General features: G+C 26.2%; 1 protein-coding gene across 1 annotated transcript; it reads left to right on the plus strand.

The window, feature by feature from the left end:
* The first annotated feature begins 23,950 nt into the window (after positions 1-23,950).
* Positions 23,951-46,819, plus strand: LOC135924117 (zinc metalloproteinase nas-36-like). Its single transcript, XM_065459163.1, has 12 exons — positions 23,951-24,077; positions 28,984-29,116; positions 35,585-35,651; positions 35,738-35,836; positions 36,077-36,175; positions 36,447-36,576; positions 42,897-43,022; positions 43,182-43,303; positions 43,443-43,585; positions 43,635-43,780; positions 46,427-46,571; positions 46,714-46,819. Exons 1-12 carry the CDS (start codon positions 23,951-23,953, stop codon positions 46,817-46,819), a joined length of 1,443 nt encoding a protein of 480 aa, XP_065315235.1.
* The last annotated feature ends 25,270 nt before the right edge of the window (positions 46,820-72,089 follow it).

A 72,089-nucleotide genomic window follows, 5' to 3' on the forward strand; every position in this document is an offset into this window, starting at 1 on the left:
TTAAATAGCTCTTTATCTGTAATTTGTAAATTATTGATATTTTGCCTTATAAGTGTATTTGCAGGTTGATTAGGGGTGTTATTCAATCTAATTAAGACTCCTCATTACTATGATCTTGGCTTTGATCTCTATGGCCAGATAAGTTGATATTCATCATGGACATTACATCTTTAAACCAGCCGTGAACATTTGAGATGAAAAGTTCTATCTGCGAACTTTGACTCCCTTTACTAAAGGTATAGCTATTTTCCTCGCTGTGAGAGATAAATGTGTTTTCAATTTTGAGATTATTACTACAACATAAATCTAGTATTTTCCTGCTGTCATCTCTATTAGGTGAATTAGCATATTTAATTTATAATTTATAACTCACACCTCTTCGAAATAAATATCTTTCAATTTTTAATTCTGCGTAAAAAGGAAAAATAAATCTAAAATAAATATATTCAATTATAATTATTAAATTTTCCTCAGGTTTGTTAAAATTAAAATTTTTATTAAAATGGGGATTACATATAATTTTTAGTATTTTTTTCTTTATTTTAAACCTAGAAGGACGTTGATGGATATAAGAATATTTTTTAGCAAAGTTTGAAAAAAATATTCAAAATATTTTTGAGTAAAATAGAAAATATTTGATTTCATCATGAAAGATTTTTTTAAAAAGATTTTGGCATTTTTAGGTTTCAAAAAACATTTTTAAATTTTTTTCAAACACTGTTATATCTATTTCGATGATAAAATATAGTTGAAATATTCACAAAGAATCTCATAAATTATATATAACTGTGAAGTCCAACCAAGAAGTGATATCTGCAAACAAGGGTAGTTTGGGATTTAACCCCCCCCCCCCCCCACATATTTTAAATTTGAACTACTCCACTCTATATATGAATTTGAGATTCGCAAACCCCAATATTAACCTAAAATAAACCCATAGATTCAATATTAGGGTTATAATTCAGATCAGGTACAGAGTATATAATAAAATAAAATAATTGTCTTTACCCCCCCCACCCACCCCTTTAGACTTATTTTTAACTGAAATTAGCTAAAGATTTAATTCAGCAAATGACCTTTCTAATTTACAAAGGATTGTTACCTCAATCATGTTATTGAAAGAATTAAATTTAGATAAACTTCCAGAAAATACTATGAAATTTATATAATTATCGTGATTAACATGTCGACTAATAATATATTTATGATATTTTGTAATCTTTATTTTTGTATTTTAATTTACATTCGCAATATTTAAGATTTTTTCATAATATTTATGTTAGAACTTATCAATTTATTCTTACCATTAGTTAAGATAAATTTACATGAAATTATAAATGTTGAAAAAATCACTCCAAAATAAATTTAAGAAAAAAGGTTAATAATAATTTAATACTCCCCCCCCCCCTCCGCCCCCAAAAGCCAAATTCCTGTCTAGGTATCCAATTATATATAATATTATAGATCGAAATAAATTCTAATACGTTCAAAAAGGACATCGAAATTTGTCATTTTTTTGTTAATTTTTAAACGTTAGTTATTTATTATTATAATATTATACCAATAAAACATCGTGCATTTAAAATAAATGTAAAGATATTAATTTTCGACTACTCTGCCGTGGATTCACAAGGCACCTCAGGTTCAGGATATGAAGGTTTAAAAATCCGCAAAAATTGATTTTGACAAGAATGTATTAGATAATAACAAAAAATTTCAATTTAATTTTAAAAAAGGGTTTGAGATATCTATTCTATTACTACTTTGTAGATTTTAATACGATTAATATTTTAGAATCTATGATAATTTTGATCAGGCTCTGCTTTCCCTTATTTCAATTAAGCTAAGTGTCTAAAAAATATCTTAAAAAATTGAATATTAAAAAAAAAATTTGGAGTTTTTATTCTAAATTTTTGTTTCACCCAGCCCTAACCATAAGTAGTTAAAGACTTACATTATATTATAATTGTACCAAAAAGGATTGTTTTTTCGGTCATTTGATAATATGCCTTCGTCTATAACAAAAAATAATAATTTATAACACCATATAATAAACATTTAAGGTGAGATGGCCAATTTGAAGATGACATTAATCCCGGGGTATTTCTAAAACGTTTTTCGCAAGTTTCTTTGGAGTAACAAAACCATCCACCTAAAATAAAAAATTGGTCTACGGAAAAGATTAAATATTTTACCTTCTAAATATATGAGCCATTTTTTGGAGTTATGGTGTCTTCTCAAATAATATCTAAAAAGAATTTTTAAAAATGTAAGTTAAATTTGATAAAATTATTAATCCTAAAATAATTTAGTTAATGGCGTGTCCAAAATTTTCGTAAAAGGAGGGCTTTAGAATTTTATTAAATTTTATATATTCTCCCCCTTCCTTGAAGAACTTTGGCCGGATTGCATTCTTAAAAATATATTTTTAGTCAAAAACTTTCTTTTTGTGTCCATATTTTGGGAAGAGGGTGGTGGGAGGAGCATTGGGAGAAATTTTTTTACTACTTAAAATAATATAGGATTCAGATTCTCTCATAAATCATTTACTGAGATTTGATTTGAAAAATCTGGTATTACTGGAAAGTGGAAACTATAGGAAAAAACATGATCCTTGCTGGATTCGAACCCAGAAACATCGGAGTAGCAAATGATGCTCTTATGGACTAGGCCATAGACGCTTTTCGAAAATCACAATTTTTTACAAAACACATATTTGTTAGACCTTACCCTGAATTTATAGTTAAAGCGAATTCTCGGCGAAGTATACAAAAACAGACTAAATAAAGCCCTATTGATACGACTGGTGCAGCCGTTCATAGATGCCATCAAGTTTTTTTTTAGGAGGATGGCTATGTGTACTTATAATTGATGGTCTCTATAAACGGCGGCACCAGTCCTATCACTAGGGCTAATTTTGTCATATTTCATATACTTCGCCGCAAATTTGGGCTAACTATGAATTCAAGGTTAGTCATGAAATTAAAACTATCTTGCCGAAAACATTTAATATATCGATTTTTTTTTCGTATAAATAAAAAAATACACAATAATTCAAGGTAAAATTGTCTGAAATTCATAGTGTGAATACATCTATACAAGCTGAATTACATTTTAGAACAGATCAGATTTTTTTAAATTTAAAAATATCCTACATATAAAAAATTTACTATTTAAATTTAATATATCTAATATATATAATCTCCATAATCAAACATGATCGTTTTCGTATCTTCCTAATGTATTTAAAATTTAAGGAGACTATATAATGTAATGTTAATTTTTTGCTAGTCGCATGTTTTAAGCATGCACCAACTTGAATATAATTAAATTGAATATATTAATTAATAGCTGATATTTTTAAAATTCTGCCGTTTATTACCATACTAGCTGACGAGGTTGAAGGGTAATTATTTAGTTTGTATGTATGATACTAAATATACTTTATTAATAAATTATATATAAATATCAAAATTTAGGAGAAAAAGAGGTAAAATTGTTGCAATGTATACCGTGAGCATGTATTAGAAATATCAAAATTTAAATTTGTGATGGAAATCATATTGGATAAAATTTAAAATAGAGTGCTTTAAGATTTTTGAATATAAATATGGGTTATACATTGGCCTGAAAATTTTTTTTTGCATACATAGTCAGGCCTGATCAAAAAACCAAGTCCCATGCAACTTTCATAAAATTTTGCCAGTTATTTTTATTGAATGTCCTAAATTTAATTTTATATTTAGAATAAAATTTAGATTGAAATCATATTGTGTAAAATATAAAATAGAAATGCTTGAAAATATTTTAATTTTAAATATGGGCTAGACATTGGCCTGAAATTTTTTTTTGCAGAAATCGCCAGGCCTGATTAAAAAACCAACCTCATGAACTTCATATTCTGATTTTATTTTTAAATGAATTATGACTTATTTTATTTCAGTTCTCAACTAACAAAATTATTATAGTCTTTGGCAGGCTTGAGAAAATTTTTCCAACAATATGGTTTTTAGAGATTTACCTATCTCCAGGCTTGGGAAAAAATTACAAAATTATTATGGGTTGGCAAGGTTTTAGTAGAAAAATTTCAGGCCAATGTCTGGTCCATATTTAAAATAAAAAAATTTTCAAGGATATCTATTTTAAATTTTTACTCAATATGATTTCTATTACAAATTTAAATTTTATTCTAAATATAAAATTAAATTTAGATATTGTTATTAAATTAAAATAGAAATAAATGGAATATATAATTAAATTTAGGACATTGTTATTAAATTACAATAGAAATAAATGGCAAAATTATATGAAAGTTGCATGGGACTTGGTTTTTTGATCAGGCCTGGCTATGTCTGCAAAAAAAATTTTTAGGCCAATGTCCACCCCATATTTAAAATTAAAAAATTTCCAAGCATCTCTTTTTTAAAATTTAATCAATATGATTTCTATCTCAAATTTAAATTTTATTCTAAATATAAAATTAAATTTAAGACATTATTATTAAATTACAATAGAAATAAATGGCAAAATTTTGGGAAAGTTGCATAGGAAGGGGTTTTTGATCAGCCCTAGCTGTGTCTGCAAAACAAAATTTTGAGGCCAATGTCTAGCCCATATTTAAAATTCAAAAATTTTGAAGAATTTCTATTTTTAATTTTACCCAATATGATTCCTATCACATATTTAAATTTTGATATTTCTAATACCCTTAATGCTCACGGGTTACATTGCAACAATTTTACCTCTTTTTCTCCTAAATTTTAATATAAAGCATATTTAGTACCATATACACAAACTAACTAATTACCCCTCAACCCCGTCATTCTTGACGGGTTATTAGCTAGTATTATAATAAAAGGCGATATGAGTCGTGAAAAGCGTCACATAGTGTGTATTTTTTTTGAAATAATACCTAGGAAAGGAAGTTAAAAATTTCATGCTAGTTCTCATAATGGATTTGATTTATTTAAAAAAAAAGGAAATATATAATTTCAGCAAATTAAAATTATAACTTATAAGAATAAAAAAATTCATAGCCGAAAAATTATGGTTAATAATAAAGTATAATAACGTAGTCTAGTGCTATTATTGGGTCTATTTTTTCAGGTCTGGCCCAATCCTAATTTTTTATCATCTTTTTCAATGATCCAAGTCCCATCCAAAAATTCTTTTCGGAAAGAGGAGTCGGTTCCAATTCGAATAAAATTTTTATCGGAATGTTAATAAATTTCGATATTTCAACGAAAGCTGAAAAATTATAAGCACTGAAGGAAAATAAAAAAAATTTGATGTTATTTTTTAAAGGAATTCTATTTATAAAAAAAACATAGTAAACTATAGAATTTAAAATTTTGTCGAGGTTCACTATTGTCGAATAACATTTTAGAATCTCGAATCGGCCGGACACATGCAGGACTTTCATGGCGTCAAACTAGCCTTTTATCATTTAGGCGCATTCAACAGTCATATTTTTTATTTATTTAGGCCTACCTTAAATAACATTCAAATAAATAATATTCGAAATTAAATTTTAGCTTATTAAGCAAGTTCTTACGGTTCTCTCTTCTTTCTTTCTTTAAAAAGTTTTTTAAAAAAAAGTTTACCCAGCAGTCGACCCATCGTTACACTTTATAGATTTGTTCGCGAATAGATATTTGGTCAAGTATTCAGTCGTTAAATTTTTTGTTCGTTGGTAGGTATCAAATGAAAATTTTGAATTGGAAAGATTGGTAAAAACATTGGGCACTGACTTAGTTTTTTCCAATTCTTCCTTTCGATTCACCGTTCTTACATTATTGATATCATCGTCATTAAGTTCGATTATTTTTGATAAATTAGAGTAGGAGATCGATTCCAACTTGGCTAGATTTGATGGTCTATGAGATTCGTTCTGAATCTCGGCTAATTCTGCCTCTCCTTCGTTCATGATTTTGTCGAGGTAAGTGGACTCCCTATCTGCTACATCGAAGTAATCCGGGTTATTTATGATTACGTAATTATCTATTTGATAGGGAGTACCATTTTTACCGATATCAATATCATTGTAATTATAAAGCATTTTAATGTCAGGAGAGGTTATTTGGCCTTTCTTAAAATTCAAATCGAGCCCGAAATCTTGATAAACTAGCAAAGATAGTATGAATATGAGAGGAAATGTTACGGTTAGAGTGAAGAATATCATTATGATAGTAAACAGTGAATCGTGAAATCTATTATAATAAAAAAAGGTATAAATATACATAACATAATAATATTTATTAAATTTAAATATGAGAAAAATATACCTATATTTTTTGAAATTATAAGCATAGCTGAATTGGTCAGGAGTTATTAACATGCTAAAAATAATTTACACTACTGATTGGTATTTGTATTTCTTCGAAATACATTTTATAAAAAATAGGTAAAGTTTATAATATATTTTAAAGGAATTTTATTTATAATTTTTAAAATTTTATATTATTATAATTATAATCCTCATTTTATAAATTTATTATTTTATATAATGCAAATCGAAATGTTAAAATAAAATTTGAAATTTATATTTTTTAATAATATCAAAGGAAAAATTCCGCCTATATAGAAAAAGATATTATATTTTAAATATTTTATTAAAAATATCATTTTATATGATTTTTTTTATTAGGAGAATCAATAGAAAGAAAAGAAATAGGAACTAAATTAAAAAGATTAGTGTGGGGATCGCTGAGTAATTAAAATAGTTTCATTAATAATTTTTTTTATTTTACCTGAGGTGGAGCATAATCAAAAGCATTTTCAGCCGTTCTAAATTTAATTAGTGCTTTCAATCGTCCATTTAGGCGAAAGAAAAGTATTTAAGCACCCATAAAATCTCAAGAGTTAAGAGCCTGAGGCATCATAGAAACATGTAATATATATCCATTTTACATAATATCGCGATAACCTCTCTTAAAAATTAACGTATTTATACATAGCCTAATAAATTATTATGTTCGTATGTTTTTTTTAAAAAATATTTCTATACCCGAGATTTTGAAAAAGGTTAAAAGAAAAATAAATATAATATAATATTTCATGTTCCAGTTTATTTTACAAATTAAACCCTCTTAAGGCCCTTTTAAAGACGCATTTAAATTTGCCAAAATTGAAGTTTTATGACAATTGTCAACCATCTACCATTCTAACATTTGTATGATGATTGCACAAAATAATGACGCGTGACTATAATTTATTGTAAAAAATGAATTAACATATAGATGTTAAAATAAAACGAACGTAATTCATCCTTCCTATTATCAAATGACAACCTGAATTTTTAATTTAAATATTTTTACATAACTCGTTAATTAATGTTATGGTTTCATTCACATTGAATAAATAAGAGCATAAAAATTTGTTTCATCATAATGCTAAATTTTTCTAAATTAGAAAAGATTCTAATTTAATATAAGGTCTGGCATCTATAAAAATATCAAGGTAATATGGCTTCGGTTGGTAAAGTTAAAAAAAGCGTTCAGGAGCCAGGGTGCCTAAATTTAATATAAGCAGTTCGCCGAAGATATTTATTCAAGCATTTATTTACACCAAGCATAAAGCTATAACTTATAGAATTGTTTAGACCAGTCGTAAGAACTACTATTTAAATTGGGAAATTTTAATTCAATTATGATAAGGGAAAAACATGATGCCGTTTTTTTAAAATTAAGCCTATTAAAGATGCCTTCCGGTATAGAGATGGTAAATGTTAGGTACACTAATTTTTACAAGCTTGGGGACTATTTATTAAAAAATCATTTATGAAAGCGCGTAACCAAAGGGTGAGGGTAAATCCCCCATCGCAAATTTGTCTGTTCTCGTAATTATTATTTTAAGCTAATAAAATTTTTTACCCCTACATACCCCTTTCCCCCTAAAATGTACAATATATAACTATAAAGAAGAATTTGAAAGAATAATTACTAAAAGTTAATAACTTTTTAAATTAAAGACTAAAAATTCAAATTTTTTTAAGAATATTTATAAAAAAAATAGAAAATCCAAGATTATTTTTATGAAAATATATTATAGACAAAGACCTACAATAAGTAGACCTAACGATCTCCAATAAAATTTATAGTGGAAAAAACTACTTAATAATGTCCCACCCCCTCTAAAATCTTGAATACGCCTATGCATTTATGAAATATAAATAAAATTGCATAATTAGGTGTTTTACTTATTGTAGTCATTGAATGATATAAAAAGAAAGAATGATGCATTTTGAAAAAATTTTGAATATTTTAAGTCAATATTTTAATATTAGAAATCCGAGAACATATTGAAATTAATTCATTTAAAAATTATTAGGCGATTATTAACTAAAAGAAATTTAAAATCCAATATCTTATTTGAATTAAATGAATTGGTAATTTTATTTAAAAAGGCTATATGATTTTTTTATACCAAAAAATTATAAATTAGTTTGAATTTAATACATTAAAAGAATAAAAATAAATTAGTTTAGAAATGATGGGGACAGGAGAGGGTGACAAAAACATGATAATTCAAATTTTAATTATAAACCTTTTATAAAGTAATTCAGGTAGTGTATGATTATGAATATACTATTATTTTTAAATAATATAAAACCTATGCTAATTATAACGGTGAATATTTTCTTTTTATAAAGCAACTTTCCTTTTGATCCTCAAAACGCTTTATTTTTTATAAAAACACAATAATATCTTCTACATATTACAGTGTAAAAGTAGATAATGATTAAGAGATAAAGCATATTTTCTACTACGAAAAAGACAATATGAAAAATAAAGACGACTAATTTGTTATTATGTCGCCAAGAAATTTATTTTATTATATTTTAATTTTATAATACCTTTTTATATATTCAAAAATATATAATCGGTAGTAATAAAAAAGGTGCAGGAAAAGGGCTTCGAATGTATAGAAGTCTAACACAAAGACAATATACCTGAAATAATAACTCATTTCCGATGAATGTCAAAAGTTGGATCCGTACCAAAGAAAATCAAACTGCCTGTTGGTCCTTCGTCTGATATGACCTTCGCAATCTGTCTTCGGTCAAGTTTTTGGAATAGGTTTTTAACCCTTAATTACATAAAAATATTAAATGATATATATTTTTATATATTGTAATAAATATGAACTGTTTTTGTTATTATAAATTTTAGACCATATTTATAAAATTAAATTTTAAATTATATAAATTGTTAATATTTTTGCAAATTGTGAATTTTTTTTATAATATAAAATAAAATTATTTTTTTTATAGAAAAATAGAAAATGGCTCAGTCATTAATCAGTTACCGGAAATCAAAATGGCCTAAATAACAATGATTACTTCTGTATTATTTTGACTATCTTAAGGTCGTTCTGCTAAAAATGTTCCATGTCCAAAACGTAAACACCGTAGGGATCACAGGAACTGGAATATATACATTTTTCCATATTTTTATGATAAGTTATAAATTGTTTTTTAAAATCATTTGAGAAGCACCCCCCCCCCTCTCTCTTCACTAAAATCATTCTCTACACCCTGGAAATTGGTAAAATTTAAAAAATTATCTCTCTGCTGTAAGTATATTTTAAAATTTTTATTATCATTTTCAAATCTATACATCCAATAAAATAGTAGAGATGTACCAATCGGAACCAATTTATTCGCTGATTTCATACCAGATAATAAATTTTTAATTACCTTGCCAGCTTCTGTACTGGAACCGGATCTTACAAAAAATATTGATTAATTCTCCTATACGTAGAATGCCAATTAATTCAATAAAAATATATTTACATTTATTTAGTATATCATCAACAATAAAACAAATATAATTCTCTTCCCTACTCCGGCCTAAGGCCGACTCTCTTTTGATCAAAGCCCTACCCCTTCCTTTGCGAAGCTCTAGCTTATCTTTTTCAAATTCCTTCCATTCCTGCCAGCCCCAGCAATGGTTCTACAAACCCCGGGTTTGGGAATTGGAAAGGCAAAAATTTAATTGCATTCGTTTTTAAGGAAAAAAAACATTTTTTAAAAAATATTATTTTAGGACATATGATGATTTTTACTAAAATTGCGCCGACACCTATAATTATTTAAAAAAAAACATTTATAACTGCGAATAATTATTTGAGATGTGAATATGAATTATTATATTAATTTTGGCTGCAAATTTATAATTTTTCAAAATTGACATCGGAATTATATTTCCATATATAATTATATATTTAATATGATATAATAAATATTATATATTTTTTTTAAATTTATAATAAAAATATTCATTAAACCATTAATGACCATTTACAATAACTCTTTGATATTTTACCGCTTCCATTAAATTTTAAAATTAAAAAAAAATCAATTTATAAAATAATCTAATTTATTATAAAAAATATAATGATGATTTTATAGTCCAACCAAGAGATAAATATATAATTTTGTTAATCTTTGATCTTAATGATTATATATTTTATTTTGGTATACATAAATATTTATAGAAAAAAATCTAAGCATTATATCTTCTCACTTTTTAGCACTATAAATTTTCCAATCATTTCTCTCAAAACTTATTCTTAATTAATGATATATATGCGAGATTTGTGTTTATTTTTTTATAACTTTAATGATTTTAGAGTAAAAAATATTATTCAATTGAATGTGGCAGTAATTCAATTAAATTGATTGAATTTTTGAATTTAGGCACAGAATAGAATTCATTTTCCTGGAAATTCGATTTATAATATAAGTTTCTTAATATATACTCCAAAAAATGAGCACTTTATTTTCAAAGGAAGTGCTAAAATTAGCAAACCGATCTATATCTAGGTTGGCCTAAACGGTCTAAAATTAACTTGATTAGATATTTTAATTTCAAATTCTCTTCTTCGTCTTGTTTCATTTTGCAAACATTTTCAGATTTCTCTCACGGATTCGTCTTAGAAAATATAAGCTTATTATTTTACTTTTATTCGAGTATATATTAGGGGAGACCAGAGCTAGTTGAAATGTAGAGCGTGTCAAATAATTTTATCCCATTTTTTAAAATTAATTTAGATATTTTAGTTCTATCATAATTAGAAATGTGCAACCAGATTAATTAAAAGATGCGTTTCAAATGTATATAAATTCAGATATATGGCCTAAATAGTATCCTGATAAAATAAACTCATAAAATTCTATTTAAATATTGATACCGTTTTTTCAATACATATAAGATACTATTTTTTTTAAATATAAGGTGTAAACATTGTCTAAATAGAAAATCTATTGTTAACTAAAAACTCAAATTATGAAGGGAGACTTTTATTTATATACAAAGTAGATTATTAAAATTCTTATTAAATATTATTGTTAATTTTAATCATTTCCAATGGTTTCATTGAGGCATCCCCATTTATTTAAACACATTTTCAGACACACTAAATGTCTTTCCACTGGTGCATTGGAAGGTAGCACTGTGCTATACATTATGACTTTTATATTAGGATAAGTTTAAAAAATTTAAAATCCTGACAAATATATAATATTTAAATTTGATGTCATTTAATCTAAGGGGAGTAAAAATTAAGTATATCTTTCAATTTTTTTCTGGAATTTTTTAAGTTTCATGAAGGACTCCCTAAAGTTTCCCAGAGTGATGCTAATTAAAGGAATAAAATGATGCTTTTAATATTTCTAATTGTTTATGCAATTTTTGTGGCATGGTTGTTATCATTTTATACTGTGAATATGTCTGTACATTAGTATTCTCAAGAGAGGAGCCGACCCAATTAACAATGAATGAAGAATATTCCATCAGAGCGTTTATTGTTCCTTATGTTCATCCATATAGGTTCAAGTGTTAACAGCGTGTTCGCACTTGTGAAGGCCTGGCGAATTATGCTATTTACAATTTTGTGTCTAATTAATCCTCTTCTAGAGCATTTACAATGGGGAGGTGGTGGTTTTATTAAAAAACGTGAAAGAGTAACTATGTTACAATTAGTTCGGAATCACATAGGTTTTCCAAAAATAAACATTGACCCAAGTTTCACTTGGTATGGCCTCCAACAATTCATGCTCAATTTTTCTTTATGAACTCCAGGCTGTTCATCGTCAAAAATGGCTCTTTCGATAATATATATTAACGGGATATTAGTGACAAATACCAGTCTTTTTAATAGAAAGCAGAAGGGCGAGGGTGGGAAGGGAATTTAGGTCCCACTATTAAGGCATTGTCTAATTTGGGGTCATTATATTGTACGAAAACTGGGTCCATGTTAGGGTAATCCAATCTTGATAATAAAAAGTAAGAAGATGAGAGTGAAAAGGGGAACGAACATCGATCCTCCGAATTTAGTTGGTAAGGTGGTTTAATCAAGGGAGAGGTGGAAATATTAAGTTCGAGGCCTTGCCTTTAAGATCACTGTGCATATTAATATTGGCAAATATTGGAGCAAACCGGGGGGGGGGGGGGGTTGTACTATTTGTGATAATAAGAAAGCTTTTAATAAGAAAGAACTCCTGAGAAGCAGGTAATAATAAGAGGGATGATTTGTTTCAAGTGAGGCTTAAAATTCGATTATCATTAGATGACATTTGGGCTCATACTAATCTTAACCTGGTTACTTTTGTTTAGTAAAAGAGGGGGAAAATATGTTGTAGTTCTTAAGATCAATACTTGTCAGCGATTGAGGTCCATAAGATTTCGCGTTTAAAAATCAATGGTAAGAGACTAGAGAGTATCCGATTGGTATACTAAGATGTGTTATAGCTGACTTGTTTTATAGTCTGAATGACATGCCGATACTTTAAAAATTTATTTGACACTTGTCCCTGTTTAATAAGCATTGTAGGGGGAACAAGTTCATCTATGATCAGTAGAACTTTAAGCACCTTCCGATGGTCCCTACAAAGATTTCGCCATTTAAATACCATGTATTTAATATTTGATTGCAGTGCTCTATTATTTGATTGACAATTGTTTGAAGCTCAAAGCATAAAGAGCGGATCTGAATAAGTAGTCTTGTTGGATTCCTTGATGGGAAGATATTTAATTATCAAGGTATTTTAGGGAAGTGGTAAAGGATTTACTATTATATATTGAAAATAAGGAGGATATATTTGAATAAAGATAGAAATTAAATGAGAGCGATGGATAGGATTGAATGCATTGTTGTAATAAGGTTTAAGGATATTTATATTTGTCTTATTCTCAAGGACAATTGGTGTAGCATAAGAAGCAGATTGCACCCATCTTTAATTTCGAAATTAAGTTGGTAAGGTTAGAGAGTAGAGCTTTGTGAACTTTTATTCTGAACACAAATTAATTTTGTATAAGGGTCGAAAGATGAATCCTATAGCATTTAGCGGGCACCTCTCTTTTTGAATAGCTACTTATCTAGCCACAATTTAAATGAGAATGACTTTATTAGGAGTGCCGTCTTCCATATTATTTTTAAAAGACTTAGATTAATTAGAAATGAGTTTTTGGAGGAAATGGGTTTGGGAACGTCTTGGAGATATATCAACCGAATCCCATCGAGCAGGCAGAGTCTTTATTTAAAGAGTTTATTGTGTCTATAACTTAAAAAAAATATTAAAATTTTTAATAGAATAAAAAAAAGTGAAATAAAATTGCATCCAAATGATTCAAATAATTGATACAGCTAGAAATGTCTAAATTAGATACTTGTTACAAAATTTATCTATATATATATATTTAGGTTCTTACTTTATCAATTCTAGCATCTATAAAAAAAATATTTTGAAATGATAAACTACTACAAATTTTATATATAAGATATAAAATTTTGATATCAAATTTGATAAAGTTTTGTTAATTTATAATATTAAAAATTATTAATATACAAATATAATAACTTTTATAGCAAAGTTTGACCTTATTCTATAATTTGAATTTTGCTAACATTTATTATTCTAAATATGATTTCAATTATAATTAGTAAAGCTTAGACCTGACATCAGGTCCATAGCCAGAAAGCTTCAGTGGACGGGGGGGGGGATTTATTTGGGGTCCAATATTTTTTGGGGTTGATTTTTTAATCCATTAAAAACAAATTGTTAAGTTTGGGGACCATAATTTTTTAAAGGGGAGGGGGAACCCTTATGCCCCCCCCCTATGACTACGAAGATCATATTTTTATGCGTCAAGATTTAAAAATTTAATATAAAGTTTCATATATTTATCCGATGATTCTATTTAATTTAATCGTTGCCTTTTTCTGGAAATTATTTCGCGAATTCAGGTAAAGTTATAAGTCTCTTTGTCCCTTAGTTCGGTTTCAAATTTAATGACATTAAAGATCCATTTTTTCATGATTCCTTAAGCTAAAAATAGGCTCTAAAATGGCAGATGAGAAGAACTGAAAATATATAATTAAATTATTTTCTTAAGTTTGAGGCTTGGCTAGATTGGAATTCAAACAATTTCTCCCTTTTTGAAAGGAAAAATGGTTATTTATGGTGAATTGAAGCATTTATAAAGGGCTGTAAAGTTATATACCATTGTTCAATATTGTATAATAGTTTGAGATATTGGGATATTTTTTTTTATATTCCTCGATTTTGTTAATGTAAAAAGGCGACTTATTTAGCGAAGATTTTACTATGATAATATAAAATCGATGTTAATGTTGAGCCCTTATGATGTTCATCATATTTTACATTACTCATAATAAATTAATATTCTTAATAATTTATGATTGCTTTATTTTATTTAAGTTTTTAATTACTTCATCTAAACGAACTAATTCTGATACTTGTACAAAACCATTAAGTGGTTATTAGTTAGTATATTTTGTTGCTTTAAGCTGTTTGATAGATGTTTAGTTTCATTAGTAAAGTTTAAAAAAAAATTGCTAAAATTGGCATCATGCTAGAACGGAATACAGCAGTTCCAAATATTTGTTTTGCGTTAATATTTAGTGCCCTAATTATTAATCCTTCAATTAATTTCTTCAACCACAGATAAGTTATAAACCAAATAAAAACCAAGATATTACGCCGCGTGAAGTCAGCCAAACTTTTGAAAGCATTAACTCTGAAACTTATATATAATCAATGCATATTTGTTAAATTTTAGTGTTTCAACCCGTTCGGTAGTCAGCTTAAAAAAAAGAATTATTGGCAAAATAATAAACAATTGGCATTATGTTAGAACAAAAGTTATACAAGATATTCTGGGCGAGTCAATATGTAATGCCTGATTACAGGCGCGTACGCAAGAATTTGGTCTGGGGGGGGGGATAATAAAATTTTTTAAGATATATTATTGTTTTTTAAAAATATCAAGCATAAATTTATTAGAACTAATAACTATTTCTAATACACAATTTTAAAGTAATGTAAAAAACTATACAATAAATGTGAATTAAAAAAAATTAAACGGATATAACTGGCGGTATAGAAAAACTATAAAATAAATGTAAATAATGTAAATAATAAAATAAAGTGAATATAACCACTATATGCAGTGTCGTAAAGAAGGGAGTAACCTCCAAAAAAAATTTTTTTTTTAATTTTTTTCTTATTGCAAATAATTTTATTTAAAAAATGGTTTCAATTTATAATTAAAATTATATACGATATGAAAATGAAGTATATTTAAAAAATCAAATAAGAATTTTTTAATTTTAAATGTTAACATGGTTTAAAAATATATGAAAGGTTTTTTTCAACTTTGAAAAGGTTAAAAACCTATTTAAGAAATAGCACCGGTGAAAGCCGTTTAAATGAATTCGCAATATTAAATATTTATAAGGAGATTATTCTAAATAAAAATTTGATTTTAGATGAATTAATCAAATCTTAGAGAAAAGTAGACCTCTCTTTATAAATTCAAATTATAAAATTGCTATATTATTATAATATGATCTTAGTCATAAAATTTTTACATTCAAAACGTAATTATATTGAATTTTTAGTCATAATATTTATATATTATACTATTTTTAATAAAAATATTACATTTGCACTAAGAATTAGTGATCTGCATCGGGCCTAATTTTTCAAGCCCAGCCCTGCCCGAAATTATTTTAAAAAAGTTTTGCCGGCCTAACCCGAATTTATTTAAATATAGAAATTCATTTTTATAATTACTCAAAATAAAAGATATATGTTATATGGCGTCAAGTTTTTATAAATAAAATCAAATATTTTTATTTTACATAAAAATTTAACATAAAATTGATATATTTAGATATATTTAAAAAAATTTCCAAGACCCGACCCAACCCGGCCCGAATTTTTTTAAAAAATATTAGGCCCGACCCAGACAGATCCTGATTTTCCTACTTTTGCGAATCTCTAATAAGAATTATTTATGTTTTATTAATATACTCATTTGTATTAATTATATTATAATTGTTAAATTATATTTTTTTAAATACCGCACAAGAATGTATAAATAATAAATAAAATCTATAATTGAAATTCTCTGCAAAATTTTGTTATATGCAAAAAATTTAAATAATTATTTTTAACATAGAATAAGATTTATTGAATGAGGTTAGGGGGGCGATTTTATACTTCTTTCTACACTCTACACGGAATGGATTGAATTAATTTACAATTGACTAAACATTTATAAAATTTTCAGAATAATGCTTTCATTCGCATATTAATCATAAATTTGGCAAAAATTTTGTTACTAATATTTTTTTCAATTATGCTGGCTACTATAGTGGTTAGACACCAATAAAGCACAAAATTGGCATATTTTTAAAATGCGGTTTGGGGGCGAAGCTTCCCCAAAAATTTTAAACATCCCCCCACCCCCATCGACCAATCCTGGCTACGCCACTGACTATATGAATCACTTAAATGACCCAAAATAGTTTGAGCCTTTAAAATTTATATACATAGAAAATTTAAATGTTAAAAATATATATTAATACACAAAAAGTTTTTTAGGAATAATTGTATTTTGTATGTTATATATTTACATGTAAAATCCAATCTTCGTTGGGATTGAGCTAATTTTTCAATTATCTCATCTTTGCTTGTCGTCAAATGCCTATGAATATTCAAAAGATCCAAACCTTTCAATCTACTTTCAGAAGTTGTACTTCTTGGTATGCTTTTAGAGACCTGCAGGCCCGGCCCCCGGGCCGGACCATATTTTAATTTTTTAAATATACCCGAGCCGGGCCCAAGTTTTTAAAAAAACATCCGGGCGGGGCCTGAAAATTTTTTTAAAAAAATATCCGGGCCGGGTTGTATATTTTAAAACAGCCTATATTTGAAATCGTTATTATTAGCTATAAAAATCAAAAAGAAATATAATTTATTTTAAAAAAATTCGGGCCGGGCCTGAAAATTTTATTTAAAAAAACCCGAACCGGGCCGTAAAAATTTTTTTAAAAAAATCGGGCCGTGCTCTGCAAATGATACCTCTGCAGGGCTCTGTTATTCTTCTTAAAAAAGAGAATGGTTTACTAATGGGAGAGTTGCTAATATATATAAACAACCCTTTTAAAACATTGGGAAAATAATTAAAATGTGTTTGAAATGCAAAGCATCCATAGCATTTTTGGGACTATATCAACCATAGTTAATTTTATAAACATAGTTATTTAGCTAATAAGGCAACATAAGATACTTTAACATCTTCATGATAAAAATCTAACAAATATTTTTTTTTCATCACCATCTGAAAAAAGTTGGTAAGGCTTTTGTGGAAGTAATATCTGCAGATTGGTAAGTGCTGCATGATAAATTAAAAACCATTCATTTAGTTGGATTATAAATGTATCTAAGAGAGGAGACATTTGTTTTATAATACACTTCTACTGATCCTATATTAATGTTTTAACGATGAGCTTGCCTTGCTGAAAATCGAAGGAGACAAATATTAAACACATATAGCTCTGCTTTTAACTCAACAATAACATATAAAATATGAAATTCTTCATCAACATTAGCCCTAATTTCCTTGAGTTCTAATAAAATGCTATCCGCTATTCTCATCTTCTTAATCAAGTCAATGTCATGTTTTTGAAAGTATTACATATAGTTGTATAATTAAATAATACATTCTAATGAGAAAAATAAGCATTGAATCCTATAATTTTCTTGCTTCTGAATAAATATTTCTTTCAGGCTATTGTGATATTTTTCAGTAATAGCAAATAATCGGCTCTTCCAACTCCATAAAAGATGTTACTGCTTGATGGTGAAGACTATATCTCGTTGGATAAGCTTGCAATTTCTTTCTCCCTGTTGGACAAGGAGTTTCAGAAATAATTGTTATTTGACTAGAAATTTGAAAATGGTAGATAAATATTACGCCACTAAAAATTTGAAAATAATAAGTAAATATCACGCCGGAAAACTTGAAATCGAAATTAATTGATAAAATAACTTAGTTGATGAATGTGATAAATAAATGTAATTAAATATTTAATATGAGATAGGAATAAATATTAACAAACATAAATTAATATAAACAATAATATTTTTGAAAAATATATCCGGCATCTGCATTTTTTGGCTTTGGGGGAGGGGGGGGATTTGTCCCTCTGCCCTCTCTCCTTGCTGCGTACGCGCCTTCCTGATTATACTTACTAATTCATCAATCAGTTATTCCAGTCGAAAGATAGAAATCGGTTTTGTAAGTTGAATAAAAAGTGTCTTAAATAATGGATTTTAAACTCTGATTCATATATCAATTATGTCTACATTCATTAAGGCTTCATTTTCTCCTTTTTAAAATATTTTTAAGATCTTTATAAATATTTTTTTTTCCTGGTTTATTTAATTAATAGATATAGAAGAATAGTTAAAATTCATTATATTTTGAATCGAGTTATATTTTCAGATATTTGATATGGAATCTTATATTAGGACGCAATCCTAAAAAATTGCCAAACTTTTAAAAGCTCTAATTCTAAAGCTTGGACTAATGTAATGCTGATTCAACCGTTTGGTAAACCATACAATATAATATAAAAATGTAAAAAAATATATATATATAAGATTATTATTATAAAAAACTTTCTTTTTATCGTATTCTAAAATATGAAACTAGATGTTTCTCGCTCCAGCTTTTCTAGATATCATTATTAAAGGATTGAATCTTCTTTCATGAAATAACCACAGCGATATCATTATAATTTACTAATAAATGGGATTCTATCTCATTTCTAAAAATTAATGCTAAATTCTAAGTAGACCCTTTGATGAAAGAATTCAATTGTTTTAAATTTTGTCCAGGTTTGAAAGTGTTAGATAATGTTTTCCATCTCATTTTCAAACATTACTAAACGGATTTTTATTAGCCACGGAAATACTCTTGAACATATATTATATATTGTGCCATCTATTTGGTCATTTAATTTTAATGCCTTCATTTACATGCTATTATTGTTAATATTATCATTGTTTAATTATTGGTTATCAGGGTAAGATGTAATGCTGATATAAAAATTGCATGCTTCGATTAAACGATGGTCCTTTAGGGGAAAATGACCCCCTTTGAAGCTGGCGCATGTTTCATGAAATATTAAAAAGAGCAAAAAAAATATTATATGTCAATTGTCAAAATTATGTTCTTTTATAAATTTTCTGGAAAAATGTTATTGTAATAATTTTAAGAATTAAGAATGATATATTTGTCCAATATAAGGCAGGAATATTGGTATAGGAGGCCCCATAAGGTGATTTGATTAATCCCACTGTTGGGCAAAATTAACATATTTGCAAAATATAAAAACGTACCACTTATAGTATATAGGTATCTCTTAAGAGATAGTATACTTCCCATAAAATACACGAAAGTTACAGACGATTATAAAAAGTGGTTTGCATATCCCATCATCTTCCTAATATATTACCATTTTATTTGACACAGAAAATTGTATTTGTTTATTTTGAGAGGGCTAATATAAAAAATTTGATTTGGATTAGGCAGCTTCGCCGATAAAAAAAATATATACTGGACATAAAGAAAATTAATAAGATGGAAAATAAAATTGGGCGAAAATACTCAAGTTTATTTTTTTATTATCATTTTACTTAAGGAAAATATTACGTTAAAAATGGGATATATTTTTCCCTGGTGTCCCTTTATTTAATTAAGTCTATATTTGTCGATGCGAAATCCATTCCATTGTTTACGTCCAATTTTTTAAAGATTTTAAAATATTATAATTTGTAATAATTTAAGCATGTGAATAGCAATTAAGCCTCTTACAAAAAATTATATGACCGAATCAATAAAAGGCGGTATACAAAGGTATGATAAAACAAAGTGTAATAGTAAAATTAATATTATTGATATTATACTTTTATATTTCGTTAAAATTGAATTTTTTTTATGATAATAATACAAATACAAATACTAAAATATCATAATATTATAATAAATATTAGATTATAATTAATAAATAAATAAAAATTTAATAAAAATAAAAGATCAAAGTAGAATTGTGTCCCTTTGCCGCCAGTAGCATTATAATAATATTAGGAATAAAATTGAATATAAAAAAAAGTTTATAATAAATTTTAAAAGGTAAAATATTTTTAAAATATTTTCATCAATATTCCGAAATAAAAGCTACTGAGTAATTATTCAAGAGAAGAACACCTACTAAGAAAACTGGTAGTTTGGGCTCGATAACATCCCGATAGCAGCATAAAAATAATTTATGAGATTTATGCAATATTTTCTTTTAAGAATTCGCCAGATTAGTCGAGGAAGATTTTACATTTTTTAAACGTGTATGAAAGTCGCCAACCCATTATGGGAATTTTAGAAACCCTGCATATTAATGAAATTCCATTGTGAAATAATTGAAAATATAAATATCAAATTTAAGGGCCTTTATTTTAAAGGTATATTATAATGAAATATAACTTTTTTGAGGTTTACGAACATGAATAATTTATTTTTCCTAGTAGTTAGAAATCTTTAGAGTATACTCATTTAAAGACTTCATTTTCGTTTGTAAAAAAGTTATATTCTCACCAATTATCATTTTTTTAAGTTGTCCATTGCTATAAAACTTTAAGGATAAAATCGAAAACGATCAGATGACTATTATGGGTCAACTCTTAATCATTTAAGTGTTGCGGATAAATAAAATTTAAGATTCATTATGTAACAACATTGGCCACTTAATAGGCATTAATCTCTTCCCAAACGGGTAATTTCTGGGGGGATGCTCCCATATTACCTTGGTATTCGGGCCCACTTTTCCCACTAAAAAATTTGTTAATGGATGAGGGCTAATTCCTCCCTCCCCACCCTTCTACCTACTCAATGATGATAGATTTATAAATGTGTGGATTCTTTTTCGTTTGATATAATATATCATTTGTATATTGAAGTATAATTTATTGAACCAGAGTGTTCAATTTGTTCTTAGGTTTATTTTTTTTAAGAAGATCATTACTATTTAAAAATAATATCACTCAACTAAGAATTAGCAAAAAAAATATTAAAAAAAATTAAGATATAAAGCAAGAATAAGTTAAATAAAATGAATTATTTCTGAATAATATTTTTCTAAATTCATAATAAAATAATATATCTAATTTGTACCATTTAATGAAATATTATTATTTGTTAACAAAATTTATTTATAAAAATTAGGATAAAAACTTCCCGAATTAAGAGACACGGTCAAAATAGCATAGATTAGATACAAAGGCAATAGACAAAAAAGGCATGATGCATAAAAATGCTTCTGAATAGAAATATACTATACCAAAAGAAGAAAATACACCAATTAAAATTACTCCTTTAACAAATTTGGAAAAGGGAGTATAATACCACCTAATATTAACTTCCCTCTTGGAAACTAAAATGGCTTGGCCAAACCGGTATATAGTAATTTTTTAAAAAGAGTTCCTTGGTTCAGCCCATATTCTTTTTTATGAAGAAAAAAAGGCAAAAATGTGTATTCTAGCTTAAAAAATTTTATGAAAGGCCCATCTCCTAAAAATATTTTGCTCCGGCCCAACCGAATTTTTTTTGCCTTCGCCAGGCCCTACTAACCTTAAAGCAGGCAATAGGTCTTAGCCCATATTTTATTTACTAATATAATAAGAGAAAAAACATAATCTAACCGTCGTTATGTCAGATAGACTAAATCTGCAATTAGTATGACGGGATATGATGCGATGTAGTAGCTGATCGAAGTTTATAAAAGTTTTTAATGATATTTTCTTTATAATTTTATAACTTATAAATATAATTATTTTAAAAATATAATTTGTTTTTAATAATAAGAATATTAAAAAAATCTTTTTATCTTCATCATATAAATCATAAAACATAATATAATACTAAACATTGTTCAAAAGTTTTACATAAAAAAAAATATAAAGTTAATTGCAGATTTTGCCATGTGTAAAGGAACTAAGAGGGATAAGGAAGAAACACTTCTAATTCCCTCTTAAGATTTCAATGAGTTTTTTGTTTGAGGAAAAGGGACTCGTTTTATCTCCACTTCTTATTAAAATTTTCTTAACTAATTGATTAAAATTTTTTAATGGATTAGAAACCGAAGTTCCCCAAAACATTAACGATTAGAGGAATAAAAATAACAGAATTTAAGAGGGACCTATATTTATTGCATTTTTTAATTTCTTGAAATTTCAAGAGGTCAGAATTTCTATTAGCGGGAAATGAGATAACCAGTCTTTAGCCGAGCCAAAATGTTAAAGGCATGTCATCGGGATGCTTACCATTCTCATTTAAAGACCTAACAGCTCCAAATTATTTTGGAAACTGGCCAAAATCTAAGATTTGGCGATCAACCATTTATTTTTTCCTACACAGGATCGCGTCTAGCCATTCATGGCTGTTAGGATTTCTTTTTGCGTTTCTGAGTAGTTGAATAGTTAGATCAGGACACAAACAAGGATTTTCAAATGCACATTGAAATATAGGAACTAGGAAGTTCTTTAAATGGCTGGAAACAGGGTTATCGGACCAGTAAGCCTAGATTGTTTGGTCGAAGCTAAAAGTGGATCGTTTAACTCGATAAGTGAGGAAATAGAGTCGTTAAAAGATATCCGCGAAGAAGGAATACAAGCAATTGCCATTAAATTGGGAGGGGAGTGGGGTGGGTGAAATAAGTCCACCTTGGTAAGCAGACAAAGAGGCAAATGACTAATTAAAATCAGAAAACTTTAGGATTAAAAGGGATTCGATGATGTTTAAATTCAAATGACTTAAGGAGGGAAATATATTGAAAAGCCGGGGAAGATTTAAAGATGTGCAAGAATTGAGGTAAGAAAAAATATTTTTTGGTGTTAAGGAAAAAAACTGATGCTTGGGAAGATAAATTCCTTAGCGAATTAAAAAGAGATTGAATCAAATTGTCGAAAAAATTTTGACAAAAGGAAGTTTTAAAACCGATAGGAGAATCTAAAAGACAGTTACTCGTGCGGAATGATTTTAAAGTCGGGGTGGGTAATATTCTTATTGTTAAAGGAAGATATCTCGCATTTTTTTCTATTTAAGGAAAAACCAATTTTCGAACCTTCCATTTCAACGTACTCAATGACCGACTTAACATTAGGTAAAGATCTGCCAAAAGAGTCATCCTCGAGATATCTAAATTTAGGTCTAATTTGAAATCAGGCTTTAAATTTTTGATCAAATCCTGAATACCTATAGAAAAATCAAGGGACCTAGAGGATCGCCTTGTTGAATCCCCTTCATATGATATGAAAAATTTCCCGAATTTGAAACAAGGGAAATCCATAGCAGGAATTAAGGAAATTCCAATATTTTAGAAAATGTTGTGGAAAAGAGGGTAAAAACGAACTCCTATGATTGCTGTTGAAAACATTTCTGAAGTCTAACTGCAGAGAATCTTATCCGCCTCAATGTTTGTAAAAAACAGGCTACATGTGAGACTTCGCACCTACCTTTAACTCCAAAACATAACTGTGAGGGAAATAGTAGGGAACTGTTCTTTAGAACGGATCCTGTTTACTATGACTTTGGACACTGATCGAGGAAAAAATGACCCAATGGCTATGGGTCTAATACCACCATCAAGTTTGGTTAAAAAAACAAGATGTGCACCAAAAAGAATAGGGCGTATACAAAGGGGAACTTCGCGTATGAGGATATTATTATTACAAAGTTCGATTAATAATTTTAGTAATTAAAACCATTATCAAAGCATTGGATTAAATCAGCAAAAAAACCTAATCTGAACCCGTCTATAAACCCCCTGTCGTCCCTTTTAAGGACTTCAAGTGCTTAAGAACTACTTCACAGGTAAAGGGAATAGGAGGGTGAATGTTAGAAGGGGATGCCAATGAATGTTTTTTGAGAAGTTGTTGAAAAATAATAGGTTGATAGGAGAAATAATATCAAAAGTCTAAATTGGCGGCAACGCTAATATCTCCAAGGCTAACTTTTGAGATCAATTTGCTGCGAAAAGAATCAGGATTTAAAGAGTTAGATGGAGTAAATTCATCAATAATGGTATTATCAAAATTGGACACTTTCTTCTTAATTGAGGCTGATAAATTATTTATTTTATTTTTGGGTTTAACTAGAACTTGAAATTAAAAACTAATCAGATCTAACCATAAGGGTGTTGAAGAGAAATCTAAATTCAAATTATCTATAAGACACGTGAGTAACTTTGAAATCGATTCTCGGGCTGCTATAGGGACCTAGATAGAACTGAGGGCTTATGTATAAGAAATAAATTACTTGAAGAACTACCATCATGACTGGGGTCACGCTAGTGAGGGGATTTAATAAGATGATCTGGAAGAGAAGGGAAGGGGAATTTTCAGAATGTTTCCTAAATGCGTCATTTAAATTAAGTGAAAATACTTTTAAACACACGTGGCAACAAGCGTTTACTATGATACAACTTCGGATGGGGAAAAAACAAAAAGATATTAACAATGGTAATGGAATAAAGGAGGAAATAATTAAAATTTTAGAAAGGAGAAAAATATAGCTAAGGGTGACAAATAAGATAAACAAAAACATATGATTTAGTTTCTTTTTTTTTAAAAAAAAAGAAGTAAAATAAGACAAATATTGGAAAAAATTAATAATGCATGAAGTATAAAAAGTATTATTAAAAAACAAGAAAACAAATATAATTAAGGGGGTTTGTAAATTAAAAAAAATATATATATAACGGTTATTCTAACGAATTTATATCAGTTTTTGGCTTTGGACAAGTTGTGAACTCGTTAGAGAGCGTAGTAGATACCAATTAAACTGTTCTTAGACATACTGTTGTACTTGTGGAAGGAGGGTGAGGGTGGGGAGGAAGAGTGAATACCAATTAAACTGTCATTTTGGGCGCACTTTACTTATGAATAAAATAGTTAGACGTCGCGGATATGGATAAGTTGAGAGTAGAAATAGATACAACCAATTTTGACGAATTTCAAAATTGTTAATTGTTTTTTTAAGTACAGAATAATGTAAAGGTGGGGAACAGGGAACATAGGTTTATAGGGCAATAAGAGTGAAATGAATAAATCTGTCCTTTTCTTAGTATTCGCTCATGAGATTAGGGGAATAAAGTGTATCAATAATCCATATGAAGATGAAATTATAATAAGTTACCTATGTCAAGTAATATGTAATGCTTATAAAGAGAAGGATGGGAGTAAGGAATATGGATATATGGGACATTAAAAACGTGCAAAATATATAGGCCTCTTCATAATATTAATTCGAAAGGTTTGGGGAGTAGGGGGGGGGGTGAATTAATATTCTATATCAAGTAATATGTGACGCTTCTAATCAGAAGGTAGGGAACGTGATATGAATATATGGGAGTGCGACATTAAGTGCGAAATGTATAGACCTATTCATAATATTAATACGAAAGGTTTGGAGAAGAAAAATATAATATTAATTTTATCTTTAATTTCAACCAAGACCAATAAGAAGAATAAAGAAAAGTTTATCTTATACAAAATTTTTTTAAAACTTGATCAGTTATTACAGCGTAGCACTTATTAAAAATATATTTGCAGCCTAATAGTAATAATTAAATTCATCTATATTTAGTTCAGGTTATATAAAATCCAGCAATTTATTATTAAATATTCAAATTGAAATTTAATTTTTTAAATATGCTCCCATTATTTAAAAAAATTGACATGTGCAGATTCTATACTCCTCTATTACAGCATGACTTAATACTGGATTGTTAAATTGCTTAGCTGAAATTTTCTCATATTTAAGAAATAAAATAATTTCCAGGTAGTTGTTTTAGATACATTAAATAACAAATATTAAACCATTTTATTGATTTAGTAGACTTATTTTTAAACTTTAAAAAATTTCAAATCTGGGCTAAATTTTTTTTCTGGAAATTTTTTTCTTCCAAGAATTTTTAAATTTTATTTATTTTGAATAATTTTTGCAAATTATTTCGAAAGGAAGCTGTAAATGAATATTAAACGATCCTTTATATGATTTTCCAACAGATAATAAGATATAATTATTTAGGTTTATTTTTTTTTAATCGGCCTAGGGAGGTTTTTTTTTTAAAAAAAATTATTTTTGGGCCTGGCTAAATTTAAAGTTGGTTTTTCTAAATAATTTACAACCACCGAGCTTTGAAGAGCTATGTAAACCCGATAGGTGGATTAAGTTCATTATACTTTAATTATCCATCATAATAAATAGGTTGTAATTGTGAGGCTTTAAATAAATATATAAAAATAGGCCTTTATAGTTGCATAGGAAAGTAGGATTTAATGTGTAAACAATCCAATTTTTTATTATTATTTTATAAGCGCCAAATTTGTAAAATAAATAAATAAATATGGAATAATGACTTTGTTAATTGAAGGGTCAAATTCTTTGTTGATATAAAAAAAAACTATAATTTTTAATCTTAAATAAAATTCTAGGTTTTACCAAATCATTTATAAAATTTAATTTTAATATCAAATATTACCATTTTGGAAAACTAAAATATCCTAATTGCTATTATCAAATATGAAGAGTAATCAAATATTCTTTATTCTGCTAGAAATTGTATATCTGATTCAAGTAAAAAAAAATTATGATCATTTTATTACTCTTTTGTGGAGCAAGCAGTAGAATAATTTTTGTCTTACTTCTCTCTTGTTAGAGTGGCAACATTTAAATGAAGATGTCATGTCGAGGTCAAAAATTTTCGATTTTCAAGTTCGGCATAATTTTTTCAAATTTTGATTCATTTCCCATCATTGATTTAAAATGCAATTAAATAATTTTGGCTGTATTTTGTGAATTGTTTCAAAGAGAAATTGCAAATACGAGCAGTAAAATGAAATGTTAAACGATTCATTATAATATTTTTAAACTTGTTACTTTCTATGATTTCTTTTTTTAATGAAATAGACCAGACCCAGGTTATAAAAATAATAATTAGGCCCAGCCGGGTTTTACATTTTTCTTTATTCTTAAGTTGGATCTGGATTTTTTGAATATACTCTTCAGGGTTCCCTGACCGATCCTGCAGGCATTTGTTCTTTATAATGTTTTTTATTAAAAAGAGATGTGAAATAGTGATTTGCTGTGTGCCTAATTTTTCAAGCATGGACCGATTCGATCACGAACAAAGTTTTATTTTTATCCCAAAAGCTATACCCAAAATAAAAATTAATTGTCAACCCCCTGCCAGAATTTATTTAAATAGAGAAACATTTAATTTTTTTTGTTGTAAAAAAAATATTCTACAAATAAAAAATATTAACATTTTGTTTCTTACAAGAATTAAAATATATCAATTTATTGTATATCATATTTAAAAATTTAAGCTCCGGTCCGAAATTTTTTTAAAAAATATTAGGCACGATCCAGCCCGAACCGAAATTATTTAAAAAAAAATAAGGGTGCGGGGGCCTTAATCACTAATGTGAATTGCTAAGTTTTAATTGAAAATGACTGGACTATAAATTGACACAGTTATGTTATCATGACTGTTGGTTTTATATATTTTTTATTTATCGCTTGAACTAGGTAGGTACCAAATCGATTAAACATAAGAGATCAATATTTCGAGGTTTAGATGACGATAGAAAATGGGAATCTCCTTCAATTATTTACTCCTATTCAACTCAAATCAACAAACGTAATGGCTTTAGGCTTCCTTAATTCTGAATTAATAAAACCATTCAGAAAAGCAGTTATCCCCTTTTTTTAATATTAGAGATTTTTACATAAAATAAATAGATAACACACCGTATATTTATTTAATCTAAGAATCACTTTCCTTTTAGACGTTATTCAGAATTATAAAAATGAAAAAAGGATCAGCTAGAATTGTATAATTTACCTATTTAAAAGGTTAACATTAAAATTCTTTAAAATATAATATAATATTATAAATTAAAATTATCATGTTATAATGCAAAAATTTTCGAAATTTGACAAAATTGATAAAATTTTTAGTAATAAATAATATTATGAAATGAAAAAAAATATATTATATAAATCTCAAGTATATAAAAAAATATCATAAATATAATGTTAATTTAATTATGAAACATCTACTAAAAAAAAATTATATTAATAATTATAAATCTAAAAAAAAGAAAAAAAGAATGCCATGTGTGTTCTCGAAGAAACACTTGTAATTCCCTTTTAGGATTTAAATAACTTTTATTAAAATAAAGAAAAACTTATTAATTTCGAGCTAATTCAAAATTTATAAAATAGTAGAATATTTAAATAAATATTATACATGCTACTTTGAAAACGGATCCTTATTCTAAAATATTGACTGCCTTTTCAATGCGTTTTTCTAGTATTATACTACAAAATACTTAAGTGGTTATTTTTTCCTTCTTATAATGATATTTCACTATTTTATCAACTAGGTCTAATTAATGTGATTTTAATTTTAACACAAAATATTAAGTCTAGAACATTTAAATCCTAATAAGGGGGCCTCGAGACATGTTATCACCAACAAATTTAAAACAAAATTTATATAACATAGTATGGAAATTTATCCATTTTTTAAATTATTTTTTGATTAAAGTAACCAATGCTACCCAATTAATAGAGGAGGCACTTGACAATTGGTCAAAAAAGAGTTGTATAAGCTTTAAAAATGTGATGAAGCCCGAAGATATCGATTATATATTATTCGATTCCGTCGCAAATAAAACAAGGTGAAATTTTAAATTTCTTTTATTTATTTATCTAAGGCTGCGTCCAAAATATTTTGAAAAAATCCTTAAATTTAAAAATCAAATTTAAAAAAATCACTTTGGACACATTTAAGTTTTAAAAAAATTAAAATATTCAAAATGCTAGATATGATTCAATTATTAATTATTTAAAGAAATATTTAATTGTATTTATTATTTTATATTACCTTTCAGTTATTAAACTTTGTATAAACCTATTATTTGAAAATGGTTATATCATAATTTTATTTATATATTTAATAAATACATCTATATTGTAAATAATTGTATCAATGTTTAAAACAGTTGGAAAACCAATAATAACTTTTCAGGCGCGTACGCAGGAATTTGGTCTGGGGGGGGGGGGGGGGTAATAAATTTTTTTGAGAAATATTATTGTTATTTAAAAGTATCAAGCATAAATTTATTAGGACTAATAACTATTTCTGATACACAATTTTAAATTATATGAATTATAAAAAAATTATATATATAAACCGGCACATAAAAAACTTATAAATAAATGTGAATTAAAAAATACCATCATATGAATCACTTAAATGACCCAAAATAGAAATTTGAATTTTTTGAACCTTTAAAATATATATAAAGTATAAAAAATTTAAATGTTGGAAATATAAATATCAATACACAAAAAGTTTCTTAGGAATAATTTTATTTTGTATTATATTTACAATGTAAAATCCAATCTTCGTTGGGATTGAGATAATTTTTCAATTACTCATCCTTGCTTGGCATCAAATGCCTATAAATATTTAAAAAATCAAAACCATTCAATCCACTTTTAGAAGTTGTACTTCTTTTAGGTGTGCTTTTCAGAGAACTGCAGTTCCGGTTCCCGACCGTATTTGAATTTTTAAATATACCCGGGCCGGGCCCGAAATTTAAAAAAAAAACACCTGGGCGCGGCCTGCATTTTTTTTAAAAAAATTATGTGGGCCCGGCTATATATTTTAAAACCAAATATTTGAAATTAGCTATAAAAATCAAAAATAAATATAATTTATTTTAAAATATCCGGGCCGTCCCTGAAAATTTTATTTAAAAAAATCCGGCCCGTGCCCTGCAAATGGTATTTTTGCAGGTTATTCTTCTTAAAAAAGAGAATGTTCTCTCATTAGTTTACTAATGGGAAGAGTTGCTAATATATATATATATATATAATCATTTTAATATATTCGGAATATAATCTAAAATGTGTTTGAAATTATACAAAGCATCCATAGCATTTTTTGGGACTATATCTTAGTTAATCTTTTAAACATAGTTATTCAGCTAATAAGGCATCAAACAAATAATTTTTTTCTACCAACATCTGAAAAAGATTGGGAAGGCTTTTGTGGAAGTCGACTCAATTTCATAGAACTATTCGTCCTCTAGTCGAATCAATTATATAATTCTTATTCACGACTCAAGTTAGAAGTCTAAAGTAAAAAAATGTAAAAAACAGAACAAATATCTTAATTAATAATAATAAATCTGAAATATTTATCCTCTAGTCGACTCAATTTGACGACTCAAGTTCATAACTTGAGTCGACTTGAGTTCCTGACCCGAATTCATAACTCGAGTCGACTTGAGTTCATGACCCGAGTTGTTCATAACTCAAGTCAATTTGGGTCGATATTTTTGACCCAAAACTTGGCTCAGTTTTCGACTAAGTCGACTCGACACAGTCTATTAATAGCACTAGTGGAAGTAATATCTGCAGATTGGTAAGTGCTGCATGATGAATTAAAAACCATTCATTTATTTGGATTATAGTTTTATAATACTTTTCTACTGATCTTATACTAATGTTTTGACGATGAGCTTGCCTTGCTGCAAGTCGAGGGAGACAAATTAAACACGTATAGCTCTCCTTTTGACTCAACAATAACATAAAATTGAAATTCTTCATCATTAGCCCTATTCCTTGAGTTATAATAAAATACTCTCCGCTATTTTCATATTCTTAATCAAATCAATGCCATGTTTTTGAAAATTATTACATATAGTTGTATAATTAAATAATACATTCTAACGAGGAAAAAAATTTAAGCATTGAATCCAATAATTTTCTTGCTTCTGAGGTAATATTTCTTTCAGGCCATTGTGATATTTCAGTAATAGCAAATAATCGGCTCTTATAACTCCATAAAAGCTATTACTGCTTGATGGCGAAGACGCTCGTTAGATGGAAAAGCTTGCAACTTCTTCTCCCTGTTGGACAAGGAGTTTCAGAAAAATTATTATTTGAGTAGAAGTATGAAAATGGTAGATAAATATTACGCCACTAAAAATTTGAAATAATAGGTAAATATTACGCCAATGAAAACTTGATCGAAATTAATTGATAAAATAACTTAATAGATGAATGTGATAAATAAATGTAATTTAACATGAGATAGGAATAAATATTAACAAATATAAATTAATATAAACATTAATATTTTTAAAATCCGGCATCTGCATTTTTTGGCTGGGGGGGGGGGCTGTAACTTTTATTTTGAAAGATAATTTTTCCATAAAATATATATAAATTATTATATTTGAGTTATGTAATAAAATTGTAATAGAAATAATATAATATCTTTTAAAAGTAGGAATAGAAATATTTTTATTAATAACTCTAGGGTTTTCATTTTCTTTGTTGGGATTATCTTGATCTAGCTATTATTCAATAATAAATTTCAATTAATAGTAATATCATGTATATATATTATAGTATCATGAAAAGAATCAATAGACATTTTTTGCCTAATATTTATATCATTAAGTGGGTTAGCAATTTCATTAAAGTATGATGCAGCCTAATAAAATATATTTGGTAATATCATCAATATTTTCTTTTAACCATATATATTGTTTAATATATACCTTTTAAATTAAATTATAATATAATTTTTATTTTTACCAGATTTTGTTGGGTGAAAGAATATAATCTATTAAATTTAGCCTTTACAGCTAAAAATTTCTTTTTCATTAGATCATAATTCAAGTTATGTTTTTCCTATTATTTCCTCCCAAATTTTCCTATTTTCTACAGAATCTCTGAATTTTAACTCATTTTTGCACCAGAGGTTCCTGTACACTCTTATGTTTTCCATAAAATTATATTTTGACATTAAAAAATATATTAATATAAAAGGCTATAATCGTTTGGGTTAGTAAATTTATAAAAATTAACAGCATTAAAAATTGTACCTACTATTTTTTTTTTATAAATTTCACAAATAAATAAATTTTGAATAAATTTTTATAAATACCGGAAAATGAAATTGGACAAACATTTTATTTTTACATTAAAAATAGCTTATGTTATTTTTTCTTCAAAATTTATTTTTTTATATTTTTATGAATTTGGACGCAGCCTAATATATTGAAAAAATTTTTTGAAAATTTGAATGATAATATGCCCCATTGCTAATTTGTGAAATGAGTATGTAGTTGTATAAAGAGACAAAATAAGCTTTATTGGGTTAAATTATATTAAATAAATAATATCAAAGTGTATAGATAATTAATTAACTCCGCAACTCCCCATGGTGAGAGTATGACAAAGATCATCACTGAAAAAATCCTGAACCTGAACACTTTGAACTTATTTTTATGGTAAAAATATAATAAAATAAAATATATTTTTAAAAAACTGATGTTTCTGTTTACTATAATTAAATAATTAAATTTTATAAGTTCTTATTTTTCTTTGACTTCGAAACCTGAATCCAAACCTGGTTCGATTTTTTATTGAACCCGAACTAGGGCTCCTTTTTTAGAACAATGGTTTGCAGCTTAATTTGGATTTCCTTTTTCTCTGCTAATTTTAAATTTACTGTTTTTTATATATTTAGATCTTCTTTCTTTTTGTCATTTGTTCTTAAAGTGGGGTATGGCAGTAAAAAATATTTGGAGGGGTGGGGTGGAAGAGCAAAGTTTTTTTAGAGGAGGGTTATCATCATTGACTTAACGGGTGTAGAAGTGCCTGACCCCTATACTTTAGTGTTGTTAAATGGCTCGTTTTGAGCCGATTTTTAAAAACGGCTAACTCAATACTTCATCCAGAAAAATATTACGCAAGCCTGAAGATTTTGCTCATTGAAGGAACAAAGGTCTATACATGTATTATCGAAATCTAAGGGTTTAGGCATTATTTTTCTGGCTAAAATTTTGAGTAAGTCGTTTTTAAAAATCGGCTCAAAACGAGCCGTTTAACAACACTACTATACTTATTATCGAATATTAATGAGTGGATATAATAAAATTTTATGTTTAAAAATTCATAGAATATTTTTTGTATCAAATTAATATGAGCTTTAAAAAAAATTGCTATGTATATAATTTAATAGCCACCTATCCTAACTAATAATAGCCTACCTTATTCTACTTGAAATATAAAAACGAATAGTATATATTTTGGTTCTTCTTTTATATTAAGCTTTCTCATAGGCAATAGGGACGATGCCTATTGAACCACTGAACCCGATAACAAAAATAACATTGTTTTTATAAATAATTTTACAAATAATATTAATGGAATTATAAATATAATAAAGTAACTAAATAATCTAACTATGTTTTCTTATCATAGGAGAAGTCAAAGGAGACGTGAATACGTTCCCCTGGCAAATTTGCAAGTTTTTGTTATTATTATTTTTAGGCATTGAAAAAAGGAGGATAAATTAATAATTTTTTTATATAATGACAATAATTGAATATTTTAGTTTAAAAAAAAGGGAACCTGACCAGTAAACGGGACTAAAACCAGAGTTGTTAAACGCTACTTTTAAAAGTAGCACGCTACCGCTATCGCTATTTGTCAAAAAAGTAGCTCTCTATTAGCTACTTTTTAAGCTACTTTTTATTAAAAAAAATTTACAAACAAATTTTTTATTTTTTCCTTATAAAGTTATTGTATAGTAAATATATAAAAATCAACATTTATAAATATTAAAATATAGTTAGTTTTGATTATAAAAAAATTTAAGTAATAAAAATAAATATTTATGGTAATTCGTTGCATTTTAACAATAAAATCATTTCAATATTATCATCCCCAAGTCTAGAGCGACGATCAGAAAGTATAAGTTTTGCCTTATTAAATAATCTCTCGACACTAGCACTTGAGGGTAAGGGCGTATTTAATCTTATATACATATTTTTAATATAAGATAGATTATCAATAATTTTATTTGCAAGTACATCGTATGTCTGGCATCCTATTATCATTTTGAGAGCTAATGCCACAGATCTTCTTTTTAAAGTTCTAGGGTCTAGCCAATGGCCTGTGATTCCCAAATAAGCTCAAAAATATTTAATCAGATCAATTTATAAATATAAATAAGTTTTTACCTTCTGTTATGTGTTCAACTATCTCCCGTGGTACATATATGTGATATCTCTGATAACTCTACTATTAGAACATCTTTCATCATTTTAAAGTTATCTGCTATTTTATTCATTAGTGTCTGGCGGCATAAAATTGTTGTACCAGGGGATAGTTTTAATCATCATGGTAAATGATGGATTATCAACTAAGGACATTGGTTGAACTGTATAAATTATAAAATCAACAATAACTTTATCAGCCAATTTCTGAGAAATATTGTCATTTACATTATTAATTAATTTGGTTTGAATTGAATTGAATTAGTCTTTTTGGATGTAGAGTCGCCTATACCAAAATTATTTAGATGTTTCTACATTTCCTTAAAACTCATTAACAGTCTTAATAAATATTATTAGAATGTATAAATGACAATTTACCTTTAGGTGTTTCTTGAGGTTATAGCTATTGGATTGATTTGAGGAAATATTTTTTTTTTACATTTTAAACAAATAAATTTAAAACCAGTTTTGGTTATATATTTATTTAAAAAAATTTTCAAATCTAGTGAATGGGAAATTTATATTAAAGCTATTAAGAACATTTTCTTCCCTGGTATCTTCCAATTCATTAATATCATTGTCTGAATCACTTTCAACGATTTGGATATCCATAGGCGATGACATTTTAAATTATTAACACGTGATTAAGGTTTATAATACAAATGAAAATATAAATTACAAATTGAAATAATATTTCAATTTCAAAATTAAATAATAAATCATAAAAATTATAATTAATTATGATATTATATTTAAATTTTCATGTTTATACTTACCTTCATTATATTTTTTAAAAGTAGCGAAGTAGCGGCTACTTAACTACTTTCAAAAAAATTTAGCCCTAAAAAATTAGATAATTACAAAAAAGTAGCCGCTATTAGCTATAGATAACAAAAAAGTTAGCGCGCTACAAGTAGCGCGTTACTTTAACAACTCTGACTAAAACCTTCAATATAGGAAGAAAATATCCACCCAATAGTATTTTCCCCTCCTTACCAAAATTCTTGTTATACCTCTAAATCTTATTTAAAAATCAATTTTTATAAAATTTTAATTTATTAGGTGTACCGCTGAATTGGGAAGGCAAGGTGGTGGTCAAACTATAAATATTAACCCTGGATGTCTGAACGTATTTATTTAAATTACATATTCCTAACTTTACTTTTTCTTTTTCTTATAAACGATTTAAAAAAAAATAACTATTATAATTCTTAGATTCGTACCATAACAATGTTAATCGGAAGAACGTTGGGATTTATTTACGAAGTGGATAGGGAGGACAGGAAAGATTATATAATCATCGATCTAAACAAAGTTAATAAATATTATATATATTTAATTTACTCCAAATAAAATGGTTTATCATTTAACCCAGCTAAAAGTCCAATTATAAATGGCTTTATTAGAAAAAAGATATCATTTGATAAATTATATTTACTCAAATGGATTCGGGAATAATATTTTTAAAAAAAGTTGAAATATTTTCAGGAATCCATGCATAAAAAATTCAATTTATAAATTATTTTTTCTATTTATTTTGTATTGTATATATAGATAGATCCGATATATGGGTCTGAAATCTCTGAGACGATAAATGCCGACGATTTTAATATTTCTTATGAGTATGGATCTGTAATGCATTTCTATCCTGATGTAAGGAGTATATTCAATATTTATTATTAAAATATAAAAGTATGAAATTTAATTTAATAACTTAGAGATATAATGATATCCCTTTGTTCTCATTCTTATAATTAAATACAAAGCATTCAGCACATTGGTGTCTTCTATACTTAAAAAAAACTCAATAGAAAAATGTTTTAAACCAAAATCAATTTTAAAGTTTTCTTATAATGTGAACCTTAGTTAATATTATATAATATAATTCGATATATTTATAAACCACTAAAAACAATAACTTTAGGAATTCAAATCTAGTAGAGTTGAAGGCCCGACTTTTATTACCAAGGATTTAAACTATCAAGCCACTATAGGTTCATCGATAGAACCAAGTTTTTACGATCTCATGGCTCTCAATAAATTTTATTGCAACGGTAAATATAAATAGTATAAACATATTAATATCAAAATCATTACAAGAATTACAATTTATTTATTAAATTAATTCCGGGCTTCGAAAAATGTATTAGGAGAGACCGGGGTAAAGTCATAATCCTTGAAAAGACCCTAAATTTGGTGAAGATATATTTTTAAATCTAATTTCTTACCTATATTTATCTTTTGAAAATATTCCTTGGTTTGACATATTTTGCCTAGAAACCGATTTTTACCCCTAAATTATGAAAATCATCCTCTAGTTTATTTTGCTTTTAGCAAAATATATTTAGCATTTAAATTTGTATATATGTACATTAAAATTATAATTTATCTGAAGTTTATATCTTACTGGAAATCATGCAATAACGATTTGTATAATATATATCACGATGGGAATAATAATATATATATACGCTGATTATTTCTATAAAAATTAGGGCTTTGTAAATTTTTATTTGCATTTAAAAATTTCTGTCTGAAGGAAGTGCTTATTTCTCTTCCAAAAATAAGTCTCCCTAGAGTAAGAAAACGTTCTACGGGAGCACTTGGCGTAAGGACAACATTATATTTAATAATAAGAAGTAATAATTGAATTTCTTTTTAATTAGTTAAGATGATGGCCCATTTTGAATGGTATATGCTTTCTTACAAATATAATTATACAAAAGATTTTGTTGGCATCTAATATTGCTACTTAGCAGAGTTGTTAAAGTATCTAGATATAAAAATGTGGTATCTGCTTTGATTAAAGTATCTGTATCTAGATAGAGGTATCTGTATCTGTTTTTAGATACTTTTGATATATTTCTATTTAACGCTTTTTTATATTATAAATAGAATGTAAAATTTATTTTATTTCATATGAGCATATAACTTAATATTAATATGTATATTAAAAAATTATATATATATGTAAAATTTTAAAACTTATATATAAAAAAGAATATATAAATATTAATTAAATATTATGTCCGAGTTATCAATAACAAGCAAATTCTGATATTACAATCCATCTCAAGGAATTTATAATTGCAATGGAATTGGTATTTTATTTTATTTTATTTTATTTTATTTTATTTTATTTTATTTTATTTTATTTTATTTATTTTATTTTATTTTATTTTATTTTATTTTATTTTATTTTATTTTATTTTATTTTATTTTATTTTATTTTATTTTATTTTATTTTATTTTATTTTATTTTATTTTATTTTATTTTATTTTATTTTATTTTATTTTATTTTATTTTATTTTATTTTATTTTATTTTATTTTATTTTATTTTATTTTATTCTATTATATTAATTTTTAAGATTAATATTGATGACGAAAATGACGACATTCTTCCATGGCCAATTTATAGACCATATTTTAAAATAATATCTCAAAATAAAGATAACTAATCTCTGTAAGTAAAATGTTTGCCATGTCTACCAAAAAATATGCAAATTTCAGTTTAATTACTTCAACTTGCAACATTAAACATTTAAGGGTATAGATACTAAATAAATGTTTACAATTTTAAATTAAGAGAAAACATCAAACACTCTTAACCCTAAAAAAAGGGGAAGGAGAAAAAATCTTTTAAAGAAAATATTGGACCAGGCTCATCGTCCATTGATTTTTTTCTCCAAGAGACCTCAGACTTTAACCCAAACCACTCTAGATGATTTAATAACTGATTTTATTATAGATAGCATTCAGCCATTTTCAATTGTTGAAAATCCTTCATTTATAAAAATGATCAAAACATTAGCTCCACAAAAAAATATAATTTGCCAACAGACAGTGGTTGCTAAAATCTCCCAAAGATGGGAGAATGAAAAGAAAGAAATCATTAAAAGTCTAATAGAAAGAACCATCGCTAATATGTACAACAGCAGATTGTTGGAGTGCCTATCGCCGGTATAGCTAACATTTAAATTTGTATAATAATTTAATTACGAACAAATTATTTGAGCAGTTTTAAGAAATGTTAATTTTTAGTTCATACATAGGAGTCACTGCGCACTATATAGATCCAACAAGTTTGGAAAGAAAAAATGTAGCGTTGGCTTGTAAAAGAATGACTGGTAGTCATACATATGATAAAATAGCAAAAAATTTACAAGATATAGCAAAGGATTATTGCATACAAAATAAAATCTCAAAGACCATTACTAATAATGCCAAAAACTTTATTAAGTCTTTTAGGTTTATTTTATTATAAATATAAACATAAATATAATATTACTTATTTATGATAGAGTTTTCAAGCCAATTGAAAATATTAGTGAATCCATTGATGATCTGGAAGATGAAGAAACAGTTGCACCAATATCAATATCAGATCTTTATACTACTGCTCAGGATTTTGGAATATCAGAATCATAAACCTGTGAAAAAAACCAATAATTTAATATCCGATTTTTTTCAGTATCCCACAGCAGGAGATGTGATTGTTAATGATTTAAATTCTTATAGTCAACAAATTTTAAATAGTTTTTTTAAAAATGAATGCCGAGATTTTAGTATTTTTAAACAATATCCTGATATAAAAATGTTCCAGCTTCCCTGTTGAAAAACTTTTTAATATAACTAAAAATGTCTTTACAGATAAACGAGGATGTCTTAATGACCAAAATTTTGAAAATATTTTGTTACTGAAATCTAATAATTATTTATAATCATTTAATCATATATTATATTATTTTATTAATGATATATAATAATAATTTATATTAATCATATATTATATTTAAAAATCATTATTTTAGTTACATTTTGATAAATGTGATATCGAGTTAATAAATTTTTTAGATCATTTCATGAATTTTCACAATAGAATCCTAATTTAGGTTTATTCAAACCTTATCTAAGAGTATAATAAAAAATGTATCTGTACCTAGATACATTTTAAATTGTATCTGTATCAAGATAACTTTTTAGAAGCTGTATCTATAGATAAATTTTTAAACGATGTATCTGTATCTAGATCCATTTAAAAAGTATCTTTTAACAACTCTGCTACTAAGTAATGTATGACGAGAACATCATCTTTCCCTGAGAAGGTTGTCAAAGTAATTTAATTATTAAGTTAGTTTAATTTAATTGATAATTCTATTTAATATTTAGCTAAACAAAAATCTTGTTACATGTTCATCTAACTAAAATTTAGTATACAATTATTTAAGACATATTATGTGAAAATAATTTTACAGAGATATGTTCCCATAGCTTGGCTGTGGATGACTTAGATGCTAAAATATATTTTTTTTGAAAGACATAGGAGTAGGGTTGTTAAACGGAACGATTTGGGTCGAGCCAAAATAATATTATGTAAGATTCGAGATTTGACAAATAGATCTCCAAACCTTTCTTCTATCTATGAACAAAATCTTCAAGCTATTATTTTGGCTAAAATCTTAATCATGCCCTTTTTAAAAATCAGGGATGGTACAATTTCTATTTTTCTGAATCATTTGAATATTATCCTCATTAAATGAATAGTCGAAATCAGAATTTATATTAAATTCCGTACATAGCGTACCCATGGAGGGACAAGGGGAAATCCCCTCTTCGAAAATTCGTCTGTTATCGTAAATAACATTTTAAGCTAATAAGAATTACATCTTAAATACTATCACCCCCAAGAATTGCAATAAAAATAAGTAAAAGTTAATAATTTTTTTAAAATAACGACTTTAATTCAAAATTTTTAAAAAAGTGGAAAGCCAAAATTATTTTTATAAAAATATAACCTAGACCTACCAGTAAAATTTATGCAAAAAACCACATAATAGTGATATCCCCTTTCAAAATTCAAGGTATGACTATGATTCTGTATTTGTCTGATTCATTTATCAATATTTATTATATAAAAAAGTCCCGCATACAGAATCAGATATTTTAATTTAAAATTAATTTATTATGATATATATTAAAAATAAAATCAATTATTTTAATATATTTTTAATAATATATATAATATTTTAAAAAGTAATTAGTTACATTTAGTATTTGCATTCTAAAAAAAATATAACTAGTTACAGTTAGTAGTTGCAATTTTTCAAATATAACTAGTTATAATTATTTTTTCACTAGTAAAAATACAAATTACCAATCGTTTTACCCACGCTCCCCTAATAATTTTTAATTTAATTCCATCCATCTTATATAATTTCACCCATCAGGTTCTTTTTAGTTTATGCCTAATTTAGGTGAAATTAAGCAAAAGAAAAATTTCCCAATATTAATTTAACTAATCCTTATCATCGGATATAGATAGGCAAACTAGCCTACATCAGGGGATTACCCCATGCCTAGTTTATTTATGTATACAACAAGCAAAGTAGCCATAAATTATAATATCAACATATTTTCTAGAAAAATATAATTTTTATCAACAGAGATATAGCATATCAAATAGCCATAATATGCCACATTAATTCTTAATTCATCCCTAGTTTCATTAAATAAGATTTGCAGCCCTAGATTATTAGGAGAACTCCGACTCAAAATCAAATTATTTTCGCATAAATACATTTATATTTTATATTTATAAATAAAAATTTAACCATAGTAGTAAATTCATATAGACGAACCCTATGTGTCACTTCAGAATTTATTCCCTATCTATTTTAAGCAGATGCTTATTTAAACTCAAAAAATTTCCATACGTACATATTTTAGTGTTTAAGTATATTTAATCTTTTATTCTGAGGGTTTTCTTTGTGAGGTTATTTGCCAGATTATATTAAATGGGCGGAGGGGGGGGGGTTCCAAAAAAATTGGAAAAATTTGAATAAAAAGGAAAAAATTTAAATGAAAAATGTTAAATTAAAAAATGAAAAGACATCAAAAATGCAAAAAAAATAATCATTCAATGAAACAAAGCATCTAAAATAATTTCAAATGAAAAACAAAAATAATGTAAAAAGGTCAAAGAAAAAAATAAGTTAATTATTTTAGGAAAAAGTTGAATTATAAAAAGAAAAGTCCATAAGTTGTTTATGAAGAAATTTTATAAAAGGAATTAGTGTACCCAAATTATAGCTTTTGTGTTTTTTACGTTTATTTTTCTTTAAATAATATATTTTTAATGTATTCGATTAAATTGATAAAAGTTTTTTTGGATATTAAAAGGCAATGGTATATTTTTAATTATTTTTTTTTCAAGTGTTTTTTTTAAAAAAACATATTACTTCAATTTAAACAACAAGCGTTTAATATAAAAAAAACAACACGCTACTCCTAATTTGTTAGCATTACACCCCATTCAAAGATGTGGAAAACTTTTTCATTTTATTGTTCAATTTTATTTTTGGTCATAAAATTATTTAATGATGTAAATCAAAGAGAAATGACAATTTGCATTCAATATATTGAACTTTTCAATTTATAATTTAAACATGTATACTATATATTGTAATTGTAGAGTGATGACAATTGTCTTAATTTATTAATCATTAAAAACAACTAAAATGAAACAATATAATGTAAAAATAAAATAAAAAATTTATGAAATATAATCTATAATGAAAACCTATAAGCTACGAAAGAGAATCATTATCCTTTTACTTTTTTAAATGGGACTGTACCTTAAAATATGATCGAATATAAACATATCGACGTTCATCACTGCAATACCTAGTAAATAGCATTTTTGAAATTGTTCGGGAGAGTCAAAAAACTATTTTAAGTGTTATTATAATTATAAAAATTATACTTATTATTGAATTTTAACTTTTAATTACAATACTTTTTCAATTGGAATGTTTTAAGAAAATATATACACATATGCGATCCCCAAGTAACTCATCAGTTTTTGTTGATCAGTTACGTACGAGGTTTTGTTAAAAAATTTACAATTTTTTTTAAAGAAAATGTCAGTTATGAGGTTTTGATACTGTTTTTTCTTCGTTTTAATGTTATTTGATAGAAAAAAACCTAATTTTTATTCGTTATTGAGACACAATTTTTTGAGAGATGATAGCTGGCTTATGGATAAACCAATTTATCCAAAAAAACGTATTCCTGCAGTGGTGACGACTATATGGAGTTTTTCCTTTTTTGATTGAACTTTTACTTTTTTTGAATGAATATTTTTATTTTTTGCTTCAAACTTTTCTTAACCGGAATTTTCATGTTTTATCGAATCTTTTCCTTTTTAATTGAACTTTTTCTTTTTTTTGATTAGTTTACCAATTTTGATTTCAAACTTTATTTTTTTAATTTAAAATTTTCCTTTTTGAATAAGAAACCCGTGTATATGTTTATTTTTTAATGATAAGTTTAATACAATATATTATATGTAATATAATCGTATCCCTACTCAGATTCATGCAAAGAAATAATTTCCTATTGTAATAATTTTGGTTACCCAAATCCCTCAGATTGTGATACGTGTATCTGTCCTTCTGTTTACGGAGGACAAAAATGTCAGGATAGCCATGAAGATACAGGTTTGTTTTTAATTCTTTTCTATGAGAGCTGTATTTTTCACATCCTTTATCTCTATCATGCTTCTAAATTTTACTTACTCAAAAATATACTAGTCGGTCTTGAGGTCAAATTCTTTTTATATTGGTAATAAAACTATTAAATATTTGCATAAAATCAAGAAATTTGTTCTAGCGAAATCAGTATCCAGGAGATAAACGAAAAGGCAAATCCAATATCTATCCATTCACCAGGTTGGCCTGATAAAAATTATCAAGGGGATAATTGTAATTGGATATTTAAAGTAGGTGTAAAAAAAATCACGTTTATATACTTAAGAAAAAAATCTCGTATTTATACATCTTTGCTATGATCTTATCTAAGGAACATTTATAATTAATTTATGATTTATAAATTTAAAAAAAAATTGTAACCTACATAAGGCCAAATGCTCAAATAATAGTATGGGGAAATTGCGAATTGAAATAAACGCTACCAATTTCGACATTCTAAAGGCAACTACAGGTCAATGCATACATTGGCTAGAAATTAAATATAAAAAAGATCAAGCAATGACTGGTTTAAGGTAATATTCTACAATAAAAATCGTTTTATTATATAATTAAATCTGGCAGATTTTGCGGCACAATGCCCAACATAATAACATTAGACTCAGAGTGGGAAAATTTAGCAATTTCGTTCCAATCAGATATATTTCCAAATTTTTTGCAAAACCAATCAGCCCTTTTTAAAATTGGATTCGAGGCAACCGTGACTTTAGGTTAGATATATAATCAATTATATAATTGAAACCGAATTTATTGTTAATCAGTTTTAGCTAAAGTTACTTTTGAAATGTAACTAATTAAAGTTATTAGTTACAATTTTTTATTTTAACTTGTAACAGCTACCAATTACAATTTTTTAAATGTAACTATTGGTATAGTTATAGTTATATTTCAGGAGTAATATAACGCATCTTTTTTTTTTATTTAATATAAAATAATTACACTGAAAAAAAAATACCAGAGAAAGGAATATATTTACACCGAAATAAATATTATATATTTTTACATAAAAAATTTGGGTTTAATAAATTTTGTAAAAGACCCGCTCATTTCTCCCCATAGGCACACTTCCCTAGACTAATCAAACGTTCTGCGGGAGTTTCATTTAATGACAACATTATATTTAATAAAAAGTAATTTGAAAATGGAAAATCATATAAAATGTGTTATTACTGGATTTTATAAAATTTTCTATATGCTCATTATCAAAATTTTTTTACCCCATCTTGTTATACGGGATTTGGTAGTTGAGAATTTAATCTCTTTTTAATTAGTTCAGATGATGGCCCAGATTTATTTTTTAAATTCCAAAGTTATTAAAAGATTCTTTTAAATGAATCTAGATACAGATACATAGGCTAAAAACGTATCTAGATATGGATACAACTTTAAAAATGTATCTAGACACAAATATAATTTTTAACATACTTAAACAGGGTTCGCTGTTGTTCTCGAACAGAAATTCTTATTATGAGAACACAAAATACTTAAAAAAACATTTTTATATTTTGTTCTCATTCAATTCAAACACCATATAAATAAATGTCAATATCCTTATTTTATCGTTCTTTCGAACAAATTCTCATTTAAAGCATTTATTAAAAAAAATTCTACATTAAACTTATAATTTATTTATAAAAAGTTTGCTGAATATCTATTAAACTATTTTAAAAAATTCTAAATAAATTGCTTAAAATGATTTTGTGCATCAATGGTATTGTTTTTAATAATTAATGGGCGTCATGACTAAGCAAGGATTTATATATTTCTTTGCATGATAAAAAAAAATCATCACAATCTTGAACTGATATCTATAGATTTAAATGGGAAAAAGATAATATTTAATGGATATTTATAATTTTCATTAATAATATATATTTTTATTATATTAGTCTTAATATTCTCTACTATATATTTATTTAAATTATAAGATAAAATGACTTTTGCATTCAAATATTTTTATTTTAAGATAAAAAAAGCGTTAAATAAAAGTATATCAAACTATATTTTAAAAAGTATCTATATTTTATCTTGAATTTTGGATAGCAAAATATTTACTAAATACTTTTTATTCCATATTTTTACAACTACAATAATATCTAAGTAAAATGAATGAATGCGTTTTAAATTTTCTTTTCAACTGTCCTTTTTCTAATCGTCACCTCATATATTTCCATATATAACAATTTAAAAACAGATACACTAAAATAGTATCTAGATATCGATACATATAATTTTTATAAAAGTGTATCTAAATACTGATACGATATCACACTTTACCAACTCTAGTAAATTCCATTGGCATTTTGACATGGCAATTTTATAAGCTTTCTTATAATTATCATCCTCTAAAAAGATCTTGCTTATTTTCTTCATATTAGGTTTCAGGGTATTTTTTTAGTTCAATAAAATCTTCATCATCACAGGAAGTTAATTTTGTTTGTTTTAATTTATTTTGAATTTTATAATCTATAGTTTCCTTTATTTTTAAGGATTGGTTAGGATGTGTTCTCTAAAAATAAATCTTTTTCATATAAGAATATTTAATTTATATGAATTATTCATAAAAAGTCCGTTTATTAAAATTCTATATAATATTAAACAAAAAATGAATTTGTTACATGTATATCTAACTAAAACTTAGTGTACAACACAAATTATGTGAAAATAAACTTAGAGATGCGCTTCTATGGATTGCTGTGGATGACTTACATGTTGAAATATGCTTTTTTTGGAAGGCCTGGGAGACATTTAACACTAATATTGTCTGTTCTGCCAGCCTTTTCTTTGTAATCCAAAATATTTTTCGAACTTGACCAAGGTATTTTTACATTAAGTCCGTTGTTTTTGGTAATAGTTGTAAAGGAAGATGGTACAATTTCTGTTTCATCATTCTGAATCATTTGAATGCAATCCTCATCAAATGACAAGTCAGAGTCAGAATTCATCTATATTCTGTATCTGTATGATACATTAGTTGATCAAGTATCAATTCAATATTAAATATAAAAAAAGGTGCACATATAGAATCAGACATAAACAAAATTTAAATTAGTAAATTGAATTTAAAATAAATTATTATAACATTTAAATATAATAATTATTTGAATATATTTATCAAGATATATATAAATATTTTAAAAAGTAACTAGTCATTTTTGCCAATTACATTCCAAAAATAAATTAGTTACAGTTACTAGTTTTTCAAATTAACTAGTTAGTTATTTTTTTGATAAAATGTGACTATTACAAGTAACTAGTTACTTTAAACACTAATCATTTAAAATGCTTTTATTATTTATTAAAATATACCCTTTTATTTTTATAAATTGTTCAACTCAATTAAAAATAATAATTAGTTCCAAATTCTTGCGATGAAGAAAAACTGAGAGAAAACAATATGTTTACACCCTGGAGCAATTGGAGTCCATGTAGTGAGCCCTGTGGAGGATGTGGAATACAAAAAAGGATAAGAAAATGCCTCTTTTTATGCTATGATCAAAAGTTTTGGTTGTTAATCAATTTTAGTTCATATAGAACACTAAATTTTTATAGTTTCTAATTTGTAACTATCAAAATAATATCTTAAATTGTGAATAACTATAATCTATTAAAATTTCTAAACAACTTTTATTATTATTTATAGGGATTGTCCTTGTCGTCCCGTCGAAACTGAATATAGAGATTGCAATCCATATTTGTGTGATATAACAACAAAATATGATTGCTTTATCTCTACTAATAACATGTAAGAATTTATTATTACTAATTTTTATAAATTATTTCTAAAATACTCTGGTGGGGTGTATGAAGCCCCATGTGTGATAAAATTGGTATTGAATAATAGCGGTTAATTATTACAATATAGAATCTTCAGTAACTTCATTAAATTTATTTTAGAATAGTTGAAAATACACATATTTTAAATTTTTCCTATTTTGGTATTTTTTTAACATAAATTCATTGTGAAGGACATGGTCGTATTAAGCCCCACCCGAGTAAATTTTTTTTTAAACATTATTAATATATATGTTTTTTAAATTAATTTAATTTTCATTTTATTACGAAAAATAATCATTAAATAAAATGCATTGACTAATTATTTATATTTAATATTTATTTAATATATTTTTTTAAAAAAACAGTCTTTTTTAAATTTGGCCTAAATTACAATTCCTGCAGGCCCGGTACGGTCATACGCCCAAACTGGGTACATAGGCTGGGTCGTATATTTTTCCAAATACCAGGGTGGACATAGAGAATCGAATATTTTAAATCGCAACTATTATATATATATAGAATTAATAAGTAAAATTAAATATATTTAAAAATTGTTATTTCAGAATAATATATCACACATTCACTTCACCTATTTCCATTTCAATACCATTTTATAGATCGTTAGAAATACTTCAGGCTTATAAATAAGGGTAAAATATTTTAAAATTATTCAGCTGATTATAATTATTTTTAGGTAAAATTATTAATTATACCTACACCTAGTATTTTACTACTTTTTTGGGGATATTAAATGAAAAATAATCTTCAGCTATCATTTTAAAATAAAAAATATAGTTTAAAAGTAATTAAATATTAAAATCTACGAATAGTGCTTACTTAACCCTACCTCCCTTTGAATGCCTACCCCCACCTTCTGAAAAAATTGGAAACAAGTAGTTCCTACCTCCCGCACTATCATGTAGACGCTGCCTACAGAGAAGGTGCGAGTAAATTTAAAGGTTAATATTATTGATACTAATATGTATTGTTGATAATGTAACTAGTTACCTTTTTAGAACAACATTTTGTAAAAAGAGGTAAGTTTTGGCTGTTATTTTTAACATTTTTTATTCTATTATATTTAAATAAGTGTTAGATTATTTTTATTAATTCTTAACTTTTGAAAATTCCCCCTAATCATATTGAAAATTGCTATTTTATCTATAAATATTGTTTCATTTTATAAGTATCTTTGCAAATTTAATTTATTTTAGATTTAAGTTTTCTTTATTATTTATAAATTAAATTACCATATAGGGGTATGATTTGATTAATTTTTAGCCGTTTAAACCGTAGCCGGCTTAACCTATTTTTTTGCAGAAAAAATTTTCACCTTAGCCTCTGAGTTTTCTTGTAAAAATAGCTTAACTCTAAAGAAAGCAAAAGTAAATTATCCCCACCTCATTCCTTAACAGATTTTCTTCAAAATGTGCCTGCTGATTGAGCAGAATTAGCCGACATTTTGCTATTATACAACTATACTGGATAAACACTTAATATATATCTAAAACCTGTAAAGGTACCATTTGCACAACCCGGTCTGGGTTTAATATTTACGAATTTTTTGTAAAAAAATTTTTTAGGCCAGGCATGGATTTTTTAAAAATATATTATATATTTATTAATTTTTATATCTAATAATAGCAATTTAAAATATACGGCCCGGCCCGGATAATTTAAAAAAAATTAAAATACGGCACGGCCCATGTACGTTTAGGGTTGGGCCTGCAGGTCTTTGATATATATACCAGAGACCTGCAGAGGTACTATTTGTACGGCCCGGCCCGGATTTTTTTAAAATATATTTTATTTATTTTTGATTTTTACAGCTAATAATGGCGATTTCAAATATTTGGTTTTAAAATATACGGCCCAGCCCGGGTATATTTAAAATAATTAAAATACAGCCTGGTCCGGGTACCCGGGGGCAGGGCCTGCAGGTCTCTGATATATATATATAGTAATAAATTTTTTAATATTATAGTAAAAAATAATATTTTGCAGTAGAAAATATTATTTTATAATAAAAAATAAAATAATATTTTGTAGTAAAAAATAATATTCTATAATAAAAGACAAAATAATTGTAATAAAAAAATCATATTTTATAATAAATAATAATTTTAATTAAAATGAAATGAAATGAAAATATAATACTAAATGTAAAAATATAATATAATACATATATTTTGATTTGTCTCATATATGATAAATAATTGGTATATAATACTAATATGATTATTTTTTTTCTTGAAGAAGTTACTTTTAATGCATAAAGTAAGTTAATATAATAAACATAATAGTTTGAAATAATTATGTGTATAGTGTAACTATTCAATTTAAGAAATGGTATCTATTTACATTTCAAGCAAGGTACATGCTATGTAACTAGTTACGTTTTGGGCAATGTAACTAATAACTTTTAAAAGTAACTTTAGCGACACTACTAATATTAAGATATATTGTTGTAATATAAAGTCATTATTCAAATTTTCTTATGTGTTGGGAGCTCCATTCTCAGTCGTTATTTTTTGAAATACTTTCTACCCAAACTATGATAATTAGACCTACAAAAATACGAAGCGAATAAATATGTTTTACGTATTCATAAATATAAATAATAAATCCATTATTTGATTCGTCGAATATTCAATTCGAACATTAAATTTTTTAAAATATTTTCAAAATTAAAAAAAGGAATTATTAAATTTAAAAAAATGATTAAAAAATAATACATAAAAATATATTGAATACTTACAAATTATTTCCTATATTTATGTTACATTATTCTATTCGCTTTTATTCGATTTTTAAGAATATGAATAAAATTATCCTATTCGAAAATTCGAATTAAATTATAAAGGAAATTTAATCGTCGAAAAATATTTTTTCAATATTAGATCAAATTATTCGTATTAGTATTATTCAAAAATATCTTAAATAAAACGATTTTATAAATTAATGTAACAAATTTAATACCATCGATATCTATACAAATTAGGATATATAAAAATATGCTTTGATTTCTTTGAGCTGTTTAAAAAGATTTTATCCCTTATTTTGATGGATGGATCTGTATACATTCCGACATCGAAGGTCCATTAATATAAATGAACATTAAATTCGACAAATTATATACTTTTAATCGTTTGTTTATCTGCCATGATCAATCATAAAATAAAATATTTGCCTTCAATTTCTCTGAAAGAGGGTAGGGTAGGGTAGAGTAAAAATAAACACTATTTGTATATTAAAGTTAAATATCTAATTCAAATATTTAAATTTAATAAATATTTATTCCTCATTCAGATTATATCTTAGTACAGTTGGAAGTTATACACGCGAATGACAATATTTAGATTAGTAACAACTAATTAAATATCAATAACTAATTGATTATTTGGTATAACTGGTCTAAATAATCATGAGGGCTGTAAGAGTTTAATGAGAATTGTTTTAAGGTTATAATTGATGGCTCATTATAAGTTTTTTAAAATTATTATCATGTGAGTAAATATCTCGGCCAAGGCCGCAATTTTTTTTAGAGGAGTAGGAATAGATTTTGGAGTTTCAGGATTTCTATCTGCAATATTTGTCGAGGGAGTAAAATATTAAACTATTTAAAAATTAGATTGCAAATCTTATATTGCCGATAATTGCCTTCAATAAATTTACTGTCGTTTAGACGGTTCCTACATAATATTTTATTGTTGTCAACAATAATCTTCTAATAATTTTTTTTAAAATATCGCCAATCAGTTTCGAAGTAAATAGATTTATCCTAACAACTAACAAATTAACTATTTGAAAATTTTAAATTCTAATGTAAACTTAAGATTTTACTTAAATTGGATAATTTCTTGTTAGTCTTGTTAATTAAGCGAAACTAACATTCGAAAAAATTCAACCCGGAGGCAAGATATTTTTAAGATATATCTATCCTTTAAGTTTAAATCTCGATCGAGGCTAAGCTGATAGTTTTCGCTTAAAAATTCAGTTTATATTTTTTTAGAGTATGCTCAAAACTTGCTAAAAATGGAACTATTTATCATCACTACTTGTTGGTACTTTACTTAATCTCACTCTATGCTTTAAATAAAGCATAAAAATTTATATAAAAAGAAAGAAAATAAAAATATTGATAAATATTATTTTTTTGCTTCTTTCCTTTTATGTGGATATAAAAAAAAATATGAAAAAGATTTTTGACTAAATAAAAATTACATTTTATAACAAGAAAAGGAAAAAGGTGATTCAAATTGAACATTTGATTATATAAAAAAATTTAGGAGGGGCGGGGGGCTCAGCTCAGCCCCTCCTCAAAATTTTGAAAAAGATGGGAGGGGGGGGGGGTAAAGATAAAAAATAAATTAGCGAATCAGGGGTTTATTCCCTCTCGCAATCACCCCCTGTTGCCAATTTATAAATGCTATATATCATTATTTATGAGTTATAAATAAATATATAATTTTTTAATTATATTATATTATATTTTATTTAAATATTAATGTATAATATTCATAATATAATATAAAAGTTATGACGCAAAGATTTCAGACGTTAGAAAATGCCATAAATATTCACTATGTTGTCCTGGTTACATTGCTATAAATTCGGTGTGCATTTTAAAGGAGTTTTTATATTCCATAATTTATAATCAATTATCTCAAATATATTAATAATTTTGTTATACTTGATAACATTTGATTGATATAATTAGTATAATTTGTTTAATTAATTAATAAGATATTAATTATATTTTATATCGAATAAATTTATTTTATAGAGGAATACTATGTTATGATATTTAGCTACCTATCATATTTTTCTAATAAAACTAATTTATTATAACATTCTACTGATTCTCGAAACAAATAATTATTATATATATATAAATAAACCCACTTTTATCTATGTTTTTACCTCAAAACCAGGGGAGGGGGCCAAAAAATAAAAAATACCATTTTTTAGTATTATAAAAAAAGATTTAAAATTTATAATGGGCTAGAGCCCCTGTGCCTAACGTCCCCCCCCCCACTCTAGTGACGCTACTAGTCCAAACCTGTTTTTTTTTATTCCTACCATTTGAAAAATCAGAAATAGGTTAGAGGAAAAGTGAAAAAGCATCGTTGTATATCGAAAGGGTTAATGGAAAAATAAAATAAAAATTTATAGAAAAGGCATTCAATATAGTATTATTATTATAAACATATATGCAAGATAATGATAGATATTTTATTTTTAAGCCTTTATTATATTTTATCCCGCATCAAGATTCACAAACATTTTTGATGTTATTATAATTATAATTAATATATATATTATTATAAATATATAATCAATGATTAATATCATTGAAATATTTATATTCTATAGATTCTAAAAAATAATCACTTACCATTTTTCAAATTCTATCTAACGTATTTAGTGATAATAAAATAGAAACCCTAATTTCAAAATAAAAGCGGGTAAATTAATATGAACACTGAAAGTGTTTCTACTTTAATTCAATGGGTTAGATTTTAACTTGTACTTTTTATAATTCATTTATTTAGGCAAATATTTATGCAAAAAAACATTACACCAATTTATTTGAGATTTTTGAAAATACAAAATTTTTACATTCAATTATACACAAAATAAATCCATCAACCATAAATAGTGAATATATAATAATAAAAACCATAACAGGTTATTAACAGTAATTATATTTTAATAAAGTATTTTTCATCAAAAAATTTTTATGTTTTTAAAAGTACCTTAAATTTTTTTGATCAATTTAAATTTATTAATATCTTCTACCCATAATCTCAAAAATGTATAGATGGATTTTTTTAAAAAGGAGTATTTTATGCTCAGCTTTTATTATAATATATTAATGATTAAATTCTAACTAGTTCCATATAAATTATTAGATATTTACTTGTAGATATTTTATTTTATGTATGAAGGAACCAATTACAGCTTTTTACAGGCCAATCAATATAAGCAAAATTGTCTTGAATTCATAGTAGGATATTCTATATATGTTAAAATACATTTCTAATCAAATCAGATTTTTCAAAATCAAGATTGATCTTGGTAAATAATTCAAATTGAGAGGTTCTGAAATTCTACTACCCAATATGACATATTCAATAATCTAAAAACAAATATCTAACCAGTGTTTTTACAAAATATTGCCCCTGATCTGATATTCAATATCCAAACAGCCTAATAATAATTTTAATATATTTGATGTTTTAAAATTTAAAATGATTATTTTAATTATAATATAAAATACCTAATTTTATAAGAAAAAGTTGATTATAATAATTTTTTATATTTTAAATTTTTTTAAAAACTAAATAAAATTTATATTCTCATTTCCTACACTATAATTCTTTCTTTAATATTGAAATATATGGGAGGGACAACAGAATAACAAAGAATTTGTTATTTTAAACTTTATATTTTGTGAGTAATTTGAGATTTATTAAAAAAAGAAAACACTTGAATTAGGCTTTGAAATCACAGAACTCTAGATATATATATAAGCTGAACTTTAAAATTTAGATTTGTATAAAATATACAATTTATTTAACCTTTATACTAAGTTTCATTTTTAAAATGGTCATCCAAATTTTATCATAGAATTAACAATTACTTACAAAATCATTATTTATTCCTTATCAATTTGGTAAACTTTTTTTTTAAATTGAATAATTTTATTTAAAAAAAACAGTTTCAATTATTTTATAAAATTAAATTTATGAAATATTTTAAATACAACAATATTAAATTAAAAATGAATTTAAAAAAAACAAATAAGAATATATTAAAAATGATATATTAAAAAAATATCTATTTTATAAAGAAAAACATTAAAAAGAACTAAATAAAATATTAAAAATAGGTACATACCTTATCAGCTTAGAGAAAAGTGAATGCTTAAAAAATTGGACCAGCAGATTTCAAGTTCAAGAGAAATCTACTGGCAAAGGTAAAATCCTTCATTGGAGTCCCCAGAGATCTCATTTTCTTCCCTATGGTTAATTAAATTGAGGGCCTCACTTCCAAACATACTCAAGGTATTGGTATGAAGGTCATTCCACATCAAATCGACCAAAGAAATGAGATTTTTGAGTGACCATCTTTAAAATGAACGAAACTTGGCATGCTTTCTATATTTTGGTAAATTTAATATTTTAAAGTGCTAGCTCAACCAGATCCAAAGATATACATCTTCAAAGTCAAAAGTTGCGCAATGCGTGATTACATTATATCTTATTTTTTTTAAAAATACTTAAGATAGAGTTACAAATTATATATCATTTTATAATCCTTAAAATTTTACATTGGAAAATATCAAACAAATTTTAAAAAGGGTCTATTTTTAAATTATAAATATCCGAGTGTTTTCTTATTTCTGGTAAAAATGAAAAATTAAAATTGTTAGGAAGCGATTTTTTTGAGTGTTATTTTCTACAAATGTTTATTACCTTTATATTAAATTATTTAATAAAAAATCTTGATAGCCATTTTTGTTTTTTTAATTTTATTTGAATTTTTATTATTTATAAAAATAAAAGATTCAAAAATCATTATAATATATTATTTTTAATAAAAATTTCAATTGTATTAGGATTAAAATTAAAAAATCAATTGAGTATAACTATTATGATGTCCCAGGGCAATATTTAAGCAGGCAGCTCATATAGATATGATTATTATTAGGACACTATATTGTAAAATAAACATATTTTAAAATTATATTCAAACTATTATAAAAATATATCTAATATTTTTATCGTATTCCATTTTGTGTTTAGAAATTCCTGATACCATAATTTGTAGATATATTCTTTCACTGTTGGGGATCTACAATCGTTATTTTTTTCACCAATCAATATAGCAAAAAGCCAAGTAAAATATATTACTGTTCTGATGGATCGGATGTAATATAAAAACAGAAATTTTTTTATAAATCTGTGTTATCATGAATCAGATTTTGGTATAGCAGCAGAATAGCATTTTTCAGCTCATCCCATAGAAAGGTTCATGTGACAGCCTTGACGGAACATTAAAAAGACTAGCATCACGTTCAAACCTTCAGCACACCAGTTCTGGAAACATTTTAACACAGTTGTTTTATATCAGTTTGCAAAACAAAACATGCCATCAGTAAATTTTACATACGACAATTTAGAAGAGATTAAACTACAAGAAAGATTCAATTTAGCTAGCCCCATTCCAGGAACTTGGGAAATACCAACTGTATTTCCTTTGAGTTTAAGAAACTTGATCAAAAATATATTCATATTCAGAGGAATTTCAAATTAATAATATCTCAAATGCTGATAATTTGTGCAGATGGTAAAGTGATGGTTAGCCACAGTACTAAAAAAATGAAATTACTAAGGAGATATATATATTTCCTTTTTACATTTCCATGGTCCATCACAATCCTTCTTTTACCCCACAATTTAGGAAAAGATATTTTTTCTCATTAATCAAATAATAACGTTAGTAGATCGACGTATCTCCAAATTATTGCCTCAGGAAATTCTATTAATAAGCGCAAGATGGGATATGATTAAAACCAAAAGGTATTTTTTTTACAATGTATATAAAATTTTAAGATTATTTTAAAATATAGCAATAACCATATCTGTAAAGGTGGCTTCCTTACTTATTGCCTCAGTACATCATGTTGGATATGCTCAATCGATTTTTTAAATTTTAATACCAATATAATACATATTTTTTATTAAATTTATTATATTATAAAAACTTTAATATAGAAATATAGTGCCATCTATAATAACTTTTTTATTTATAAAAATAATAAAATTTTTAATAAAATTTAAAAAATAAAAATGGCTATCGAGATTTTTTATTAAATAGCTTAATATAAAGGTAGTAAACATTTTTAGAGGATCACCCAAAAAAAATCTCATCCTAACAAGGTTAATTTTTTTTTTTATAATACAAAAACACTTGGAATTTTTTAATTTTTTTTCGATATTTTCCAATGTAAAAATTTAGGGGCTATAATTGATATATTATTTGTAACTATCTTATGTATTTAAAAAAAAACAAGATTTAATGAAATCATGCATTACGCTATTTTCGACTTTGAAGGCATATATCTTTGGATCTAATTAAGCTGGCGCTCTAAAATTTGAATTTTATTAACATTTACAACAAAAATAACTAACATGCCAAGTTTCATTCATTTTTGAGATAGTCGGCCTAATCACTGGTCGATTTATATCGGAATTACCCATGATCACAGAGTTGGTGAGGCCAGCATATTTGTTTTTAAGGATTTCTGCCTTTTTGGTGGCAGAAAATGAGAGGTTGAACTTTGCTGCAAAATCGACGCAAGTTTAGTCCCAAGTCAGCTGAAACCCGTTTGTCCAGAGGATAAGGGATATGCCATCAGGGCAAATGCCGTTTTCATATGAAAGGCCCATGTTTCGAGCCTGAATTGGATATTAACTTTTTGAGGGCAGCTAGGAGAATTTTAATGGATTTATGGTGGTTTTGTTGTCCGCAAGAGAATTTGCATTGCAAGGGATGATGGGCTTTCAATTCAATAGGCTGACCACAATCGAAGCAAATAGGGGGTACTACAGCATTACAGCCAATGCGAAGGGCTATAGATATACGTAGCTGTTCACCAGTCATGAGGAGGCCAAGATTGGAACTGGGGATGGCTTCCAACCATTCATAGCCTGAGTTTGTATTTAGTATTATGTTATTGGGATTTTCCTTAAAAGGTCTGTTCGAAATGAAGTATTCAACAGAATGGGTAATCAAAGGAGATCCCTCTTTTTGAATGCTGGAGGCAGGTTGACAGGGGGTGGACAAGCTGTTGTTGTCCGAAGAGATAAGGGCCAGGGATAGGTCAGGATTTATAGGAGTAAATACATTATTGATGATAATTTGAGCAGCTAGATAAGATGAGATAAAGGCTGAAAGAGAAAGTTGAAGTGGAGATTGGATACCAGTACCACCTGACTTGTTGGAGAGGGTGGCCTGAAGCCAGGATGAATCAGAAAATTTTATGTTCAATATATTTTTGAAGAGACCCTTGATTTGGATTTCATGAGAAACTAGCAAAACACTGCATTCGAAGATCGGTGAGAATCTAAGATCGTAAAGGATTTTGTGTTATTAAAGTAGTTTTTTGACAAAAAAAATGAGTAATTAAATAATATATTTAATTTAGACAAATTGTTAAGGGATTTGTTTAAAAAAGTTTTTATGACCTTTTCACCCCTATCGGTGATCCAAAATGTGTCATCTCATCTCTGTTAATGACATGATATGTGGTGTCTAAAGGAATGAATGTATGATTTTGGATGCAAATCTCACATTTAAGGAGATTAGTGATAGTTCTGTAATATGTGAGAGATCCTCGATGATGGGTGGGATGGATAGGATTGTGGAAAGGTTGCCCGCAACATTGCCATCATCGAGATACCAGGAATTTAATGTAATGATGGAATTGAATTTCCTGGATTATTTTGTGGATTCCGATGCTAAAGAGGGCAGGGCATAAGGGATCTCCCTGTTGAATCCCCTCTTGAGATTTGATTATTATTTTAGAAATGTAGGGCTTGAATAGCTGTAGATAATATATGATGAATATTGAGATACCTAGGGTCTCTGCATATTGGCTACAAATTGAGATACATAAAATCTCTGCATAATTTGAGATACTGAGGGTATCGGCATATCGGCTATGAATTCCCGAGCCAAAAGAGTTGCCGAATATTATGCGAGGTAATAATTTCTTGTGAGGATAAGGCCAAAATTATTATTTTTTTTAAATCCGGGTTTAATTAGGCCAAAATATAATAAATCTTAAATCTGAGCCATATCGGGCTTAATAGCAATCTCTACAATTCTCTGTTATTTTTAACGTATTTAATAAATGATTATACACTAAAAATAATTAAAAAGTTATCGCCCTCTATATTTGATTTTTCAAAATTATAAAATAATTTCTATTTTTTCCAATATAAATTTTTACTTAAATATTGAAATATATTGGCAATAGACATATCTGGCGAGTTTCACCATCCCAAATCAGGGCTAGGCCAAAATAATTGACTTTGGTTTTACCGGAAATACATTGCCCGAAAGATTTTTTAAAATATTTTTATATTTTTTGAAAGAGAATTTTAAGGGCGGACTTATTCATCGAGTAATTTGAGATTATTGAAAACCGGTAACGTACCTGTAATGTTGTTAAACGGCTCGTTTTGAGCCGATTGGCTAACTCAATATTTTAGCCAGAAAAATATTGACTAAGCCTCGAAAATTTGCTAATTGATGTCTAAACCTTTGTGTCATCTATGAGCAAAATTTTCAGGCTTGCATAATATTATTCTAGATAAAATATTGAGTTAGCCGTTTTTAAAAATCCACTCAAATCGAGCCGTTTAACAACCCTCCGTACTTGTATTGGACCTCGAGAGCCAAGAAAATTAAGAATGAAATTTATCTATGGGAACCAAACTTGTTCAGGTACTGGTTTAAGAAAATGAAATTAAGCTGTGTTTTAATCAAAATTAGGATTTGATACCTTTCTAAATTTATATTCATTATCATGCCACAAATTATATTTATGTAATTTTATCGACCCTGAGGTAGTTGATATTATCGATCTCAACTTGTGCAAAATATTTTTGATACCAGGTCCACTTTTTTTCAACTCTGAATATCTAAATTTAAAATATTTTCTATACAAAAAAATAATTCCAAGCAAGATAACCTGTATAAAATATTCTTTCGGGTTGGGTCAAAAACGCATTTAAAAATCTAGCTGGATAATGATGATCTCTAATATAGATCCTCTTTATGACTAATGCACTCGTTTTACTCCATATAGCTGTTATTTATTGGTTTAGGCTCCAGCAGGATAGTAAAGATTTGATGGTGTAAATATAAAATAATATAATGTAATGCACCTGTACTTGACTTTTTTTCTCATTATTTGATTATTGGTTGTATGTTGTTATCATATGTGTCATAAAAAAATTTATTTGGTCAGTCATAATTTTTGAGAATTATTTTTAAATTTATTTTTGCCCCTTTATTAGATGCATTAATAAAAAAAATTATGAAATCTGATTCTTACTCGTTATACTCAACTCAAATATTTAGAATTTGTTTTTACACTTCTTATGTAGAACTGATTAGTGCCAGATAAATTTGCAAATGTAGTTTTATATAATGTCTATATTTTAATTGTCAAAGAAATTGTTTATAATTTTTTTTCTTTTTAGATACCTTGAAATATGATATCCGTAAGTTTATTTCGGTGGAAAATGTCTTGCACAAATTCAAAGTAGAAGATGAATGTATAAAAGTAATAATATTTTAGCCATAATTTTGTTTTGCATGTCTTTTTAAATATTAGTCATTATTATTTTATCAAAATGTGTATTAAAAAAATACTAGATGCTCCTCATAATTATATACATAGCACTAAATAGTGACCAGAAGGTCTATTTTATGTCTACAATGTACAAAATGGAGTCAAGACATCAAACAATTATGTGTCAAATTTTAAAGGCTTTGTTTTGTTATGTCGAAAAGAAAAAATTTAAACGTATTATAAACAAATTTTATTATAAAAATTTTTTATTTTTAGAATTTTTATGCTTGTTTGTTTAATCACTATACTCATAAATATTTAATTGATTTTTTTTCAAAATTTCGATTTATAATACAACCTTTTATTTTCTCAAAAATATTAAATCAACAGATATATTAGAAACAATACAGTGTGACAACAATATTTTTGCGAATACATCAAATCACAGCTCTGTTAAATCTATCATACATACTCACAAAAAAAAGATTAGTGACTCCAAGATTCACGCAACGGATTCACCTAATTTTAGCTGTAGTTCTAGGAGACAAGTATTCATTAAACGTGAGACATTCATATCCTTTGATGATTCCAAACTTGTCTTTGACTCTCCCAAAACTATGAAGGTATTTTCTAAAGAAATTTAAATCGATTATCATGAATGTCTTTAAGTAGAAATAATAATAGTGCCATAAAAATAAAGAAATGCAATAAAAATTATACTAACAAAATAGTCCCTTTTCAGGTATTTTAAAAAAAAAAATGATTCATCGACAAAAATCGAACGCGTTTATGTTCACCTTCAAAATATGGAACGCGTTTACGTTCGTTCAAAACTTTATGAATAAATTTTTTTTTAAAATTTAATTTAATATAAATAAATACCTTAACACAATATATTAGACATGTTTAAAATTAATAGTTTTAAGTAAATGAAAATATTTTATTAATTTATATATGTTTAACTATTAAAATATAAATACCTTGATAAACAAATTTCAAATAATCACACTTAAAATAAATAAATTTTAAAAGATATTATCTATTTTATATCAATGTATATAATATATATTATTTAATGATTGTTACTTTATAATAATTTAATAGCCTATGAAATACAACAATCTAAAATAAATTATTAACTGGAAACTTATAGTTATATATTAAAATAATAAATATTATCAAGTATCTCATTAAATTAGAATTTGAAATTATTGTACTTTTTTGACACATTTTACATTTGGTAAGGATAGAATTAGTTTGTTGAATGTATGATGTTACTGTTTATTTGAGCCATGGTAATGTTAATTCAAAATCAGATGATGATGATGAAATAGCAATATCTATGCTTAAGCTAATCTATAAATAAAAATATTCAAGTTAATAAACAATGCTATAGGAAATAAATAGTGGTTAGAAAAATTCAAATGTAATAAAGGAAACCTGATTAAAATATAACCTATTTTTCTTAAAAAATTTGGATCAATATTATTAATGTTTTTTTATTTTTAAATAAAAAAATAAATAAGAAGAATTTGTAAAATAGAACGAACGTAAAAAACGAATGTGTTTATCAAAAAAGGGACTTTCAAAGTTTGTCCAAAATAAATGGAACGTCGTTCATCACTTTTTTTAATAAAACGAACATCGTTCACTAACACCTCATTTACCACTTAATTTTTAATGTTTGTTCGAAATTTTAAATAAAAATATATATTCAGAAAAGGGTCTTAATTTTGTTAAAAATTAGATAAAATTTTTTTTAAAAATTCTTTATATAAAATTTTTCTGCCAGCTGGGTTATTGGACCAAAATTGTAAAAAATATGAAAGTAACGTAGATGAATATTATGCCTACTAACGGCATTTTTCGGAGGAGAAGGAACGTGATTGTTATTTAATTTCAAAAGGTGTAATACATTTATTTTTTTTGGGAAAAGTTACTCGTTACTTTAAATTTTTTCTTAAAAAAAATGGGAAAAATATATTTAATATATATATATTACATTTTTTAAAATTTTATAAAAAATTTAAGCTAGGTTTAGATCAATCACCATAGTTCTTCATCTTTTTTTTATTTTTTAGTTGAATTTTATACAGTCAAGATTGTTCATCTAATTAATACTTCTTCAAAAGGTGTAATACATTTATTTTTTTGGAAAAGTTACTCTTTACTTTAAATTTTTTCTTAAAAAAAATGGGAAAAATATATTTAATATATATATATTACATTTTTTAAAATTTTATAAAAAATTTAAGCTAGGTTTAGATCAATCACCATAGTTCTTCATCTTTATTTTATTTTTTAGTTGAATTTTATACAGTCAAGATTGTTCATCTAATTAATACTTCTTCAAAAGGTATAATACATTTATTTTTTTGGAAAAGTTACTCTTTACTTTAAATTTTTTCTTAAAAAAAATGGGAAAAATATATTTAATATATATATTACATTTTTTAAAATTTTATAAAAAATTTATGCTAGGTTTAAATCAATCACCATAGTTCTTCATCTTTATTTTATTTTTTAGTTGAATTTTAAACAGTCAAGATTGTTCATCTAATTAATATTCAATCAATCATGAAAATCAATTGTTGAACTTATCTTATAATATATTATTTTTGTATATTATGGGAAAAATAATTTAAAAAAAATTTACATATAATATTTAGTGTTTTTTTAGTAACTAGTATAGCGTTACTTTTCTTAAATAGCGAGTACGATTTTCTTTTTTCAAAATGTAACGAGTAAAAGTCTTCTTTTTTTCAAACTTAAAGAGTAACACGTTTCTTTTTTGAAGTAACGTTTACAGCACTAGTATAAAAATGATTAAATTAGGATCAAAAAAATAATTTAATTATATTTTTGGTTTTTTTATAAACAATGTACTTGGTATCAGCCGGTGGCATGGAAAAAAAGTTAAGGAATTAGTGCGTCTTTTATTTTTAGACAATTATATTGCAGTTTTTTAAAGGAAATTGTAGAAAGAAATAAGTTCTGGTTCTGAATATTTTTATTAAAAAGGGGTCCCAGTTCAAGAAAATTTTTTTAAAAAAATGTAGCTTCCTGTTTCTATGACCTTTTTAGAATCAAGATTTATTTCGGTTCTTAGATTTTACTTGTTTCTAAGTTACAAATTCTGATTACAAGTTACTCTAAATATTTAATAGAGTTCTCTTTTTGTATAACTTTTATATAAATAAACTTTATTTTTAAAATAAGTCTCAAATTGGAGAAATGGAGAAACAGTTGAAGGTATTGAAGGGAGAAATCGCAAAGTATCAAGCATTTATCAATGAACTCGAGTGGAAGGTGGAGGATGAACAAAAACTATCCAAGGAATTAAGTTTAAAAGAAATTAATATATTTGTGGTTTAGTGTTGTTAAACGGCCCTTATTTCATCCTAGCAACCCAGATAGTTATAATTTATTATGTGTAAAAATACAAACCTGAAAATAGAAAATACCATCTTCCATCATAATCAACATATTTTCATTTTCTACAGAAATAATTATACCTCACAGATAGATTTAATATTCTAATATTCATTGTTGGTTTTATGACTAAATTAATCACCGCCATTAATATTTCGGATCATAAAATGGTTAAAACAGTAGGGCTGTGCCGATATTAAATATCGGATCGGCCCCGATATTTAGTGTTTTCCAAAATCGGATCGGACCGATACCTGTAAAAAACAGATCCGATCTAATTTTTTTACTTTTTTTTTATTTTATATTATATAAATTTATATAGTTTATTATTTTACATTATTATAATATTTCAAAAAGATCGATTCTAAATAATTTTTTATTTATTTTTATAACAATACAAATGCACAAACACTTCCTAAATTTTATTTTATTTTTTAATAAATTTAAAGTATAAAAGATTTTTTATAAAAATGGAAAGGAACACCTAAAGTTTTATTTATTTTAAATCTTTTTAAATAATAACGCCAATTTTATTATTTATACTTTAAACAAAGGAATTTTTTTAAATATGGCAAATGAATTATGGAAATATTTTACAAAAGACAGATAATTTTGCAAAATGCATCTGCGGAATTCAAATTTCACGAGGAATAAAGAAAAATTCATTTAATACTACCAATATCAACATATAAAGTTATTCCATCAAACGGCATTCGAAAAGCTAATACAAAAAGAACGAAAAATATTAGAAAAAACAAATCAAATTTTAAAAGTCAGCCAACAATATCAGCCATTCTTAATAAAACTAATATTTGGAAATATTTGATCCATAATTATTTCTAAATTTATAGGGGAAATCATAGTCGTTGACCACCAGCCTATTTTTATATTGGAAAATGACGGCTTTAAATGGTTTTTACATCATTTATTTCAAAATTATAAAATTCCAAATAGAAAGTATTTATTGCAAGGAGTTATTCCTGCATATATGAAAAACTCCAAAAAAATTCATAAAGAAATTTTGGTTGAAGATTTTATTTTTCCTTTACCTTAGATATATGGTCTAGATATTCAGGTGGCGATTCTCATATCTCATTAACATGCCATTGTATAATACAAAATGTTAAACAAACTAATAGAGTTTTAAATCTTAAAGATTTAATGAGTCACATAGCAATAAGCATTCAAATTTTAAATGAAATGATTAATTATTGGGGGATAAAAAAATATGGATCTAATCTTTAGTGATAATGAACCCAATATAGCTTTGGCCATGATAATAAGAATTTCAAAGCGTTTCCTGTTTTGCTCATAGTTTTCAATTGTTTGAATAGGCAACAATTTTATCACAGAGATCTATCATTGACATGCTTGCTCGAATAAGAAAAAGAGTAGGCTACTTTAAACAATCTTCTATTTCACAAAATAGTCTAAAAAAATCCAAATTCGATTGAGTCTAACTAGGCACAAATTAATCTAGGACGTGCTCACCATTAGGATTCTACCTATTACATGCTCGAACGATTGATAGAACAAAAAATGTCGGTACACTGTTAATTATATCCTAATTTGGAAAATCTCATTATATGAGTGGAATTAGCAAAAAAGGTAGTTGATGTTCTGGAACCAATTCAGAGGGTAACAAAAGAAATAAGTTGCAAGATCATGTTCAATTAGCAATGTTATACCCTTTGTTGAAATTCTGAAAAGTGAATTAACGATTAATGGGGACACTGATAGAGGTGTGCAGACCATAAAGGATTGCATTAATAATCAATTAAGACGGGTTTTTTATATTTATGATGATGACAATTATCTTACCCAAAATTACTTGATTCTCGTTATAGGATTTCTTTCTACTAAAAGACATTTCATATATTGAAAAGCTCAGAACTGCATGTGGCCCTTTATTAAAAGTTATAATAATGTTCAACTTCCAACTCCCAATAAAGATTCCAGGTTTTATATTTTTTTAAAATAAATTTAGATTTTATTGATAACTTAGTTAATGACAGTGAGAAAAATGTTTCATGTAACATTAAAAAATGCAAATTTAATTTAAGGGATGCTTATAAATTGAAAATTAAAGAGAAACTAGTAACAAATTAAATAATTGAAATCGTAGTAGTAGATGACCTAAGAATAGGAATATTTAAAAGAATCTTTATATCTAAAAAGTATAATAACATATTTTTCATATTTAATCATATTGCTTGGATGGGTTATGATCGACCCATTTGTTTGGGTGATATCTGATTATTTTTCAAAATCAACAAAAGATTGAGTTTGTATGAAACCCACTATTTTAAAAATGCTAATTTTATATATGTGTTCTTTATTTAGATAACTAATATCATTGATATTATAGCCCCTGTTGATCAACTTGAATATTGGAGAATTAATGCTGAAAGGTACGTTGTCAAAACTTGCATGTAAATTTTTGGCGCCTCCTGCAACAAGTGCCCCATCTGAGTCTGTCTTCAGTACGGCAGGGGATATAGATAGTCCACATCGTAGAAGCTTATTGCCAGAAAATCTAGAGGCACTCATATTTATTTTAAAAAATCGAATATATTATAATTTTATAATTCATACCATCATATTTTAAAATAAAATGGATACATTATTAAATATATAAATTTTTAAAATTTTAGAAATAAAAATATTAAAATTTAATTAAATGCATAATTCGATTTTTTGCATAGAAAATATGGATTTCTTAATTACATTTGGTTCAAAGGTGGGTGTAAAAGAATCTATATAAATATTGGATCGGTTTTGAACCAATATTGGATCGGCGAAAATTTTTTAAATCGGCAAAGGAGCATATGAGGATTAAAATTGACATCTGGATAAATAGAAATCCAAGTTGTGCAGCTATAGGAAAATCGCCTAGACAACCAAACTTTAAACATATTTTTAATTTAACCCCCCCCCCCCTCATTGTCAAGGAAGTGGTCTCAACTAGGCTCTCGTTAGATATCAATATATTTATGCATATAAATCGCAACTCATCTTTAGAGAATTGTTGGAGTGACTTTAAACATCTACTGCTATCTATTTGCAAAGATTATACAAAAGTCATAGGCCTACCACTTAAGAAATGGATATCGCCGATTACGGAATCCAAAATATTAGAATTAAGAGTAAATGGTCGCCAGGATAGAGATCTATGGAAAACCATCCAAAGGCTCCTAAGAACGATAGGCGGAAATATATCGCAGATAAGGCTAGATAGATCGATTCAGACATGAGAAGTAATAGACTATATGATGCCTATAAAAAATTAAAGATGTTTTGCAAACAATCACATTTTATAAATATACCCATACTTAAAATTAATAGCACTATGATCCGCGATCCAGAGGAGCATATGAAATGATGGCTCCACCATTATTCAATGATGTTTAACTCCGAATATCCGGCGCCAAATATATGCCCCCTATAACTAAAATTTTACTATGCTAGAGATTAAGATGACAATAATTAAGCTTACTAGAACTGAACATATAAAAGTCTCTCCCAATTATATTTCAGCTTTCTTAATGATTGTTTTTGATAATCTGAGCATCAGAGAGTCATATCTGCAAAGATCTCTTTAGCCTTATCTGCGATATATTTCAGTCTACCTGTTCTTAAGAGCTTTTGGATAATTTTCCATAGATCTCTATCCTGGATATTCTTAATTCTAATATTTTGGATTCCATAATCGGGGATATTCATTCAAGGGGTGGGCCTCTGACTTTTGTATAATCTTTGCAAATAGATAGCAGATGTTTAAAGTCACCAACAATTTTCTAAAGATGAGTTGCGATATGTATGCATAAATTGATTGATATCTAACGAGAGCCTAGTTGAGCCCACATCCATGACAAGGGGGATTTTTAAATTATTGAAAATATATTTAATGTTTGATTGCCTAGGCGATGTTTCAATAGCTGCACAACTTGGGTTTTTATTTCTCCAGATATTTTAATCATCATGTGCCCCTTAACCATTTTATGATCCGAAATTTAATGGCGGGATTACCTACACATCATAAAACCAACAATGAATATTAGGGAGTATTAAATCAATCTGTGAAGTATGTTGGTGTTAATGGTGAAAGTATTTGTTTTTACACAGTTCTAATGAGGTATAATTATCTGGGCTGTTAGGACGAAATAAGTTAACATTACCAGATGTATTATTATTTAAATATATTTCATCTTTTCTAATTTTAATATTGAAATTAAAATTATCAGATTGTACCTTTTGGGTAATGTACCGATAATTTTCTAGCTGACCAAAGAAAAACATTCTCTTTTTTAGTGCTGGGGATGCATATATAAAAGAATGGTTGGTTTAAAGGCTGTATTAATATGAGGGCAGCCATTCTCTCTGATATAGGAACAATTATGTGAATAAATTTTTTTTAAACCATTCTAATGAAGAAGTATAATAATTAAAAGTTAAAATTTATTTATAAGTATAATAACAGCAATAGTTTTTTGTCTCTCCTGAACAATTTCCAAAATGCCATTTACGATTATACTTGGGTAATAGGCGATTTTTTGGCTAAGGCTAAGCTTGGCTCCAGTTTTCGGTTTAGTTGATTAACAACACCCCCAAATATGGAACCGCCATTTTCAGATAAAATATGACCCTTGTTGTCGAATCCAGGTCTATCGGATTCATAATCAAGGCACTCATCGACTAGATTACAGTCGATATAAGAAAGCATCAATTTTTTCATTATTTACATAAAAATAAACATGACGTTTCTGATGTGCTTGGTAATTTATGAAAACCATGAAAAAACAGTGCATGTTTGGTGTACATTATCATTAGGCAGAGATGTACTGGTAATGTGGAAACATCTCGTCTCATAACATGAGGATTTTGAGGTTATTGGGTGAAGTATTATTTTACCTTTCTAATAGAACTCCTAACTCTGAGGTTTTTACTATTGATCAGTCAAAGGAAGCTATTGGCCTTTTGTGTCAATGCACAAATATAAATGATATTATATTGGTCATTATGATTTACGAAATATTAATAACAATTAATCAATTAAATAAGATCTTCAGTCAGTAGATTATAGTGAATACTAAAAATTAAATATAATATATTTAAAAAAATTAAAGAAGTGAAAATTATTCTACTGTATAAAGAATATAAGGCTTTAAGAAAATCCTTAAGGGTTCGTAAAACACTTAAAATTTTTCATAATTTTTTGATTGATACCAAATTAAAATTTTATTATGAAAAGGTCTCTAATTAAAATTCTTTAAAAGGAAATTGATATGAAATGTCTGATTATTTTGTTGTAGGATTTTTAGAAAAATTGACCCAAATTATTTTATCGTATAAATCCTTATATATTGGGATATTGTCTCCAGAAATGAAGATCTTAAACGGATTATTGGCGGTTGAAGTATTTAAATATATATACAAGATTTTAAAATAATGTATGGAAAAAGTATTATATTGCCTTTAAAGAATTTTATAAATAATATTTAGCAGAACTTGTCATTTGAGTCTCAATAGACTTCTATGAGGCTCATTCTCACTCAATAGGGTTTTATAGAGCACCAGAGAATCAATGAAAGATGGATGAAAATAAAATTTAGTGCTAATATTTTGTGAAAGAAAATAACACAAAACTTGTCTTTTAATTTATTAAAATAAAAACAAAAATAATTTGTTTTATTTCATAAAAATATTTGCCGTCTCAAATAAAGAGTTGGCTATCCCAACTTAAAATTCATGGCTACTGGCCTATATGTAATTTAAAAGCAAGTATAAAATGATAAGAATAACGTAAATTTATCCTCCCACCCTTATGTTTATTTTTTTTAACTTGTGATCTATTGATGTTTGGTAATCCATTACTAGTGTTATTAAACGGCTCGATTTTTAAAAACGATTAACTCAATATTTTATAGAAAAAAATATTATTCAAGCCTGAAGATTTTGCTCATAGATGGCACAAAGGTCTAGACATCTATTATCAAAATCTCTAGCCTTAAGCAATATTTTTGTGGCTAAGATATTGAGTTAGTTGTTTTTAAAAATCGCCGCAAAATGAGTGGTTTGACAACACTATCCATTACAAATCACCTAGTGATTCGGACGACCATTATAAAAATGGATGAAATTTGGTATGAAGGTTAAATAGTGTATATTTTACAAATCAAATTTAATGCTCTAGCTCAAATATATTTCGAGTTATGGCCCTTTAAAGTTCGATGAGAATCCTTTCCTCTTTTAACGTATCTCAAAATTTTTTTGGTCTAAAGTAACATCATTTTGTAGATCTTAAAATTTTCCATAAGAAAATTAAAAAATTATTTTAAAAATATTTTCAGGTGTCGCATCTACGCTAAAACAAAAAAAATTATTTTGAAAAGGCCTCATTTAAAACGATGAAATGTGATTATTACCAATATATTTAAATACATCAGTAAAAAGTTAATAATCATCGTTATAAACGGCCTTTATAAATTGATTTTTTTATTCTTATAAATTATAAAAATCTAAATAAAATTAAAATTTTTATTATCTATATTAATATTTTTATTTAAATATATTGGTAATAAACATATTTGAATCAAATTAGGCCCTTCTCAGTTTTGTTTTGCTGGACACACAACAACACTTGAAGATATTTTTGAATTTTCTTAAGAAGAATCGAGGGCTATAAAATTATATATAATTTGTTACTTTAGTTCAAGAATATTTTGAGTATTGAGATTCGTTAAAATAGGAAAATAACTCAGGATATATTAGAGCTAGAAAATTAAAATTTTTATTTGTATAAATTATACAATCTACTTAACCTTCATATCGATTTTAAAAACAAGTTATTTCACTTGATTTAGCAAGAAATTAAAAGATCGACCAATCAGATAATATTCAATCTATGGATGGCGGGATATTATAAACTTTAGGTGGTAGGTTTTATAGTAAATTATTAAATTTAAAAAAAAATTTATTTTATTTATTTTAATAATAAAAAGATCTTAAACTCGAAGTTAAACAACGCGAGATTGATCATTTTCGAAGAGAGCAGGAAGAAAAGGAAGGTATATTTGACAAGATGTGTACTAGTCTTGATGATTGCCATGAAGAAAATATCAGGTTTTTTTAAAGAAGATAATTTACTATAGTATATACTACTGTAAAGTATCTTCAAATGATTTCCTTCTTGGGGAAAGTTGATGGGAATCGGTAGTGTTGACGCTTTTATATTTATTTATTTTTAAAGGAGAAGATTAATGTTTATAAGTTTTACAAAATTATTAATTTCGCTTATTTAATGATTGAATTATGGTTGTACAGCATTACAACCCCCATCCTTTTTTGCTTAAAAATCTCCCGGCATGGGGATTTCCAAATGAAATTACTTTTTTTTAAAATATATAATATACTCCGAATTTGTAATTATTTGGTTCATAACCAATAAATTTTTAATTTTTCTAAATTATCAAATAATTCTTAGAATTTATGTCATTCTTATTTCTTGGACCTCTTGGCGCATTATTTTAAAATATATAATTTATCTTCTCTATGGTATGCAGATTAAATTCACAAATCAAGAAATTCCAATATAAAAATCGTAGTTTTAGTGGCTCGGCTAGGTCCGAAAATTCTCTAACAGTAAATAATAAATATTATTATTATATATTAAATTTTGCATCATATCTTAAAGACATTTAGTAAAGTTATCCTACTTAAATATATTTTTATAAATTTAAATAGCGAGGTATTGATATCTGATTTTCATTCCGATACTTATGCGATACTTGAATATTTTTATAAATGACGTCCCGAATCTGATCCTAGAAATCGGTCACCTCTAATTTTAAGTCGCAGATTGTTGATGTAATTACGTATTTTTTTAACATGTCCAAAATATTTTTTTTATAGAATATAAATATAGAAATTATGATCAATATTATTATTCTTGGATTTTAAAATAAATTAAATTTGATTTGATTATTGTTTGAGAAGCGATGTGCACGTTAATCTCAGGATTTGAATTCTGATAATTGTAAATATTCTTTAAATAAATAATTTGGATTTAAATCTGTAACATAGTTCATAGTAAAGGATTCATAGATGAATATACACAACGCGAATTTAGGTATGGCTATACATTTTGATAATCTTTATAGAAATTCTCCTAATAAATTGTCACTTTTTAAGAGAGATATTTGTAAAATGTTTAATAAGAAATTTACTCAAACTGATTTAAAGAACGACTTTAAAGTTGCAGTTGTATTCTTCATATTCTATATATCATTTACATTTGTTAAATTTATAATTAAGAAGAATAGTAAGACATCTATTAATGAAGAGCCGAGTAAGGTAGCTTTACCTATTAAGCACATACAAGCTAAATATTACCATGTCTATGCAGTATGACAGCACTGGGAATATATCTGAGTAGTTTAATTTATTTTAAAATCCAAGAAAAATAATATTGATCATAATTTTTATATTTTCATTGTATATAAAAAATGTTCTTGCTTGACATGCTAAAAAAAATGAAATTATATCAACAATCTGCATCATGTCCACCCGTAACAGGCCAAGGACATGCGCTTTCGAACTATATGCTATAATTAAGTTATACATATTACTGTCCTAACATGGACCTAAAAATAATTCAGTTCCTAAGGAACCTAGGCATTAATGTTCTTATATACTATTGGAATATGGCGTCTCCCATCTCCTTGTCGGTCGGTTGAATCAACTGGTTTCTAACCCCAACATACCTAGTTTACATTATCTCATCCTTCATATCCGTTCCTTGATAAACTGTCGGCGGCTATTGCTTGTTGCCGTACCTTCTTGTATTGGGATTCCTTGGCCCCGAACCCTGTTGATCGACATTATCCTGAACCACTCGGTATTTCTTCCTTACGTGAATAGCATATCCGCGGTTGCAGGGTTAATGCATAATATTTTATTAGTCACTTTTCAAATAATAATCGAATCAATATCTGAGTAGTATAATTAATTTATTTTAATATAATCAAATGCAATGATATATAATGAAATCTACATCTAATATGTAATTTTAATGAATTAAATTTAGAGAAATTGGAACAAAAAAGTTTTTTTAAAAAAAAAATATTTAGAAAATATAAACTCATCAAAAATTTAATTTGTATACATTATATTCTTAATCTAATAATCACAAAATTTTATTTTAAATTTTTTAAAATTTATTATCGAAATTTACGAAATCGAGTTTGGACAAATACGAGTATCATTTATTATTTTTTAATCAAGAATTGGATAAAAATAAATAATTTGAATTATAAATTAAAAGGAAATGCATTTAACTCAATATACAATCAATTCCAAGCAATCAAACGATTCCAGTGATAGATTTTCTAAGAATGATACTCACGTGGGTGATATTATTCCGCATATGATTTTTACCA

This window comes from Gordionus sp. m RMFG-2023, chromosome 2 (assembly GCF_954871325.1).
Source record: "Gordionus sp. m RMFG-2023 chromosome 2, tfGorSpeb1-WG-v2, whole genome shotgun sequence".
In the NCBI taxonomy this organism is placed as follows: Eukaryota; Metazoa; Nematomorpha; class Gordioida; order Chordodea; family Parachordodidae; genus Gordionus; species Gordionus sp. m RMFG-2023.

Excerpts from the sequence above, each read along its gene's own strand:
- LOC135924117 (XM_065459163.1), top strand. The coding sequence starts at position 23,951 with ATGACTTTGGACACTGATCGAGGAAAAAATGACCCAATGGCTATGGGT. Across the intron at positions 36,577-42,896 it reads CAATAAATTTTATTGCAACG|ATTCATGCAAAGAAATAATT; the intron begins GTAAATATAAAT and ends ATCCCTACTCAG. Across the intron at positions 43,781-46,426 it reads CGAGGCAACCGTGACTTTAG|TTCCAAATTCTTGCGATGAA; the intron begins GTTAGATATATA and ends AATAATAATTAG.